At 38.0% G+C, this 70,003-nt stretch overlaps 1 protein-coding gene and 1 long non-coding RNA gene across 4 annotated transcripts; one reads left to right on the top strand and one right to left on the bottom strand.

The window, feature by feature from the left end:
* Positions 1 to 32,907: 32,907 nt before the first annotated feature.
* Positions 32,908 to 49,047, bottom strand: IL22RA2 (interleukin 22 receptor subunit alpha 2). Of its 2 annotated transcripts, none has more exons than XM_072643426.1 (6): positions 48,897 to 49,047; positions 45,340 to 45,475; positions 37,545 to 37,723; positions 34,661 to 34,830; positions 33,861 to 34,008; positions 32,908 to 33,164 (listed from the first exon to the last, which is right to left on the bottom strand). In XM_072643426.1, the coding sequence occupies exons 1-6, from the start codon at positions 48,955 to 48,957 to the stop codon at positions 33,124 to 33,126; spliced, it is 735 nt and encodes a 244-aa protein (XP_072499527.1). In that variant the 5' UTR covers positions 48,958 to 49,047; the 3' UTR covers positions 32,908 to 33,123. The 2 variants fall into 2 exon arrangements, with proteins under 2 accessions (XP_072499527.1, XP_072499526.1); XM_072643425.1 differs by having other exon boundaries at positions 33,861 to 34,011; positions 48,897 to 49,038.
* On the top strand, positions 39,310 to 59,025 carry LOC140526848 (uncharacterized). Of its 2 annotated transcripts, XR_011974558.1 has the most exons (4): positions 39,310 to 39,722; positions 47,162 to 47,240; positions 54,108 to 54,142; positions 57,899 to 59,025. It is a non-coding gene; the product is annotated as an uncharacterized lncRNA (long non-coding RNA). The 2 variants fall into 2 exon arrangements; XR_011974557.1 differs by lacking the exon at positions 47,162 to 47,240 and having other exon boundaries at positions 39,317 to 39,722.
* The last annotated feature ends 10,978 nt before the right edge of the window (positions 59,026 to 70,003 follow it).

Below are 70,003 nucleotides of genomic sequence, written 5' to 3' on the forward strand. Positions count from 1 at the left end.
TGTCTATATGCGATAGATGTTAGGAGATTGGAGGAGGAGGTTAGGAAAGGCTGCATGTTGAATGGGAGGCTTAAGTAGGACCTTGCCGAAAACTAGGATTTCTCAGAGGTAGAAGGAAGGAGGGAGTGCATTCCAGGTGCAGGAACAGTCAATGCAAAGACACATAGAGAAGAAAGAGATTACCATTCAGGAGGAAGAGTAAGCTGGCCAGTTTAAGGCATCTAGGTGGCTCAGTGGATAGAAGGCTGGAGTTCAAATCCAGGGTCAGACACTTACAAATTGTGTGACCCTGGGCAAATCACTTAACCTTTCTCTGCCTCAGTTTTCTCCTCTGTAAAATAAGAATAATAATAGTACCAACCTCCTAAAATGATTGTGAGGATCAAATGAGATAATATTTGTAAAGAATTTTGTGAACCTTAAAGTACTACTATATCCATGCTAACTGTTATTATTTGAATGAATCAAAGTTCATAATTAGCAATTAGCAATAATGTCTATGTAATAAAACTAGGAAGGGAGATTGGAGTCAAGTTATGAGAGTCTTTGAAGGCCAAAGAGAAGAGTTTACTTTTGATTATAGAGGTAATGGACACCATATGGGATGTAACTATTAGCAAGTTGGGTTAAAATTGTACTTTGTTCTGGTCCCCCTGACCATCCCCTCTCTTTCCAGTCAGCATAATGAGTAAATTTATGACTAACCAGTATAGAGTGTCAACAGAAGGAAGTGAGATTGCAAAGGGGAACCTAGAAGGCACAAACAGACCATTTCAAAGATCACAGGAGCATAATTTGCAAACCATATCGTGATTAACTAAAAATCACATCCTGGTAATATATTTTGAATCAGGGGAAGTCACCTAAGTTTTCTGCAGGGGTCTTTCAGTCCTATGATATGTAAATCTCAGATGAGTTTCAGACATCTGCAGTAAGACTAGGTAAAGAACATCGAATGTTACTGACAACTTTAAGATGTTTTCAGCTTCAGTCTCTTTGTAACCCTATTTGGGGTTTTCTTGGCAAAGATACTGGAGTGGTTTGCCATTTCCTTCTCTAGCTCATTTGACAGATGAAGAAACTGAGGTAAACAGGGTTAAGTGACTTGCCCAAGGTCACATAGCTAGTAAGCGTCTGAGGCCAGGTTTGAACTCCAGCCTTCCTAACTCCAGGCACCGCTCTGTATCCATTGCTCTACCTACATGCTCTATTAAAATCATGAGAATATGTTAATGAACTAACTCCAAGGTGGCACAGATAAGAATTATTCTGTTCCCCATCATAAAAATAAGACTCCTTCCCTCTTCAACATCCTACCAACTCTCTTCCCTCTTGGCCCGGTCCATGCTCCTGAGTGCTTCCAACTCTAATCCGTGATTATATGAGAGATTCTCCGTAGCTCCTCCCTTGACCCCCTCCTTTTTCACCATGTTACCTGCCTTCCTTAACCACCCCTCCCCCATCCCCATATTTTCTACCTCTGGATCTCTCCCATCTTTTCTCTGCTTGTCTCTTACTTTCTGTGCTGTTTGCCTCTTTACCCTCTTTATGCCTTATTAAAGCATCATTACAATCTCACTTCCCTTTGCCTTTGTGGTCTTTCCCAGTGAGTACCCAAAGAACGGGGCATGTCTGCCCCATTATATCATGTCATAAACTAATTAGTAATTTTCAAGTATCAGTAGAGAATACTGACTTTGCAAATGATGTCTGAGATCACTGACAATTTCATTTATAAAGGCAAAAGTCACCTTTTGATGAAAGGCTTTTTTGGCCTTAACATCTTACTGCCTTGAAAAAAAAAATAAAGAGCTTCATCAGTTTGTCAAAAACAAACTTGATGATGCCTGACATCACATCCACATGTACTGTAATTTAGTTTGGGGAAAACTATTTTCTCAGGAAAGAGATCAGTCTACATTTCTTTGTTTTGCCCTTTGAAGGAGTCATTATGTGACAAGAACATGGGAGCTACAGTAGCAACATCCTGGGTTCAAATCCCACTTCTAGAAGTTATTATCTGTATGGGCTATTTATTTAATGTCTCAATTTCCTCATTGGTAAAATGAGAGTGCTGGGATGGCCTCTGAAGCCTACTTCAGATCTGTGATAGTACTGTGTTGAAGCTGGCACTGTTGGCTTAACATGAGCATGGAAAGCCATGTTCTGATTAGGTTAAGGGTTCTTAGACTTCTTTCAGTCAGGTCCCTGGCTCTTGTTATACCATAATTTTAGGAAACAGCTTTGCCAACTGCTTGGATTTAAAATATTTCTACCTCTCTTATTTGCTTTGTAGAACTCAGGTGACTGGATGCTGAATGTTGGGTCTTTGTGATTTCTTAGTGAACTTGAATTGGACGTTTTGTGATTTAAGAGATTTGGGACTCCAGCTTGGTGATAGGAAAAAGCCTTATAAAACTGTCCATCTATGCTAGAGTTCAATTGCTTGTTATATGGACTAAGTAGTTTTTCCTGCATCAGTGATGAGGATTCTGATGGTAAAGCAAGACCCCATGGATTTCAATGCAGGTAAAATTAGAAGCCCTGCACATCTCAACACTGCTTATTTACAGTTGGTTTAAAAAGCATGCAGGGGGAAAAGAAGTTAATTTTTCTTGCACCATTGATATTTAAAAGTCTCTTGGTAAGGCAGCTTAGGATATTCATATTGTCTATCACACAAAGTAAACAGCTGTGGTCACATTTACAGAATCCTGTTGAAGGACATGCTTCCGCTTCATGGAATTTCACATTTTTAACTTTTATAGGCAGGTTCAGTCCCAAAGTACCTGGAAAAAAATCAAGATAGATTGAAATTGTGCAAAAAATTTTTTGAAAAAGTCTTACTCTGTTCAACTCTTTTGCATCCTTTCTACTACTGGAATCTTGCTTTACCAGTAAAATACTGTATGCCCTCTCTGTCTTCTGCTTTATTACTTTACTTTTTTATTATTCACTAAAGTCCTAGATCCTGTTTTACCATATTAGTCAATTGATTTTAGCAGTATTTTTTTAAAGTACCTACTTTGTGCCAAAAGTACATACTGTGTGCTGTGCTAAGCAGAAGTGATACAAGAGCAAAAATAACATCAAACATCCTATACTTGGAGACGTGTACATGTATAATTATAACTCCTAGGGGAAGAGAAGGGTTGGCTGCTGAAGGTAATCAATCTTTTCTGCTCTCTCCTCCCTTCTGGAAAAGCTGGAATTGAATCTAAATGAGGCCTCACCTGTTTCCACCATCTCCCCCCCTTTCCTTCCTCATATCTGAAACCTGCAGATATCATTAGCCACACATTGTTAACAGCATCCAGCTCACTTTTACAATTTAATGGCCCTTAGGTGCTTGTGGCCCCTTTCTCTGAAATTTTATGAAGTTTATATTAAAGTGTTATTAATATAATCAAGATAGCTTAGAGCTCTCAGTAAGGAAAATTCCTATCTTTCAGACAGGTTTGACTTTCTGTCCTGATGAAAAGTTTTGTGTATTTCCAAGTATTTTTTATGATAATAATGTCATGGGAACAAACAAATAATGTCATGGATAACAATGTCTTGCCCATAAATTAAGGAATGACTAAACAAATACCAGCATATAAATGTAATAGAGTATCACTGTGCTGTAAGAAATGATGATTGTGATAAATACAGATGCATGGGAAGATGTGTATGAAGGAAGGAGAGCAGAGCAAACGTGTACATGATGACCACAGCACTATAAAAGAACAGTCACAAAAAAAGTGAATGCTGCAAAATTACAAAGAACATGCATGATTCCAAAGAAGAGACCGAAAAGACATTCCCATCCTAACCCTTGGCGGAGGTGAGAGTTCTACGCTGCGCATTGTTTCAAAATTTGTCATCTATTGATCAGTTTTGCTCATTTTTCTTTTTCCCTTGTCTTAAAAAATATTATTTATTATATGGCATAGTTCTCTGGCAAGGGAAAAAGTATATTCTGGAGAATTTTGGTGATACAAAAAAATATCAATTAAAATTTATTTTTAAAAATTTGATGTATCCTTAACTAAATATGAGCTCTTTATAGTTGAGGCAAAGATCAGGATTCAAGAAACATGTCGGTAAAAGAAATGAGCAGACTGTATTACAGCCTTAACCCAAATCACTGGTTCTCATTGATTGGCCAATAGGTCCCAGGCTGAGCCCTACTTTGGTCATTTTTTGAGCCCTGCTTGTAAATAGCAATTGTTTCTGTTTTGGCCAGGAACCCTGAGGGTCTTCACTTCCCAGATAGATTTATTTTTCAAATCATTTATTTATCTATAATTTTGACAAGGTAAAGAGGTCATTCTCTGTCTTAATTCTTATTAAATCTTAATCATTGTATGGACATTGCCTTAGTCCAAATGAGACCTATTAAAGACAGCTTGAAAAGGCCGAGGTCTCCCATTGCATCCTGGGCCATTTGCAGTTGTCCTGATCTATATCTGGCAACTGGACCCAGATGGCCTCGGGGGAGAATGTGAGGCTTGTGATTTTGCACAGCCCTGCCTCACTTAAATCCAATTCACTTTCATGTCATGACATCACCTCCTTGATGTCATGGTCCTCTTCAAGAATAAAACAAAAATAATACTGAAAACTGTTATTGGAAGGATGTGGAGAATGAACAGACCTTTTTTGGGGGAACTTCCCTTAAATACTGTTGTGAAGTCATTTCTAGTCATTCCTGACTCTTAGTGATCCCATTTGGGATTTTCTTGGCAAAGATAGTGGAGTACTTTACCATTTCCTTCTCCAGATCATTTTATAAAAGACAAAACTGAGGCCAACAGGGGTAAGTGACTTCTCCAGGGTCACACAGCTAGTAAGTGTCTTTAGGTCACACCTGAACTCAGATCTTCCTGATTCCAGGTCCAGCGCTCTACCCACTGTGCCACCTACCTGTCCATGTAGAACTAATAGCTTCTATTATTAGTCCTCTCTTCTGAGAGGCTTGCAGGGTGCAAGGAGCAAGGAGCCACCTCAAATTTTCCCTTCTCTGCCATAGATCTACCCTCCTTTCAGTATCTCATTTATGTAATTTTCTCCTTTTGATTATTGCTCCTGGTTAGAGCTGGAAATCCTGTCCCCCCCAGTGCTGATGCTAACTCAATTGACTGGTGTTCAGTTCTTATAGTTCCTGTCTCTTATAGATAATATGTGTGTGTGTGTGTGTGTGTGTGTGTGTGTGTGTGTGTATCCTTTAAATATCTCCCAGTGATAATTCAAACTTACTTTCTGGTTCAAAGGCTGTCATAGTCTTAAATCACTCTCAGATATGAGAGGGAATGCTGAATGACAAATCTTAGAATGCCAATTGGTTCTCCAATCTCTATTATATAAATATGTATAAAAACACATTTTAGGTATTAGTAGTTAGGGAGTACAAGAGGGCATTCGAACTTGAGGAAATTAGGAAAAGTTTTATGTACTAACTATCAAAGTACTTCTCAGTTTTCTTTCCATGCCTAACAAAAAAGTTCCTATTTAAGTAGGATGTGGTAAAAAGTCTGTCTTTCAAAATGAAACAAACATGTAAAAATAACAAAAGGTGGAAATATTCAAGGTTGGAGGGACCATGGAAAGCCAGGAACATAAGATACTTTTGGTAGAGCTATGAATGAAGTCAATCCCTCTGGGAAGCAATTTGAAATTATGCTAAAAAAAAAATCATCACTAAAATGTCTCTACCTCTCAATTCAGAGATTCCACTGCTAAGCATGTACTTCAAAGAGGCCAATGACCCATATACACCAGAATATTCTAGGCTGCAGTGTGTGTGCATGTGTGCGTGCGTGCGTGTGTGTGTGTGTTGGAAAAGATCTAGACACAAAGGAGATGCACATGATGTGGAAAATGACCAAAGTGGAATATTGCAGCATGAAAAATTATGAATATGCAGAATTAAGAGAAGCATGGTAAAAGATATATGAACTGATTCAGAGTGAAGTAAGCAAAATCAGGGGAAGAATTTACACAATGAATGCAACAATATAAACAAAAAGAATTTTTAAAAAGAAGCTGAGCATCGTAATGATCATAATCAAACTTTGTCTTAGAGAATTGAGAAAACGTACCTCTCTTCTTTGCAGAACTGAGCAACTATGGGAATGAAATATTGCATAACGCTGTCAGATGATGCATTTATTCATTGACTGGTGTTTGCTAAACTTCTTTTATCTTTTCTGTTTTTTGTTTTAAGGTAAGTGATGCGGTGTGGGAAGCAATATGATTGGAAATAAAAGAAAATTAAAAACAACAGATATCAATAAAAATGTTCTAAATTAATTAAAAGGTAAGGCAAAAAAGGGGTCAAGTACAATTGTGACTCTTAAATCTCTATTCATGAAAAAATGTCATTTGACAATCTCTCAACCATCTTGGCTTTCTTTTTATTCAAATATTCAATCTCTTCACCTGTTTAAGCACAGCCACAGGTCCTTAGCTTCTCGCTTTGATGACATATTCAAACCAGTAGCTAGATGGTATACTTGAAGCTTTGGGATATTTTAAAGATTGCTTTGGATCACAGTTTGGTCAGTTTAAAGGAAGTAAGGTAGTATAGCTAATATATGGCTGGCCTTTGAACTACAAAGACCTGAGTTCAAGTCCAGTCTGACTCATATTAGCTATGTGATACTGGTAAGTCACTTAACCTATTGGTTACTCAAGAGAACTCTTTGAGATTATAAATTAAAGATAGCAGTTTCTTATACTGATGAAATCTTATGTCCTAATTGGAAATCTAAACCATTTTTGTGAAAATCATCTCATACTGAGCAATAGAACACATACCTGAATACCCAGTAGATGAATTGAAACATAATCAATTGTATCCCAATATATAACCAGAGAGCATTAGCCATTTCAGGGACTGGACAAATCAGAAAGTTTAAATGATGGTCAGAAATCGAGAGTAATTTTACCTTGTCACTTGTATATAGTTCTAGGCATGATCCAAAATTCAGTGTCAAAGTTTGTAAATCTTGAATGGATCCAGTCTACAAGTATCTTCAGTAACTGCCATTTTTGTAAATTCAGAAGCTAGTTAGAATGCCAGTCTCTGCCCTTCTAATCCAGTCTGCACCTAGCTGTTAAAGTGACATTACTGAAGTTTCCCTGCCACTTCCTTGCTCAAGAAGTCATATCTTGCCACTGGACCCAGATGACTCCAGAGAATAAATTGAGGCTGGTGACTTTGCACAGCCCTCCCTCACTTAAATCCAATTCACTTCCAAGTCATGCATCACCTTCCTGATGTTGTGGTCCTCTTTAAGAATGAATGACAAACAGCAATGGCTCCCAATTACCTTTAGTATAAAATACACACTCTGTTTGGTATTTCAATCCCTTCACAATCTTACTGTGTTATTTCATTAAGTGTTTTTACTTTAAACTAATTGTATTCTATGGTTAACTTGTCAAAGTAGATAAAGCAGTGGGAGCTCAATAGTTACGGCTGTAAAGGAACATGGAACCACAGAATATCTGGCGCCTGCACTAGTTTTTAGGGAGTACCATGTGTGAGGAGGTGCCCAGCTGCTCTATGTAAAATGAATTAATAGGAGCAGATGATTTTTAAGGTCCTTTTCTACTTTAAATTCAATCTGCTTTGGTTGTGGTTGCAGTATCCATAATGATAACATTACAGATCATTTGAAGTATCAGAAATATCCCTGGGTAGTTGCAGCCTCCACTTTTATATTCCATTGCAAATATACCTCTAATATTCTACTACAGAAAAAGACCCAAGCCAAACCAGCCATAAGTAAAATCCCCACAGCCATGCCACAGTTTCCCTAATGGGAGATTCTTGATATCTTGCAGCAAAGAAAGGGAAGTGATAAAAACCTCAGATTATGTCTGAAGTTGCTACATACTTCTGAAAAGATCTTGAAGAACTCTTCCCTTCTTATTTGTGTCTTAGGCATAGAAAATAGAGGTAACTGGTGCTATACTAGATAGAACAGCTGGATTCAGGAAGACCCGCGTTTAAATTTAGCTTCAGACACTTATGGGTTGTATGACCCTGGGCAAGTCACTTCACATGTTAACCTGTTTCCTCAACTGTTAAAATGGCGGAAATTATAGCGCCTATTCCCCAGGCGCTATAATTGTGAGGATCAATTGAGATAATATCTGTTTGTTTTTTTTTTACTAGCTTGATTTTCTTTATTTTTTTTTTATTAATTTTTAACATTTATTTTCACACAATTTGGGGTTACAAATTTTCTCCCCTTTTATCCCCCCCCCCCAAACCCGAGCTTTCTAATTGCCCCTGTGACCTATCTGCTCTCTCCTCTATCCTCCCTCCCTGCCCTTGTCTCCGTCTTCTCTTTTGTCCTGTAGGACCAGATAGCTTTCTTGACCCCTTAACCTGTATTTCTTGTTACCCAGTGGTAAGAACATTACATTTGGTCCTAACACTTTGAGTTCCAACCTCCTTAGCTCCCTCCCTCTCCACCCCTTCCCCTTAAAAGACAGGCAATTCAATATAGGCCATATCTGTTTAGTTTTGCAAATGATTTCCATACTAGTTGTGTTGTATAGGACTAACTATATTTCCCTCCATCCTATCCTGTCCCCCTTTACTTCTATTTTTTTATGGTCCTTTCCCTCCCCATGAGTGTCGACCTTGTATTGCATTCTCCTCCCCATGCCCTCCCCTCCATCCTCCCCCCTACCCTGCTTGTGCCCCAGTCCCCCACTCTCCTGTATTATGAGATAAGGTTTTCCTATCAAAATGAGTGTGCATTATATTCTTTCCTTTAGTGGAATGTGATGGGAGTAGACCTCATGTTTTCCTCTTGCCTCCCCTCTTTATCCCACCACTAATAAGTCTTTTGCTTGCCTCTTTTATGAGAGATAATTTGCCCCATATATAACTTCTCCCTTTTTCCTCCCAATATTTCTCTCTCACTGCTTGATTTCATTTTTTTTTTTAATATATGATCCCATCCTCTTCAATTCACTCTGTGCACTCTGTCTCTATGTATGTGTGCGTGTGTGCATGTGTGTGTGTGTGTACTCCCACCCAGTGCCCAGATACTGAAATGTTTCAAGAGTTATAAATATTGTCTTTCCATGTAGGAATGTAAACAGTTCAACTTTAGTAAGTCCCTTATGATTTCTCTTTGCTGTTCGCCTTTTCATGGTTCTCTTCATTCTTGTGTTAGAAAGTCAAATTTTCTTTCCAGCTCTGGTCTTTTCATCAGGAAAATTTGAAAGTCTTCTATTTCATTGAAAGACCATTTTTTCTCCTGAAGTATTATACTCAGTTTTGCTGGGTAGGTGATTCTTGGCTTCAGTTCTAGTTCCTTTGACTTCTGGAATATCCTATTCCATTCCCTTCTATCCCTCAATGTAGAGGGTGCCAGATCTTGTGCTATCCTGATTGTATTTCCACAATACTTGAATTGTTTCTTTCTAGCTGCTTGCAATATTTTCTCTTTCACCTGGGAATTCTGGAATTTGGCCACAATGCTCCTAGGAGTTTCTCTTTTTGGATCTCTTTCATGCGGTGTTCTGCGGATTCCTTGAATATTTATTTTGCCTTCTGGTTCTAGAATCTCAGGGCAGTTTTCCTTGATAATTTCATGGAAGATGATGTCTAGGCTCTTCTTTTGATCATGGTTTTCAGGTAGTCCCAGAATTTTTACATTGTCTCTCCTGATTCTATTTTCCAGGTCAGTTGTTTTTCCAATAAGATATTTCACATTATCTTCCATTTTTCGAATCTGCACGGTATGTTCTGAGATATCTGTCTTTCTCGAAAAGTCCTTAGCGTCCATCCGTACCATTCCAGTTTTGAAAGATCTATTTTCTTCAGTGAGCTTTTGAATCTCCTTTTCCATTTGGTTAATTCTGCTTTTGAAAGCATTCTTCTCCTCATTGGCCCCTTGCACCTCCCTTGCCAGCTGAGTTAGGCTAGTTCTCAAGGTGCCAATTTCTTCAAGATTTTTTTGGTTCTCCTTTAGCAGGGAGCTGATCTGCTTTTCATGCTTCTCCCTCATCCCTCTCATTTCCCTTCCTAGTCTTTCCTCCACCTCTCTAACTTGATTTTCAAAATTCCTCTTGAGCTCTTCCATGGCCCGAGCCCATTGGGTGGGCTGGGACACAGAATCCTCGATTTCTGTGTCTTTGCCTGATGGCAAGCATTGTTCCTCCCCATCAGAAAGGAAGGGAGGAAGTGTCTTTTCTCTGGTAAAGTACCCTTCAATAGTTTTATTTCTTTTCCCTTTTCTTGGCATTTTCTCCAACCAGTGGCCTGACCTCTGAATGTTCTCCTCACACCCACCTTGCCTCCTGGTCCTCCCAGCCAGCGTTTGGGGACTGAGATTCAAATGCTGCTTCCCGCCTTAGGATTTTTGGCGGGGGCAGGGCTGCTATTCAGTGTGAGAATTAAGTTCAGGTGGTCAGGGGCAAGGCCGCCTCTCAGGCACAGATCCCTCTGGGGGTTTATGCACAGACCTTCCACAATGGATCCAGGCTCCTGCCCATTTGGGGAGGCCCCGTCCACAGCCGCCTCTCAGCCCCCACCTCCCGGGGGGGCCCGAGCCATGGGGGCACCCCACTCCCCTCTCAACCCGCCAAAGAGACTCTCTCACCCACCCCCGTCAGTCACCTGTTGGTGGGGGGGCCCGTGCCGCCACTGAAGATCCCGCCTCCGGAGCCCTCTCAGATCTGTGCCTCTCGGAGCCGTGGCTGCCGCCGCGGCCGCCACAGGTCCAGGCTGGGCTCCGTGTCTGCAGCGCGACGGACCTTTTGCAAGAGGTTTGCAGGTCCCTCTGTGGGTGGGGGGACCCGCGTGGCTGCTGGAGATCCCGTCCCCGTAGCCCTCTCGGATCTCCTCCCTTCAGTGTCGCGGCCGTGGCAGGGCCACACTCCGCTCCCCGTCCCGGCGCCCAGTCCGTGGCGTGAAGGACCCCCCACAAGAGGTCCGCAGGTCTCTCCGGAGCAGAAATCTCCCTCACTCCAATACTCTGTGGTCTCTGGGTGCAGAATTCGCCCTGGCTTGGTCCCCTCTAGCCATTCTGTGGTTTGTGGATTCGGAGCTATGTGTATGTGCGTCTTTCTACTTCGCCATCTTGGCTCTGCCCCAATAATATCTGTTTTAAAAAAAATTTTTTTAAAGCACTTAGCACAGTGCTTAGCACATCATAGACCCTATTTAAAAAATGCTTATTCCTTTCTTTTCTCTTCCCTCCTTTTCTTTTCTGATTTGTCATTCTGTAATAACATCAGTTCTATCAGTATTAACATCACACTCTAACAGTCCAATAAGGGATTCATAATAATGACAAGATTCCCCCTACCCATTCCTTCCACCCTTGATGACCACCTATTCTCACCACCCAATCTTTACTGAAACTCAGTGATTCCTTGACTAGTAAAAAAGCGGATAGCAACGAAATACAATGGGATCTGTTGACTCTCCCCTACCAAGGGTAAAATAAGACCACAGCAGGAGTTTCTGGCTGTGGCTGAAGTAGACCCACCTACATAAACAGCTCCCAGTCTACGTTTGATTAAAATATATATGTGGGAGTTGGGGACAGGACCAGACCAGATGCTGGACCATATGATGAACACAGAGGATCATGGTATGGTGTAAAAACTGGGCATTTATATGGTACAGCTGGCTATGCATAATCTTCTTCTAATTTATAAGGCTAAAGCATCTGGTCTGCTGTTGTCATTCTTTCCAATTTTCCAGCAGCCTTATCCTTGAATCTCCTCTTTAATTATGCAGTCCCACTGTGCCAAGGAGACAAAGGAGGGTCACTACTGGTGAAAAAGACAATGGTTAAAAGAATGCTGTGTTTCACATGATACAAGAAAGTGTTTTCTCCAGCTTTAGTTACATTTTCATTTTGCCTGAGGGTTGTTCATTGAAGGATTGGTTCTCAAATATATGCTTTAAAAATATATGCATATATATGATATGTGTGTAAATATATGTGTACATATACATATACAATTTATAAGGACTTTTAATTTTATAAGGACCTTTCTTTTCCTTCTTAAATCTCCATCATGTCCCATCAATTGGAGCCCTCTTCCCAGTGACAAAGTATAGTTCAGTAAAACAAAAGAACAAATCGGCTATGTCTGACAGTGCATGCATCATTCTGCCCCCACAGTCCCACACTTCTCTGCTGAAAGGAGGAAGGTGCATTTTGCTATCAGAGACTGACAAGGTGAGATTAGTTACCATATCAAATGTACTATTTTAACAGGAGCCACCCATTCTGCCACTCATTTGACTCTGGATCTGTGTGATATGGGTTTCCTTTCTGCATTCTTGTTAATCTTTGGAAGGGATCTTAGTTAGACCTGCTAAACAGGTTAACTGTCTCTCAGCCCCATGGTCTCTGTTTAAGGCACTGTTTAATGCATCAGGCATTTGCAGAATCATCTGTCCCCAGAACCAACTCTTGAACAAAACCAGAAAGTAGGTTATCTTTGTTGTCTTCCTGCCTCCCCTTTCAATCTCTTTCCTTCCCCCTAATACTTCTACTTGGTTCCTTCTTTCCCTTTATCCTCTCCTTCCCTCAGAGTGCCTATCCTATGTCTTGTGGAGTAGGGTCTTATTTCCTCTTACTTTCCCATCTAAGCATCAGAGAACCAACTAATAATGGATTATAGTGTTAATTCTCTCAGTAATGTTTGCAAGTTAACCAGGGATTCTTCAGGATGAAAGGTTCTGACTATCCAAAGGAATGGGTCTCTAATGGCAAAATTTTAGGCACTGGTGACAAGATAGGGGAAATAGAATCATATCATACCAAAATTCAATCCAACATTTATTAAATACATACTACGTGCAAGGTACTTGTGGTAGTCACTGGGAGGTATGATGACAAATAAGACACAATCCTGGTTCTCCAAAAGCTTGCATGTTACAGGGTCCTAGCCAATGGGAATTCCATCTCCAGAGCATGTTCTAAGGAACTGGCTTGTTGCTAGCCCAAATGGAAGAGGTTGGGAAATCTGTTTCCAGAAATCTGTTTTCTTGTAATCGAAGGACCCCATTCACCATTGTGGAACCTCTGAAGACATTCTGTAACTGGTTATGTCTCTTCACCACGTGGTTAGTAGACCAGATGGAGCAGTCATTGACTAGGTCCTCAGTATACAATATCATAAGAGAATTTTAAATATTTTCTGTACTGGCTTCGGTATCACCATTTAATTAGCTCAAGCCTTTTTGAAGTTAGCTGAGACCTCAAAAATTTAGCTCTGGTTAATGATAGAAAAATTTCTAGCTCAGCTTTATTACCCCCTATTTACTTTAGCTGAGCCATCTTTTAGAACGGATGCATTCTGGTTAGTTCCTACTCTATTTGCAAATTTCAGTTAAAATCCTCTTGTATTTGCTGATCCAATTACTATTTTTACTTGATATAGATCTTTTCTTTCTGCTCTTTGTTCTTTGAGGTGTAAATAGTAACCTCCCCCTCTGCCCTCTGTAAAATTCTAGCTGTATCCTTCCTGCTGATGTTAAGTAAAGACTAACATTTTTGGAAATGCTACTTGAGCCTGTTGGTTTTTGTGTAACATGGGACTGTGCTCAGAGCATATAATAAACCATTCATTAAAATGTCTCTGCACATTGATAAGTATGATTGGCAGAGTACTTATCAACAAATCCTTGAATATTTTTATATCACAATCCATTAAAAAAGATAAGGTATGTTCAACAATAACTGTAATCCAAAGTAGAATATGAATAGTACATAAGAGAGATACACAGGAGACGAAATGAGGGTTCATTTTATTCAAGGGCCAAGGCCAACCTACCTTTATTCTCCTTTCTATTTTTCTAGGCTCCAAAACCATGCCTTTTCTTCTGCTGACTCATCCTGGAACTTCCCTCACTCACTACCTGATGTCTCCTTTTCCGAGAATAATCCAACATCTCTGTGACTTACTCACTTTGGAATACCCCTTTTCCATACCTGTCCCTCATCCCCCATCTCCCTTCGGTGAGTTTCCTCCTGGAGTCTCCTTTTTGTGGAAGGACCCACCTTGGCCTGTCTACCTTCAGTCTTCTCCCTGTCTTGTTTCCTCACTTTCTGGATTTCAAAACCATGCCCCTACCCTGGGCATCTTCTTCTATCTTTACCCCCTTTTCAGTTCCTTGAGTGCAGGGATTATCTTTTTGCTTCCATTTGTATTACCAATGCTTAGGGTACTGCCTGGCACATCATGCTGAATAAATGCTTATTTCCAACCTTCCTTTCTTTCTTGAGGCAATGATTACTCCTGGTAGGGGATATGAGGGTGAATCAAGACAGTCAGGATGAAAATTATACTTGATTTGAACCTCAATGAATGGGTAGAATTTCAACAGGCAGAGAGAGGCAGGATGGGGTGGGGACAGAGTGGGAAATCTAAGAGGAACCCTACTCTGCTTACTAGTGCCTAATCTACTGATTGGTGCAGCTTGGTCCTACCTAGATAGCACTGTACTAGACAGTGTAAGGAAAACACCAAAGAAATAAGAAAGGTTCTGTCCCTGAGAAACTTACAGTCTGTTTGGGAAGCCTAAATAAATCAACATGGAATAAGAGCATTTACAAGTAACATGGACTGGAATAAAATAGAATTTGGTCTTTAAAACATAATTTGTTATTCCTGACAGAATCATAGCTTATATTTTCATAGGGTATTATTCACCATTTCCATCTGCTACTATAGTCCCTCCTTGTCCTTGTTCTCACTTCCCTTTTCCACTACAATAAAAGAGATTTTCAATTCAATTTAACAAAATTTATTAAGTGCCTATTATTGTGTATGGAACACTGTGTTGGGGATGAAGTTATGAAAAATGGCAGAATCCCAAGAGCTTGCAATTGTGTGTGTGTGTGTGTGTGTGTGTGTGTGTGTGTGTGTGTGTGAGAGAGAGAGAGAGAGAGAGGGAGAGAGAGAGAGAGAGACAAGAGACAGAGACAAAGAGACAGAGAGACAGAAACAGAGAAGGAGAGACAGAGACAGAGACAGAGACAGAGAGACAGAAGGAAGGATGTAAGAAAGGTTAGCCAGAGAGATAAAAGGAAGGAAAGAAAAACAAAAGAAAAGGGTCAGAGGGAGGGGAGGGTTGTTTAGAGAGAGAAAGAGAATGCATCTGCTTTTTTAAGGAGCACTTTTAAATTGTAGGTGGATTTCTGTGGAATTGAGGTAAGTAGCATAATAAACATACTGAAGGTCTTGTGCCATATTCAGGGCCTGCTGAATGTGTCTAAGTTTCAACTTCCAATAAACCTAATTCCTTTAAGGGGCAAAAAGGAATATGTTTAATATTTGTCATGGCCTGTCTCATTTCCCAATACTTTCCCAAACTTTACCACCCAAATTTCCTCCTCTGGTATTTAACCTTGGTTTATTCTTGCCTCACCTTCTTGTCATAGTTCCACTCCTAGTGGTTATTTTAATATTCCTTTTTTTTCATGCTTTAAATTTATGTTAATACATGCTTATTAAATTTTTCTTATAATGAACAAGCATTTATTTTCTCTCCCTCCCACTGTCCACTGCAAAAGAAAAAAGAAAAACAAAACCTTTGTAACAAATATGGATAGCCAAGCAAAACAAATTCCCATATTGACCATATCCAAAAATGAATATCTCATTCTGCATGTTGAGTCCAAGACCTCTCTGTTAGGCACTGGGTAACATTTTATATCATCCATCCTTTGGAATCATGGCTGGTCATTACGTTCTTAATTCCCTTAAAATTGTTCGTTTTTGTAATTGTGTAAATTGTTCTCCTGGTTCTGCCCACTTTACTCTGTATCCTTTTGTACAAGTTTTCCCAAGTTTCTCTGAAACTCTTTTGTCGTTTTGTATATGTACTTCATTACATTCATATGGCAAATTTTAGCCATTACCCATTTATTGGAAACTTTCTTAGCTTCTAAGTTTGTTTGTTTGCCACTACAAAAAGAACCAATTACAAATATTGTTGCACATGCGAATCCTCAATTTCAGAAAAAAAAAAATCTCTTTGTAGGTATAAGCCCTGTCATGGAAAAGGGTATGAACAGCTTAGAAACTTTTGGGGCATAGTTTCAAGTTTCTTGTCAGAATGGCTATCTCAATTCATAGCCCCATCAACAATGCATTAATATTCCTCAAATCTAATCTTTCAATCTACTTCTGACATTTATAATATTCCAATTTCTGACTGCTCCATCAGCTTGGAACCCTCCAAACTGGTTCCTGGTTTTCATTCTGGCTCAGTGTTACTCTATTTGATTCTGACTATGGTTCCCATTTTGGTTTCCCTACTCCCTCCCTCCATGCTGAGAACTTGTGTCAAACACTGCAGAACTGGAATGAATCATTTGCCCCAACTAGGTGTGGCTGCTGCTGTAGCTGTTTGTTAATCTTGGATTTCTTGTTCCCAAGAAGTAGGATGCAGCAGCAGACACAATTGGTGAAATATGTGGAATTTATAGCAACACAACTTAAAGAGCATTAAGTGTGGTATAGGAAAAATATCCTGGACTTGTCTTAAACTCAGGAGACCCAAGTTCAAATCTGAGTTCTGCCAGTGACTAATTCTGTGACCTGAACAACTCTGTGCCTCAATTTCCCTAAGATTAAATGTGAATAATAATGTTTATACTTCATAAAATTGTTGTAAGGAAAGAGCCTTAAAAGCTTCAAAATGTTAATAAAAATGAATGACTATTATTGTAACCATCTAATTTTTTTGTTTAGTGTTCTAAATGGGTTTGTTTATTGGAACGGACCTGAAAGATTCCTACAGTGCTAATCCCAGATGCTGATCAGTATTAGTATTAGAATTAGCTGATGCATTGTTAATATTTAAATATTTAAAGGACAAATGGCACTCTGAAGGTGAATTTCAGGTATCAGTGACAGGACAGTAGTCCCCAAATCACGTGGTTAGGGAGACATTGAACCTGTTTTCATGTAAACAATTTACCCAAATGCAGTAAACAGTTGTAAAAGTCTGTCTGACTAGCTTTTAAAACCCTGATCCTTTCCTTCCAGGAAAGTTATGTGTTTTAAACAATTATTTTTAATTATTATTATTAATTATTTTAAAAAGTCTAATCAATTCCATTTCAAAAAATACCAGTCATTTTCTCACATACACAATTATATATTAATTATACAATTCTCCCTCATAACAATAAAAAATTGAGCAAATGTGAACATAGCTACATCCGACAGCAATTCAACATTCCGTATCTGTATTCCCCCTTTCTACCGTGTTAGACACCGTGCTAAGTGCCTTACAAATATTACTTCCTTTTAATCTCACAATAACCCTACAAGGTAGGTGCTATTATTATCCCCACTTTATATATGAAAAAACTGAGGCAAATGGAGATTAAGTCACTTTCCCGAGGTCACTCAGCTAGTCAGTATTTGAGGCCCTATTTGAACTCAGATCTTTTTGACTCCAAGCCACTTAGCTGCCCTGTGGGTGAATGAAATAAGTAAGTACTTTAAAGATTAACCTTCTCCAGTGTTAATTCATAAGACTTTTATTTGACTGGAGTTTTCTCTTGTGCTATGTATTCAATCACAATTACTCTACACCTGGAACATATTTTCTACTTTGGGGATTTTTTTTTCTTTTAGATTTAGTAGAGACTGGAGAAAAACTCTATGATGCTTAGTTGGTTATGTGACCCTAAAGTCTCTGCATGTTGGGGGTGTGCTAGAACCAGTTCTGGACCACCAATTGTTACGTTGTCAGAAATTGGCAACCTCTAGCCATCAGGGCTTGATTTATTCTGTTGATTGTTTAGACTTAAGAAAGTGATGAGGAAAAAGATCAATGTTGCTGATTTGACTTAAAATTGTGGGAATGGGGGGAGGAGGTGGAGTGGGGGTTGGAGTCAAGATGGTGGATTCGGGGCATCCAGCCCGTTGAACTCTCCCAACATTCCCCTCCAAACAACTTTAAAATAATTCCTGGAGCAGCAGAACCAACCAAAGGTTGGAGTGAGATGTTTTCCTTGTCTAAGAAAACTTCAGAGGTCAGGAGAAGTTTGTATTTTGGAGACAGAGGCCTGTTCAGAGCCTGCACATGCGGCTATGGTACCAACCCACAACAGCAGCAATTTTGGGAGCTCCCAACCCAGAGACAGTAAGGAGGTCAGACAAATGGTCAGGAAGACATTGTAGGGAACTCTTTGCTGGCACTGGGTATAGCTGGAATTGATTGGCAAACTCTATTGTCCATACTCACTTCCAGGGAGCAGAGGAGTAATGGTGGCTGATTACAAGGGAGCAGGGCCCCTGGTCACAATTTGAAAGCAAAGAGGAGAACTTGTACTTATAACTGCCAGGATCCAGGGACCCTTTTTGAGCTTTGACTCTTGAGAACACAGACCAAGAGAGCAGTGACCCCACTTTTCCCAGGATCACACCAAAGCACCAAAAATTTACAGATTCTCAGAACTAGGTCTGAAAACAGCATGAAAAAGCCTGAAGCTTGGGACAGTGTGTTCCCCCTGCTATGTAAAAAGAGCCCAACTTTAACATAAAATTCAAAGTCAAGAAATAGGTTGAAAAATGATCAAACAACAACAAAAATAATTTAACCCATAAAAAGCTATTATGATAACAGGGAAAACATAAACTCAGAAGAAGACAAAAAAAATGTGAAAACCACAATAAAAAAACTCAAAGAGAAATGCCAATTGGACCCAAACTCAATAAGAATTCTTAGAAGAGTCAAAGACAGAGATGAGTAGTAGAGGAAAAATTGGGGAAAAGAATTTAGAATGATGCAAGAAAATCATGAAAAGAGAACTAACAGTTTGGTAAAAGAGGCTTAAAAAATCCATAATAAAGTAAAAAAAGCAAAGTTGGCCAAATAGTAGAAGAGCACTAAAGAGAACTCCTTAAAAAGCAGAACTGGCCAAATGGGAAAAGAGGTACAAAAAAATCTCACCAAAGAAAACAATTTCTTAAAAATTAGAATCGGGTGAGTGGAAGCTAATGACTCCAGGAGATATCAAGAAACTAAAAAAGAGTCAAAAGAATGAGAAAAATGGAAGAAAATGTGTAATACGAATGTCAGAAAAACAACTTACCAAGAAAAGAGATTGAGGAAAGATAATTTAAGAATTATTGGACAAAACACGTGATCAGAGATAGAGTCCAGATATCATATTTCAAGAAATTATCAAGAAAAACTGCCCTGATATCTTAGATCCAAAGGATAAAATAGAAATGGAAAAATTCACTTACGTGTGAACTTGTTTCACCTAATACAGACCTGCACAACCTGCAAACTTCTCCAGGCTGCAGATAGGTTAGACTAATGACATATGGACACTGGTTGGTTACCTTTTGTCACATGACAAAATGTCTGCTGTCCTTGATGGAGAAAGGTGGACATCAAGGATGTCTGGTCCACTATCTCTGACATTTCAAGTGAACTCAAACAATGAATATTTCTTAGTCATAGGAGGGAAGGAGGGAATTGTAGAGAGCCCTTCATTCCCAATTTCCAATCAATTATGATTGTCGCTTACACCTCAGCTCTGTAACCAACTATATTGATTTCACCATTCATGATATTGAGCTCTTGTAACCAATCATAACTTGTTCCCCACCAATGAAATCCTGTTCTTTGTTCTGTAATCCTCAAAGAGAACTATCTTCCTCGTTCATTGTCTTTACTTTGCTAAGAAAGCTGAGATCCTATTTATTGGTAAATTCATGCTTTACTAATTAATTAATCATCCCAGGAACTGTGTCCCTCAGTTTACCTTATTTCAACTGTTACACCTGGACTCCAAATCCAGTCCCCTTTTCATTTTACTGCATTACCTATTCACCATCCAGAAGAAAAGAGGTCAGCGCAATCTGTACAGCTGGAGTTTTTACCAAGTAGCCCTTCCTTCATATTATTCATAAAGATTTTAAATAAGATCCTATTTCACATAAATGCTATAGTCTCTCCATCTTTCTGGGGAGAGTGTCTGTGTAGCTTGGCCTTTTGTTCCATCTCACGGTTAGCTAATCCAGGTTCCTGTTGACAAGGAAGTTGTACCACCCATCCTGCTTGGGAACCATGTCCAAGACTGTTTGAAAGCCTGGCTGTGGTATGGGTGCTATTTCCTCATCACCCACAGACCACAGAGAGCTACAATAGATTAATCAGACAGAATTCCCCTTATGGAGACATTTAGTCCACTGGTAATGCACTCCTCTACACAGTCCTGAATACTGACATACATTCTTAGAATTAAAGACCTGTGTGATGCTTCTGCTGCTGCTGGCTGACACTTGAAAGAAGGCCACTGCAGCTGGGTGAGGTATTCTAAACACTACTGACTTCTTGAGCTGCTCTTTTCTGTTGATTTCTGAAAATCTATCTCATTGTGCTCCTCTAACTGAAAACATGAAAATAAAAATTTCCTCTTCACATTCTTTATGTTAAAAGTAGTTTTCATTTTCCTCAGGAAATAAAGTTATTAGTTTTTTTAGCCCATACCTAATGGATTATAGATTCAAAAGACTGCATGGATGAATCTCCCCATGGCATGCTGTCTGAGACCCTCTCATTCCATTCCAGAGGCCACCTAGTCCAACCCTTTATTTTATAGATAACCAGGAAGTGAGCAACCTGAGATCCTCTAGCTAATTCCAGAGACAAGATTTGAATCCAGGTCCTCTGACTCTTTTCACCTTTTTTTCGACCTTGAATTATCTATTTATATTATCAGTTAGATGCATTTTGAGCACAGACTGTCTTCTCTCCCTTTGTGTTCACTAGGCTGCCTTCTGCATGGTAGCTCATATAGTTTCCTTTTAGATAACACTTTAAGGTTTACAAAGATGTTTCCTCCCAATATCCTTATGAAGTAGGTAGTGCAAATACTATTATCCCTACTTTACAGATGAGGAAACAGAGGCTCCTAAAGGTTAAGTGATTTGACTAGGGTTACACAGCTAGTAAAGACTGAAATCTGTATTCAAACACAGGCTTGTGGACTCCAAATCCAGATGGATGAATGGCTTAAAAAAAAAATGATCCAGAAAACACAACAAAAATATCGTCAAGGCTGCCAAAATCAACACTTCTGTCTGGGAACTATGCAGCGGAAAGAGCATTAATGAGTCAGGAGGCCTGGGTTCTTTCCCTAGTTGTGATGTTAACTTGCTGTTGGACCCTTGGAACATTCCTTAACCCTCTGAGATTCAGTTTCCTCATTTGTAAAATTAAGAAGAAGAATAATTGCACTGCCTACATTGCAAGGCTGGTGAGTGCTCAGATCAACTAGGACTTCACAAGCATACTATGTTCCAGACACTGAACTAGACATTGGGGTTAAAAAAAAAGTTATCCTTGTTATGAGGGAAATATCTCCTCTTTAAGGTTGTGTAGCTAGGTGGTATGGTGGATAAGAAGAGCAGGCTTGAAGTCTGGAAGACTCATCACTCATCCTTGTGAATTTAAATCTAGCCTCATATGCTAGCTGTGTGACCCTGAGCAACTCATTTAACCCTGTTTGCCTCAGTTTTCCCATCTATATTTCCTTCTTGAGAAGAAAATAGAAAACCACAACAGTATTTTTGCCAAGGAAACCCTAAAAGGGTCACAAAGAGTCAGATATGGAAATGAATAAACAGCAAAAGTAGGTTATTACTGATTTTATGAGTCTATCACTAAAAAAATCAACCTAATAAAACTAGGAGCTGGTTTTATGAAAAAAACAACAAATTAGATAAATCATTGGTTACTTTGATATTAAAAAAGAAGAAAGCCAAATTACCAGAATCAAAAATAAAAAGGGTGAATGTACCAGTAAGGGAGTTGAAAGCAAAGCAATTATTAGGAACTATTTTGCCCTAATATGCCAACAAATCTGACAAGCTAAGTGAAAAGAATGAACATTTGCAAAATATAAATTGCTCAGACTGATAGAAGAGGAAATGGAATCCTTAAATAACCCTCTCTTAGAAAAAGAAATTCAGCAAGTCATATATGAGCTCCCTATGAAAGAATTTCCAGAGCCAAGTGGATTAACAAATGAATTCTACCATATATTTTAAAAAACCAATTTATTTCCAAAACTATGTAAGCTATTTGGAAAGATAGACAAAGCAGGAGTGAGTCCTACCAGATTCCTTTTATGACATGAATCTGGTGCTGATACATAAACCACATAAAGCCAAAACACATAAAGAAAACTATAAACCAATTTCACTATTGAATATTGATGCAATGAATTTAAATAAAATATCAGCAAGGAGATTACAGCAATATATCACTAAGATTATACATGATGACCAGGTGGGATTTATATCTGGAATTTAGGCCTGGTTCAGTATTGGGAATAAACTATCAGCATATATGACCATATCAATAACAAAAACAGCAAAAATCATATGATTATCTCCATAGATGCAGAAAAATCTTTTGACAAAATACAACACTCATTCCTATTAAGAACACTAGAAAGCATAGAAATAAATAGAATCTTCCTAAAACAGATAAGTAGTATCTATCTAAAACTACCAGCAAGCCTTTCCCATAAGATCAGGAGGTCAAGCAAGGTTGCCCATTATCACCACTATTAATCAATATTGTGTTAGAAATGCTAGCTATAGTAATAAAAGAGGAAAAAGAAATTGAAAGAATTAGAATAGGCAATGAGGAAACAAAAGTATCCCTTTTTGCAGATAATATGATGGCATACTTAGAGAATCCTAGAAAATCAACTAAAAAAAGTAGTTGAAATAATGAACAACTTTAGCAAATTTACAGGATATAAAATAAAGTCATGCATATCATCAGCATTCCCATATATTACCAACAACATCCAACAGGAAGAGATAGAAAGAGAAATTCCATTTAAAATAACTGCAGACAATATAAAAGACTGGGAAGTCTACCTGCCAAGGCATGCCCGAGAACTATATGAACACAATTGCAAAACACTTTCCATGTGAATAAAGACAAATCTAAACAATTGGATAAATATCAATTATATTATATTATATTAATATATACTAATATATATCATTATATTATAATATATTATAGTAGTTATATTATAGGCTGAGCTAAAATAGTGAAAATGACAATTCTGTCAAATTAATTTGTTTACTTAGTGCCATACCAAAATACCAAAAATTATTTTATAGAAACAATAATACAATTCATCTAGGAGAAGAAACAAAAGGTCAATTATAAAGGGAATTGCTGAAAAAAAAGTGAAGGAAGGTGACCTAGCAGAACTAGATCTTAAACTTGATTACAAAGTGGTAATCATGAAAACAATCTTGCACTGGCTAAGAAATGGAGTGGTGGATCAGAATACACATTAACCAATACACAATAATGAGTGACTAGATTAATCTCTCTGGGCCTTAGGCAGTTCAAACTTGAAGACAAGTGCTGGTTGCTGAAGAAATTGTGTTACTCCCTTTCTCTCAAGGAAGGAGACTAGCTGGAATGACCTTTCTCCACTTCCTGCGGTAACTGCTGTTTGCCCTTTGTTCTCCAAAAGGACCATGACATCTGGAAGGTGATGCTATGAGATACAAGTGAATTGGATTTAAGTGAAGGAGGGCTGTGTCAACTCACCAACCTTATTTCACCTCCAGAGCCATTTGGGTCCAGTGACCAGATATGGGTCAGGACAAATGGAGATGACTCAGGATGCATTGGGGGACCTTGACCTTTACAAGCTAAAAGTCTTTAATAGGTGACACTTTCTGAAACGATGTTTCTTCTCTCCTCAAAGAAGGCAGGCAACTAGGCAGGAGATCTGGTTTGAACGAATGGCATTTCTTGACTTACATCAAAGGCAGGAGACTAGTGCCTGCAGAATGGCATTTATCTTCTTTCTAAAGGAGGTTAATATAAATTTTCCGATATGTTAAATGTAAAGTACAGATCCAGCTAGGTATTTATGTCTTGATATCTATTTATAAGGATAAAAAAAAACTATATTATATAATTTATGTATCCATATATTTTAGACTTTTAAAACTAAAAATATGCGTTTTTGTAACCTCTTCCACCACTTTTAGAGGGATGTGTGTGTGCATGCGTTTTTGTGTATGTCTCCATTTTTGCGATCTCTGCCATATATCTAGGTGGTAGAATACCAAAGGACCTATTGTCATTAAAGCTAAAGCAGACATAGAAATCAAGAATCACCTGCTATGAAGCAGGTCCACCAGATAGGCTCTAGTTCTTTGTCAAGAGGTTTTAGAGACTTCAGCGCTGGCATTTTTGCATAAAGGCTCATTACAGGGGTTCTCCAGAATTCATCAATCACATACACCAGCCTAAAGAAAATGAAATCCTTAGTAAGATACCTTGTTAGCTGTTGAAAGAATTCTGAACCCTAAAACCTTCCCAGCACTGAACCTAAGGAAAATTTTGCCCTTTGCTTCCACTCCACTTCCAGCATGAAGATCTCCAGAGATGGAGAATTCTACAATCTTCTGGGATTGCCTTTTCCATTTTTGGTCATTCGATAAAGCATTTATTAAGCACTTATTTTGTGTCCTCTAGCATGTGCTATGAGACACCTAGATGATAAGTGCTGGACATGGAGTCAGGAAGACTTGAGTTCCTAACCAGTCTCAGATACTTAGCAGCTATGTGAGCCTGGAAGTCACTTAACTTCCATCTGCCTCCGTTTCCTCAACTAGAAAATGTGAATAATAATAGTACCTACCTCCTAGGGGTTGTTGTGAGGATCAAATTACTTACTATTTGTAAAGCTCTTTGCAGACTTTAAAGTGCTATATAACTATATGCTGGCTAGCTGGCTAGCAAGGCACTGTGCTAAGTGCTGGGAATGTAAAGTAAAAAAAAAAACAAAACCAACAATTCCTACCCACCAGGAATTTACATTCTAACTGAGCAAGACAATACATAAAAGGAAGCCAAAGGGGACAGGGAATGGGGGCAGGACTCCTAACTGTTAGGAAGCTCTTCCTTGTATTGGTCTAAAATCTGACTTTTGAAACTTCCACTCGTTGCTCTCATACACGTCCTTTGGACCCAGGCAAAATTTCTAGGTAACCTTTCAAACATTTGAAGATAATAATTTTGTCTGATCATCCCCACCCTCTTGTGGACATGTTTCTGTTTGTCAATGTCCTTTCTAAAATGTGGCACCCAGACTTGAACTCCAGATGTGGTCTGACCTCAGCAGAATATGATAGATGTATGGCATAGACCCTTTTTGTCCTTGACATTAGGGTAATAAGAAAGTTTAATTCCTTCTATGTCTTTGAAATATTGACCCTCATGATTTGCAGTAATAGGTATTATTTGATTGTTGGTTGATCATATTAGGTTTTGGTACCAGTTATAGGAAAAACATTAGCATATCAATCCTCCTTCAACATTAGCTATCCATGGTCTAGGATACCCACAATCCAAAAGAAGGTTAAAAAAAAACCAAATTGTTGGGACTGGAAGCTCAAATCCGTGTGGACAGTCTCGGGCGGGTAAAAGTGGGAGTTCTAAATCTTAGAGTCTTACGAGGCCCTCCATGAACAGCGGGGGTTCGAGAAGGTCAGACCGAGCTAGCTTGGCTAGCTCGGGTATTTCCGCCTCTCCCCCGGAGATACCTGATGGGTGGAGTCTCCCTGCCCTCGAGGTCGTCCTGGATTGGAGCACACCTAGTTACCTAACAGCACGGTATTGAGATGCAAACTGTGTGGCTGAAGATTAAGTAGGATTGAGGAAGCCTAAAAGCTCTCTTAGCACGTGTGGAGCCAAAGAGAAAAGTAGGGCTCCGCTTCTTTTCTTTTCTCTCTCCCCTCCCCCTCTCTCCCCGCTTGTACTTCTACTTCCAATCCCTTAAGCTTAGCCTTCTTAGGAAATCTCCCCCTCTTTGTCCTAAGAAAGAAGATCCCCTGCACTTGTAACCGAAACCCTGTAATAAAGCTCAACCCCTGTTTGACTCTGGAACGTCCTTTCTCTCATACGTGCATCCGGCGTGGCCAGCCGAAGACCTCGGGAGGTGAGGTAAGGAAGACTCGGGTAGCCCAATACAGGCCTCTAGGCTTGGCACCAAATAAATACATGAACTGACTCTCACTGACCTGGAGCTCACTCAGCATTCCTAGCCTACCTCCCATGCTATGCCTATCAAGCTGAACTAGCTGGCCAAGGGCTCTGACATCTCAAGGCTCCTATAAGTAAATTGAAAACTTAGGATTTCCTCCTTTTCCTCCTTCCTTCCCCACCCGCACTCCCACTATGTCACCTCAAAATCTATGTTCAATATTAGTTTGTGCGCTAACAACTCTTACTCCATATACCACACACTTAGTATTTCATAGTTAATCAGTTAGGAAATGTCATATGAGAGTGTACTGAGTCCTTTAAATAAATTCTGACTTCCTGTTATGATGAAATGGGAACAGACCTTTTGTCTTTTTTTTCTTTATTTTTTCTCTTTTTTTAAATTTTTTTTTTATTTAACTTTTAACATTCATTTAAACAAAATTTTGGGTTCCAAATTTTCTCCCCTTTTGTCCCCCCCCCCCCCCAAAACACTGAGCATTCTAATTGCCCCTATCACCAATCTGCTCTCTCTTCTATCATCCCTCTCTGCCTTTGTCTCCATTTTCTCTTTTGTCCTGTAGGGCCAGATAACTTTCTATACCCCTTTACCTGTATTTCTTATCTCCTAGTGGCAAGAACAGTACTCGACAGTTGTTCCTAAAACTTTGAGTTCCAACTTCTCTTCATCCCTCCCTCCCCACCCCTTCCCTTTGGGAGGCAGGCAATTCAATATAGGTCAAATCTGTGTAGTTTTGCAAATGACTTCCATAATAGTTGTGTTGTATAAGACTAACTATATTTCCCTCCATCCTATCCTGTCCCCCATTACTTCTATTCTCTCTTTTGATCCTGTCCCTCCCCATGAGTGTCGACCTCAAATTGGTCCCTCCTCCCCATGCCCTCCCTTCCATCATCCCCCCCACCCTGCTTATCCCCTTATCCCCCACTTTCCTGTATTGTAAGATAGGTTTTCATACCAAAATGAGTGTGCATTTTATTCTTTCCTTTAGTGGAATGTGATGAGAATAAACTTCATGTTTTTCTCTCACCTCCCCTCTTTATCCCTCCACTAATAAGTCTCTTGCTTGCCTCTTTTATGAGAGATAATTTGCCCCATTCCATTTCTCCCTTTCTCCTCCCAATATATTTCTCTCTCACTGCTTGATTTCATTTTTTAAAGATATGATCCCATCCTCTTCAATTCACTCTGTGCACTCTGTCTCTATGTGTGTGTGCGTGTGTGCATGTGTGTGTGTGTAATCCCACCCAGTACCCAGATACTGAAAAGTTTCAAGAGTTACAAATATTGTCTTTCCATGTAGGAATGTAAACAGTTCAACTTTAGTAAGTCCCTTATGACTTCTCTTTGCTGCTCACTTTTTCATGCTTCTCTTCATTCTTGTGTTTGAAAGTCAAATTTCAGCTCTGGTGTTTTCATCAAGAATGCTTGAAAGTCCTCTATTTCATTGAAAGACCAATTTTTCCCCTGAAGTATTATACTCAGTTTTGCTGGGTAGGTGATTCTTGGTTTTAGTCCTAGTTCCTTTGACTTCTGGAATATCCTATTCCATGCCCTTCAATCCCTTAATGTAGAAGCTGCTAGATCTTGTGTTATCCTGATTGTATTTCCACAATACTTGAATTGTTTCTTTCTAGCTGCTTGAAATATTTTCTCCTTGACCAGGGAACTCTGGAATTTGGCCACAATGTTCCTAGGAGTATCTCTTTTTGGATCTCTTTCAGGAGGTGATTGGTGGATCCTTTCAATACTTATTTTGCCCCCTGGTTCTAGAATCTCAGGGCAGTTTTCCTTGATAATTTCATGAAAGGTGATGTCTAGGCTCTTTTTTTGATCAACGCTTTCAGGTAGTCCCATAATTTTTAAATTGTCTCTCCTGGATCTATTTTCCAGGTCAGTTGTTTTTCCAATGATATATTTCACATTATCTTCCATTTTTTCATTCTTTTGGGTTTGTTTTGTGATTTCGTGGTTTCTCATAAAGTCATTAGCCTCCATCTGTTCCATTCTAATTTTGAAAGAACTATTTTCTGGAGTGAGCTTTTGAACCTCCTTTTCCATTTGGCTAATTCTGCTTTTGAAAGCATTCTTCTCCTCATTGGCTTTTTGAACCTCTTTTGCCAATTGAGTTAGCCTATTTTTCAGGGTGTTATTTTCTTCAGCATTTTTTTGGGTCTCCTTTAGCAGGGTGCTGACCTGCTGTTCATGCTTTGACTGCATGTCTCTCATTTCTCTTCCCAGCTTTTCCTCCACCTCTCTAACTTGATTTTCAAAATCCTTTTTGAGCTCTTCCATGGCCTGAGCCCATTGAGTGGGCTGGGATACAGAAGCCTTGACTTGTGTCTTTCCCTGATGGTAAGCATTGTTCTTCCTCATCAGAAAGGAAGGGAGGAAATGCCTGTTCACCAAGAAAGTATCCTTCTATAGTCTTATTTCTTTTCCCTTTTCTGGGCATTTTCCCAGCCAGTGACTTGACTTCTGAATATTCTCTTCACACTCACTTCTCCTCCACATCCTCCCAGCCAGCGCTTGGGGTCTGAGATTCAAATGCTGCTTCCCAGCCTCAGGGCTTTGGGCAGGGGCAGGGCTGCTATTCAGTATGAGATTAAGTTCAGGTGCTCAGGTGGGGGCAGGGCCGCCTCTCAGGCTGAGTTCCCTCAGGGGGTTTATGCAGAGACCTTCAACAATGGATCCAGGCTCCTGCCTGCTTGGGGAGCCCTGGTCTGCTCCCGCCTCCGCTGCTGCCTCCTGAGGGGGCCTGAGTTATGGGGGCACCCCACTCCCCTCTCGACCCACCAAAGAGACCCTCTCACTGACCCTTGTCACCTGTGGGTGGAGGGACCCGCGCGGCCGCTGGAGATTCCATCCCTGAAGCCTGCTCGTATCCGCTCCTTTCGGCGCTGCACGGCTGAGGCAGGGCTGTGCTCAGTTCTTCATCCACAGCGCAACTGACCTTTTGTGAGGGGTTTGCAGGCTCTCAGGAACAGAAATCTCCTCCACTCCACCGTTCTGTGGCCTCTGCTGTTCCAGAATGCTCCAAGAGTTCTTTTTTACAGATGTTCTATGGGCTGTGGGTTCGGAACTATGTGTATGTGCATCTTTCTACTCCGCCATCTTGGCTCCACCCCCCAGACCTTTTGTCTTTTAAAAAAAAAAATGTTATTTTAAGCTACCTTTAAAGGTCTAGAAAGTGGTTTTGGACACCAAATTTGACCTGGATGTTTTTATTTTCATTCTTTCAGTTTTGCCAAATATATAGGTCCCCTCAAACCCCAAATTATCAGTATTTTCTTTATTTTTTTTTTTTATTAAAGACACACATATTACCTGACTGTATCCTAATTTGCAAAGCAGATTGTTCTCATTGGTCTCATTGACAGTTGATCTTAAAATATTTCTAACTCCAAAAATGAAGTTGGTTCTACAAACACTAACTGTGTGAGTGTGTGTTTGTGTGTATACATGTCTGGGAAGTGATGATCTCAGTAGCTAGGGGTTGCTTTGTTTTGGAAAGTAAACTAAAAAAAACCATGCTAGACCTTGAGGTTTCTTTGCAGGTGTAGAGGAAGCATTATGTCATGTGAAATACTTTGAGGAAATGCACAGAATGGGGGGGGGCAGGGCAGGGAGATAAGTATACAATAAGTAGAAGGGAAAGAAATGCCTTCCTACCTGTTCACCAAATCATCATCATATTACTACTTTAATCTCTCCAGAAATCAGTAGTGCAAGTGTAGTGCTAGCTGAGTGTACTCTTGGGGTAAGCAGGATTCTAAAAGAGGCTTCATTAGCAAATATGTCTTGTTGATTCTACCTCCATATCATTTTTGGCATCTGGCCCCTTCTCTCCTTGCACCCACCTACCCACTCTAATTCAAGCCCTCATCATTGGTCTGTTACAATATCCTACTTTTTGATCATCTTGCATTTACCCCTTTCCAGTTCATTCATTCAAAGAGATGTTCCTAAAGTACATATCTGATCATGTCACTCCCCTACTCCTGAAGGTTCCAGGGCTTTCTATTGCCTTCTGGATTGCTGGAAGTAAGAAACTACTCTGTTTGACATTTACAGTCTTTTACAATCTTATTTTAGCCTATTACACATTACTTCCCTAACATTCTCTAGATTTCAATCAAACACTTCAAATTGTTTTTTCCTCTACTCTACATTCTATCTCCTATATTTGTATTTATTTGTATAGACCTATATTTAGAGTCCGTTTCTGGGTTCAAATCCTGCCTCGAACTTTTATGTCAGTTTAAGCAAGTTCCTTAATCTTTCAGTTTCTGTAAAATGGATGGCTTCAGCTAGGTGGTCTCAGGTTTCTTCACACTTTAAATCATGATCTCAGAAATGACTAAAGCAACAGATACTGCAGGGACAGATTTCCTCACTCTAAATACACAGTCACCACCTTAGAATAACTTCCTAGAACTGTTGGGAAGTGTCCAGTTGGATCATTAGCAAATTCTTCCTCACCCCCAACACTGCCCTACCCCAGTTTTGCTTTATATAGTATCAGTTCTCCTCTTTCTGAGTCAGGGCAGCAGCTGATTGAAGTGTCAGGGGTTGATTTTCAATCATACTCACCTGCTTAATCCCTTTTAGGAGCCCCACACCTTTGGGGATCATTTAAGCATGTTGGATTTTTTTTTTTTGAGCTAGTTTTTTTGTCCAAGTTTAGGATGATTCCAGACCTAGAGTTGGATGGTCCTATGTGTCAATTGGGAAATTTTTTTTGTTCCAGTTTATTTTTAATTTTTACTTTCTTTTCCAATTTTCTTATATGCTTAGTAAGAACCAAAGCTGGTAGGAATTAGAAGAACTTTGTAATATTTTGTTTGCTTGTCAGATCTGTATTACTATGTATTTGGGGGTGAGTACAAGCATTTGGGCTCTCAGAGAGTCTCTTAACTTTGGGAGTATCCAAGAACTTCAGGAATGTTATTGAGATTTAGTACCTGTGACCAGAGAAGACCATTAAGAGCTGTGACTAAGAGACAGTGTCTAAAACTAACCTAAGTCACCAAAGAGCTATCCAGAATTACTGATAGGGACTAAAGTTCCTCAAAGCACTTCAGTTGGATATACTGGGACATCATCATCCATCATCACCATCGTCATCATCATCATCACTAGCATTAATATAGGCTTTAAGGTTTGTAAAGCACTTTAAAATATTTTATTAATGTTGTTTTTGTTTTTTATATCATCATAGTTTCCCCCAGTTTGCCCCCCCTCTCAGAAAGCCAGCCCATATAACAAATAGTATTTTTTAAGACAAAAAAAGAAGAAAATAAAAAGAAGAGGGAAAAAAATCAGCACAACCAATAAATGTACAACCAAATACATGTAATAAGCAACACCTATGGACCTCCCACTTCTACAAGAGGTGGATTGGGGGTTTTCAAAGCACTTTACAAATATATTTTCTCACTTGATCCTCACAACAATTTTGGGAGGTAGGTGCGATTATTCCAATTTTATAATTGGAAGAAATGGAGACAGAAGTGACTTGCCTAAGGTCATGTGGCTAGTAAATGTCTGAGGATTTGAACTCAGTTCTTTTTGAGTCCAGGTCTAGTACATAGAATTAGGGTTAGGGTCACTTAGGTCCAGTCACAAAATAAAAATGAAACTAAAATGTTCTAAGTGGATTTTGGACCACATGACAACATTTAATTTATTTTTTAACATGTAATATTTTATTTTCCCCCAATTACATGTTAGAACAATTTAAAAACTTTTTTTTGAAAGTTTTAAGTTTCAGATTCTGTCCCTCCCTCACTCCCCTCCTCCTGTTCTGAGACAATAATCAATCAGACATAGGTTACATATATATATATATACACACACACACATATATATGCAATCATGTAAAACACTTCCAAATTAGTCATTTTGTACAAGAAGACTCATAAAAAAAATGAAAGAAAGTGAAAAATAGCACGCTTCAAGTTTGTCTTCAGACAATATCAGTTCTTCCTCTGGAGGCAGGTAGTTTGTTTTATCATTAGTCCTTTGGGATTGTCTTGGATCATTGTATTACTGAGAATAGCTAAATTATTCACAGTTTTTCATTGTACAATATTGCTGTTACTGTCTCCTGGGGGATAACCTCCTCTTGCCGTATAACCTGGAAAATTTCAGTCAGCTTTTGTACGAGCAGTGGTTCCCCTACCTTGTAAATCTTAGCTGGAATATAATCAGCACCAGGGGCTTTGCCACATGAAAGGAGCCTAATGGCACCAAAACCTCTTCTTCAGTTGGAAGTTCAGCTAAGCAGGGATTGACTTCAACCTGAGGTAAACAGTCAGTGACCTCAGCATTGATTGATGATGGTCTGCTGAGAATACTAGGGAAGGTGTTCAGCCCATCTCTCTAGGGTCATGTCCTCATCACTAATCAATGTGGCTCCATCAGCACTGAGCAATTGTGATGCACCACAGGTTTTTGGTCCATAAATAGTTTTCAGGGAATCATAAAAGCACTTTGAATTGTTACTATTAGCATAAAACTGAATTTCATCTGCCTTCTTACTGAGCCAAGAATTCTGCATCTCTCTAAGCTTTGCTTGTACTTTGCTTTTGATGGAATTAAATGCTGCCTTCTTAGATATTCTCTGATCCTGCTCACTTCATTTTGTATCAGTTCATGTAATTTTTCCCAGGTTTTTCTGAAATTATCCTGCTTGTCATTTCTTATAACACAATACTATTCCATCACAATCATATGCTACAGCTTGATTTCCAATTCTTAGCCACAACAAAAGGAGCTGCTATAAGTATTTTTGTGCAAATAGGTCCTTTCTCCCTTTAAAAAAAATTTTTTAAAATAAGAGCTATTAAAAGATTTATTAAGAAGGTTTCTCAGAATAATGACAAACAACTGTTTTCTCTTATATTTTCACTCCTGCATTTTTAGCAATTAGAGTAAGCATTTATAAAGATAGACAAATAGCAATCTTGAATTTTGCTTGATTATTTCTACCAGGATTTTGTAGCTCCTCTTCAAGTCAGAGCAACCTTCTGGAATACCAGATTCCCTCAGTTTATATGCTGTTGGCATTCCTGAGAGGGCTGTTTTCTGTATCTTTGGAAAGAGAAAAGAAACATTTATTAATTCTTCATATCCAGGTTCTTGGTACTTTATCCAGAAGACATAAGAAAACTGCTCCTATTTTCTGCTCTTTGACATGCTGGTTAGAAGACCAAATTTCTATTCATTTGAAAGAAATATTTTGTGATGGGGAAGGGAGTATTTTTAAGTATAGTCATTGGTATATAGCTTTATTACCATAGCTATCTTTTCCAGTGTGTCAGGTTTAATAAGCTTAGGTGGATGGCTTCAGAGTAATCTCCAGGGCTGTGTGTATTCATTCATTCATTCATTCATTCATTCATTCATTCGTACTTTCATTTATTCATCACTTACTAAATCATTTTATTTATTATTATGTATAATTATATAAAAATATTATTATTATTTATTAAATCTCTACTATTTCTTGGTCCTTCAAAACTAGTTTTGCCTTCCTAGAAGGATATTCTTAGTGGTGACAAGGTTTACAATTGTATATACAAGGTGTAAATGATAAAGATTGGTTCACAAGGGGGCCTCCTTCTCCCTTTTTAATTCCAAAGCTTTTCTCCCTGGTACCGATACCCCAAATGAAGCTTTACACATGAAAGATACGTAAAATATAGGAGACTTGAATATGAATTAAAAAAAAAAATGGGACATCTTACTTAGAACCCAAATTCTAACAATCTTATCAAACATGCATACCTTTTCTTGGAGCCATGAAGGAACAGATTTCAGTGCTCATACTGCTTTGGTTTATTTCAGGCAAATATATTTCTGCAACTATACAGTTGCCAGAGTCAGGTATCATATCCATTTCAACCTTGTCATTGCTGCCTTCATATACCTTTTGCTTCTTCATGCAAGGGGGACAAAGCATACAGTAATGTGAACTTCACAAAGACATTGTTTACCATGGTTCCAATAACATCAGATCAGTCATACATGGAGATTAAAAGGTCACATGAAATTCACACTCATACAGGAATTTTTAAAAAACACAAGAGAGAGGAAATAATTGGATGAAGTCATTGATGGGAGATTGGAAAAATCCCACGGAAAATGCCTTTCCCTGACAAACTCTTAATGTTGAGATATGGAAGCTGCCCAAGGATTTGATGTGTATATGGCCTTGTGGGTAAAACATCACAAAAGTAAATATAATTATGTATCTATCAAGCTCAGAGAAAATATCCAGGAAATTTACTCTGAAATCTAGCAGTCTTTGGGATTTGGTTGATTTAGGATAATGAGATTTAGAGCTAGAGAGAATATAGAAATTCTCTGGTTCTAACCAGAACCTACTCCCCTCCCCCATATCATATATGAAGAAAATGAAGAAAGTCACAAAGAAATGTTTATTACTGTCATGCACTAAATTATATCTTTTTCTTGGTAATCCTGATGATGTTAAATTGGAGGAAGAAGAGAAGGAAGCCATTTGAATGCTTTACATTTCTTTATCTGAGGAGAAAGTTCAAAAGTGACACATACATTCAACTTACCTTGTCTAGGGAATTATTGATTATAAATACTTGGTATACGAGTTCATAGTAACTTTGTATTGATATGTTTATTCCATTTTTTCTTTTATAGGGTGAATTTGGAGCATGAAGTATCAATTGTATTGATCTGTTTCTTTGTATCACACTGATAGAAGGAGGTCCTATCTTTGCTGCAGAAAGAAAAGGAAAATTAGGATATTAGGAAAAACAGTATATTCATTAGACTTAATTACTTCACTTGGCCAAGTTATAAGAAATGGTCAATTATTATCAAACTCTTGAGAATGGGAGTCATAGGTAGCAGATATTGGCATCACTTCAACCTCAATAGGGATGGCTAATGATCCTGTTTGTTGGAGACGAGACTCGGAGAGTTCTTGTTTCAAAATTACCCAAAAAGTATTTTCAGTTCGTCATAGACTTGTTATTTAGAAAATGTGACTTTCAAAACAAAACAAAACAAACAAAACCTCAGTGTAAACAATTTTTTAAAAGTCAAGATGAAAGAAATCTGGACCTGCTCCAAAAGTTGCAAAACTGCAAAGCAAGTTCCACCCCCATCATTCCCCTCCCCCAAAGACACCAGAGCATCCTTCAAATTGTCTTTCAAACGGATAATTCTGTGTTCTTTGTAACACTGTAGGAAGAAAGAGAAAGTTAAAACCTTTGGCTTTAATGTTTTAAAAAGTTTCTAAATTAAGGACTGGTTACTAAGTGCTGGGCACTGTACTAGACATTAGTGATTAAAAAGACAATGCCCTCAAGAAGGTTATAATCTGCAAAGGAAAAAATATACTATACACACACACACACACACATATAAAATTTAATGGGAATTGGCACTAGGAATTAGTAGAATGAGAAAGGTCATATGAATGTATACAGGAGATAACACTTGAGTTGAACTTAGAAGGTATTCTAAGGTATGGAGGTAAATTGCCAGGAATGTACTTCTTACATGGGATAACTACCTTAGAGGAGAGATGTAGTGTTATGTATGAGGAAGTAAAGAAGGGACAGTTTGGCTGTACCACAGAGTTAATGGGCTTCTGGGTGAAGCAGTGGATAAGGTGATGGGCCTGGAATCAGGAAGACTTGAATGCAAATCTTGCCTCAGATACTTTTTAAAACACTTAACCCTGTTTGTCTCAGTTTCGTGATCTGTAAAATAAGCTGAAGAAGGAAATGGCAAACCACTTCAGTATCTTTGCCAAGAAAATCCCAAATAGGGTCATGAAAAGTCAGATACATTTGAAACAAATGAACACCAAAACTAGAACAGAGTTCATAGAAAGAAGTAATGTATAATAAGCTGGAAAGGGTGGTTGGATCCAAATTGTGAAAGGCTCTAAATATGAAGCAAAACGGTTTATATTTCATCCTAGAAATAGTAGGGATTTATTAAGCTTGCTAAGTTCCAAAGTGTCTTGGTCAGACTTGTGTTTTAGGAGTATCACTGCAACAGCTGCATGGAGGATGAGCTGGTGAGGGCAGAGACTTGAGAGTGGGAACTTGCTTTGGAGGTTATTGCAGAACTCTGGGGGAGAAGCAAGGTCAGAACCTGAACCAAATTGGTGGCCAGGGGGAGGTGGGAGAGAGATATAGATTCCAGAGCTATAGAGGGAGAAATTGACAAGGCTTAGCAACAGACAATGTATGTGAAATGAGAGAAAGTGACATATCCTCAGATCACTGAGGCCAGAAGTCCATAACAGTCATAGAACTAGATAGGATTCAGTATGATTGACATCTTAGCCATCCACAAGAGTAGGCTCTTGATTCCAGTAAATTGATTAATCTTCTTGCTTACCCATGATGGAATTATAAATTTAGAGCTAAAAAGGACCTGAGAGGTCATTTAGTCTAATCTCTACATTTTGTTGTTTTAATTTTCTCAGTTTTTAGTCATGTCCAACTCTTTGTGACCTCACTTTGGGCTTTTTTTTTTGTCGGAGATACTGGAGTGGTTTGCCATTTCCTTCTCCAGCTCATTTTACCGATGAGAAAACTGAGGCAACCAGGGGTCAGCCACTTGCCCAGGGTCACACAGCTAATAAGTGTTTGAGGCCAGATTTGAACTCAAGAAAATGAATCTCCCTGATCTTGAGCCAGTTCTTAACATACACTTATCAGTGTTCCAGCTGTATAGTCCCAGTAAAATATAACATTCTCCAATTCCTTTGGCAAGCTTCTTGTACCCCAAAGAGAAACACACACTCCACACTGGGAATCCCGTTCTATTTCTGTCCTCTAATGAAAGGATTCTTTTTTTTCTCTAGTGACCTATCATTTTGTTTTTATTTCCCTTTTTTATTTGCAAACTGTTGAGTTTCATCATTTTATTCTAAAACGTCTCAACCATTATAGATTTCTTTTAATTTCATCTGATGACAGTTTTGCCAATTTCATTTCTTCCTTTAACTCTTTCAGTATGTTTATTGTCCATTTTAGTGTGTTTTGAAAATTCCTGTTTTTTCTTGGTGCTTCTGCTGGTATTAAAATTTTGTGTACATTTTTCTTTTGATGATTTTGCAGCTAGGTGGCACAGTGGATAAAACAATGGGCCTGGAGTCAGAAAGACCTGAGTTCAAATCCAGCCTCATACACTAGCTATGTGATCCTGAGCATGCAGATCACTTAAACATTGCCTGCCTCAGTTTCCTCAACTGTAAAATGGAGATATTAATAGTACTGACCTCCAGGATTGTTGTAATATTTATAAGAAAAGGTAATATTTACTTATTCCATACGTATATATAAAATACATAATATTTATATATATCCTTGTACAGTGCCTGGCACGTAGTAGATACTGAACCAATACTTGTTTTCTTCTGCAGAGCTGCAGAAATAACAATAAACAGAGGGTATCCAATATACTTACTTTCCCACCAAGGGGTAAATCTCTTTGACATACTCCAGTTACCATGCATACCCGCAGAGGCAGCTTTCACCCTTCCATAATAAGGTTCTTGTACATCTGAGGTTTCATTTGTCAGGTCACAAAACAGTTCCCTGATGCCCCAGCAGTCCTCTTTGTTTGTCCATTCTTTCTGCCCATAACTATAGAAGAGAGAGGGAAATCAACAGCCATAACAACAAATAACAACCCTCAAGACCTACATGTTTTTTTTTTTCCTTTTCTAGATGACTGCTGCATTCCCCTCTGGCAAGTTGGCAGCCATTTTGCAAATATTATTAGCACTGCAGTAATGGCCTGAGATGGTTCTGAAGGATTCCACCTGTTTCTCAGTCTTCCAGTTCTGGCCCACTGAGAAGTCACTAGGACTTCTGAATTTTGAGGGTTGGGACCCTTGAGATGGAATGGAAGAAATACTGGATTTGGAGGCATAGGATCTGAGTTCAAATTTCTGGCACTGGTACTTGTGATTTCTGATTTTGGGCAAGGTGTTTAATCTCTCTCAGTCTCTGCTTCCTCCTCTGCAAAATGAGTGTTTTAGAACAAATGAACCTCTTTAGCTCTCTTACAATTCACAATCTATGATACTGTTTTCTTTCTAAACTATCAGCTGCAAGAAAGAATTTACTAGCACTTTGTCTAGGGGCAAGACGAAGGAAAAGGAAGGGAAGAGAAGGGAATAAACATTTATGTAGGGCCTATTATGTGCCAAGCACTGTCTTAAATACTTTACAAATGTTATATCATTGAATCTTCACAACAACCCTGGGAGGTAGGTGAAGTTATCCTTATTTTATAGCTGAGGTTAAGTGACGCACTGAGGGTCACATAGATTTGAACTCAGGAAGATGAGACTTCCTGGCTCCAGGCCCAACTCTCTATCCACTGTGCCACATTTTGGTGTTACAGTCATGTCCAGCTCTTCATGACTCGATTTGAGATTTTCTTGTCAAAGATACTGAAGTAGTTTGCCATTTCCTTTTCCAGCTCATTTTACAGGTGAGGAAACTGAGGCAAATGAGGTTAAATGACTTGCCCAGGGGGACACAGATAGTAAGTATCTGAGGCCAGATATGAACTCAGAAGATGACACTTCCTAACTTCAGGCCTGGTACCCTATCCACTGTACCACCTAGCTGCTTTACTAAAGTGCTACCTAAATGCCTCATTTAGGTAGAAATATGAGAAAGTGGAGAGAATAGAGAAAGTTAAATGGCTTTTCTCCAATGTGTTAATACTCCAAGGATCCACTGCTTTGTTGCTATTAACACTCCGTCTTCTGATGTAGATAATGACCCCTCTGGATTTATTAGGGGGTCTTTAAGAAAAGTTGTAACCAAATTTTGTTCTCTAGTTAGCCTAGAAATTAACCTCTCCTCCAAAGTTGGCTAGCTTCGTCGTTGGACAGCAGATACACTCTCTCTCACAGGGCTGACATGTTTTCCTGTCATTATAAATGTCAGGTCCCAAAATAAATCAACCTCATAAGTGAAGGAAAAGGCATCATTAATCTAGACCAAAAGGGTCTCATGCCTGGGATACCACCATGCATCTGAGTATATGGGTGCCCATCAAGAAAACTTTTAGAAAGGTTTTTATAAGTTCAGGAGGAAAAAAAAAATACTGGGGAGGGGGGAGGGTTGGAAAGTCACATGAGGAGCGAAGCTTCCAGCTACCTTTCGCAATATGAGCAAGAAAACCCACTTCATTTTGGTTTCATGGTCCTATTTGCCCCAAATAAGGAAGCAAGGACCCTAGGAGTCACTTTCAGGAACTGCAGCTAGCACCAGTGGGTTGTGTTTACAGGATAAACAGCTAAACAGTCCAAAGTTCGTTAGTCCCCAGGGTGGATCCTACTCCAAATTTAATTGAGTGCAAAGTGCCTTAAAAGCAGGAATGGAATAACATTTCTAGGATTCTTTAGAGGGAGGGGCTTCTCTTACTGCCTATTTAATAATATTAAAATTAATTTTCCTGTCAGGATCCATATACACCCCAATGGGCAGCTTGGTGTGTGACCCTGGGCACTGACACTTAATCCTGTTTGCCTCAATTTTCCGTAAAATGAACTGGAGAAGGAAATGGCAAATCACTTGAGTATCTGCCAAGAAGACACCACATGGGGAGTTTCCACCAGTAAAGGTAAGAACCTTTTTCTCCATGCCTTAAAATGACTTGGATAATAATCCATGGTATAAGCTGTCCATCCTTATTCTTGCTATGTGACTCATCTTTTTTTTTTTTCTGGGTCATGTATCTAACAGCATAATTTATTCAGTTCTCTGTGCAAATTTTCATTTGTTAACATGTTAGCCTCCTCACATCCACTACCATGTCCCTTTATTTTTCCTCTGTGTGACTCTTGATTTTTGTTCTTTAGAGACTGTACTTTTTTAGTGATAAATTTTGATTTAACACAGCAGACAAACATAAATTCTCCCTGACAGCAGTTAAGCAAAATAGCAATAAAGAATAATTACAACTAGAGGTATATGGAACTACACATTAAAAGAAAGGAAAATTTCAGTACTGTTGGGTTGTCTATTCTGTTTAATCTGAATTTTGTCGCCATTTAATGTTAGGGATTTTTAAATTAAAATTTAATTTTTAAATGAATAGATATCTACTTCCTCACACTTCTACCCCCATGACTTTAGAAAAACAAATTCTGTGCAACAAACATGCATAATCAAACAAAACAAACTGCACTGTCTGTGTTAAATATCTATATCTATATCCATATATAGCTTGTTCTGAACCTGAATTAATCATCTTGCGGTCAGGAGGCAGGGAGCATCCTCTGGAATAATGGATAGTTATTTGCATTAAACGTAGTTTTTACAGTTGTGTATCTTTAGAGTATTGTTACTGCATAAAATATTCTCTGAGTTCTGCTCATTTCATTCTTGATCATTTTGTAAAAGTTTTCAGAATTATTTGTTTTTATAATATTGATGTTACAGCATAAATTTTTCTTCTGATTTTGCTTGCTTCAACAGGTGTCAGTTCATATATACTTTTACTACCTCTGAAATCATTGATTTCCCCATTTGTTTTAGTACAATAATATTCCATTACCTAGCTGCCCTAGCACAGTGAGGCTCGGTGGCATAGTGGATAGAGTACCTAGCCTGGAGTCAGGAAGAATCATCTTCCTGAGTTAAAATCTGACCTTACACACTTACTAGCTGTGTGACCTTGGGCAAGTCACTTACCCCTGTTTACCTCATTTTCCTCATCTGTAAAATGAACTGGACAAGGAAACGGCATATCATTCTAATAGCTTTGCCAAGAAAGCCCCAAATGGGGTCATAAAGAGTTGGATATGACGAAGCAACAGAACAGTAAAAATTTCATTATATTTATTTGCCATGATTTGTTCATCCATTCCCCAATTGATGGGTATCTTCTTAGTTTCCAGTTTTTTGCCACAACAAAAAGAACTGCTATAAATATTTTTGTACACAAATGACCCTTTCTTCTTTTTTTGATTTCTTTTGAGTATAGACCTAGTGGTGAAATAGTTAGGTCAAAGGATGTGAATTAGTTAGTAACTCTTTATGTTTGCTTTCCAGAATAGTTGTATCCATTTCCAATACACTAGCAGCACGTCAATGTGCCTGTTTTCCCACATCCCCTATCGTCTGTAGTACAGACAAGCATTTGGCCCTACTAGAAAAATAACATTCTTACAAAAATAAAGTCTTAATGCAGTTAAAATTAAAAAGGGAAATAGGTAATAGGGAAGAAAAAAATCTTTGCAGCAAATATCTCTGATAAGGTCTCATTTCCAAGGTATAAAAATAATTGATCCAAGTGTACAAGAAAAAGTCATTTGGTCAAAAGACCAAAGAATTTGTACAAACAGGCAGTTTTCTAAGGAAGAAATCTAAACTATCAATAGTTATATGAAAAAATGCCTCAAATTACTAATAATCAGAGAAATGAAATTAGCAAAGAAGACAAAAGGAAAATGACAAACATTGGAGATGATATGTTAAAAGAGACATATTAGTATATTGTTGGTAGAGCTGTGAATTGGTACAACCATTTTGTACAAGCATTTTGGAACTATGCCCTCTAAAATATCTAAACCATGGATGATCTTTGATGTATTAATGCCACCATTAGGTCCTTATTTCAAAGACATCAGATAAAGAGGAAAAGGACCCACACGCACAAAAATGTGTTTAGTAGCACTTTTGCTATTAACAATAAACTGGAATCAAAGGGAGTGCACATCGATTGGGGCATAGCTGAACAAATTTTGGTATGCTAATGTAACAGAATACTACTGCATTATAGTAAAAGATTAAAGGGATAGTTTTCCCTTTGACAACTTCAAAGAGTTGTATGAAACAATGAAGAATGAAGTGAGTAAAACGTGTGCTATAATAATGGCAACACTGTAAAAAGCAAACAAATTTGAAAGACTTATGATTTCTGATCATCTCAATGACTAACCATGATTTCAAAGGACACATGATGAAATCTCCTACCCGCTTATTGACAAAGAAATGATGGATTCTGGGGGCAAAATGAAACATTTTCTGGATACAGACAATGAAAAATTAGTTTTACATGACCAGACATATTTGTTACAAGGGTTTTGTTCTTGCTTTCAGTGGAGAGGGTGTTGAAATTGATGTTTGTTCATTGAAAAAAAAAATTATTTTTAAAAGACAGGTCTTTATATGAGCCATTCTGTAATGGTTGAAGGATGTGAACAAACAGTTCTCAAAAAATTGCAAGCTATAAATAATAGAATACTCCAAATCACCAATAATAAGAGAAATGTAAATCAAAACAACCATGAGGTTTTACTTCACACCCAGCAACTTTGCTGCGATGATAAAAATGAGATGGTCAATGTCAATGAGGTTGTTAAAAAGACAGGCTGACTGATATACTGCTGGTGATGTCATGATTAATCCATGTGATCTTAAATTATGCTAAGAAAATGATTGACTGTCCATATCTTTTGACCCTGAGATCCCATTGTAAGTCATACCCCTAAGACTGTCAAAGATAGAAAGGTCGCCAAAATATTCATAGCAACATTTTTTTATAGTAGCAAGGAACTGGGAACTAAATAGACACCCATCTACTGAGGAGTGAATGGATCAAATTGTGGTACATGAATATAATGGAACATTAATATGTCATAAGAAATGATTAATAGGAAGAATATAGAAAAGCTTGGGCAAACCTGAATGGACTGATGCAGAGTGAAGTAAGCAAAACTAGGAAAACAATATGCACAATGACAACAAAAACATAAATTTTTGAAGAAGAACAACATAAAAAAATGAAACTGAATGCTGTGTAATTATAATATTCAAGCTGGAGAAGGAGATGAGAAAATGACCCTCTCTCCCTTCTTTGCAGAGGTAGGGATTGCAGCTGTAAAACATTACATATACTGGCAAAATCAGCTGATGTGTTGCTTAGTTTGGCTGAACTGCGTTTTTTATTTTCACTGTTTTATTCTTTGTTACAAAGAATGACTTTCTGGGGAGGGGAGAGGAAGAGAGGGAGAGAAGGATATATGTGGAAATGAAAGTGATGCAAAAACAAAATATGGAAATAGTTTCAAAAAAAAAGAGATGGGTGTTTGTTTTATTCCAAAGTACACATGAAAACTCACTGGACATTCACAGATTACTTAATTTTAAATGAAACTTTGCAGCATTCTATCTGTTATTCCCCATCCCCTCAAAGAGACAAATATCCAGGTTACTTTCAACTAAGGATCATAACAGGATAGATGTAAGAGGTTTGAAGACCCAGAAGAGACCAAAATAACCTTACAGCTCTACCTCTGACAGATATGGAGAAACCTTTGAAATGGGTCTGAAGCTGCCAGCAGCTTCCAGGTTCATTACTTTCTACTTTGGATCTGAATCAATGGGAATCAGGAAATCAGAGTTTGAGAGAAAGAACATCCTGGCAGTCTTAAGGTCACAAAAATAAAGACTTTGGTTAAGTCCACGGAAGTAAAAACAATAAAGCTAGAGAGAGCCATATACAAGTTTGTATTGCTGCCTGTAGACTCCTTTAATTAGCATCCCAATTACCTCCCTCTTCAGTGAATAAAAATATAGCCATCTTAAGTACTTATATTCTTTATTAACTGCCACTAGGTTGTATTTCTTCAGTCAAGCACCCCAAAGCACTGACATAGATGGTCTATTTAGAAAACTGAATCTGGGTAGACTATGAAAGACCAAAGTCTTGTACCCCAAGAAATGAAAATTGGATGTAGCTGAATACATACAGAGACTATCTGACTGAATGCAGTCTTAATGGGCTACTTAAGAGTTCTTAACCTAGGTTCTATGACCTTGTTTTATTAATTTTTTGATAACCATATTTCAACATATTGTTTTTTCTTAGTGATCCTATGTATTTTATTTTATTCATTTATTATTTTATAATTAATTTAAAAACATTATTCTGAGAAGGGATCCATAGGTTTTTACCAGACAAGCGAAGGTATTTATGACACAAATTTAGGTTATGAGTTCCTAAGTTACAGGAAATGATGATAAGCAATGAGGTCTAAAAAAAATAGGTTTTTGCCATCTCTGAAACCAGATTGTTTTGCATTTATAGGCCTGAGGGTGAGGGGTAGGGTTAGAGAGTTTCTAAGTTTGAACTACTTCAATAAGGCAGGTTTTAAAATGTCCATGATTCCATAATCTCTAGGGAAATACCCATGCCACTGCTACTCCACCTGTATAATTCCTCCACCCTGTCTCCAGTGTAAAAAAGTGAAAGTTAGCTAGGGGTATGCTGGTAAATGTTCGACACCTGTCTCTCAGAAAAAGAAAAGTACTTGAATACCTATTAAATTTAGTCTGTCCCATTAACATTTTTCTCCATCACTTTCTTACATCTAGATAATCAACAAAAGACCAATATATAATGTTTATATATAATGTATAATGTTTGCTGATTTCTGGGGTGGAAGTGCTCACAATGAAAATTTAACAATCAGCTCTTGTGGGTCAATTTGAAGTTTCCACACACCCCTGGAACAGGCTGTTAAGCCCAGGCCATTACCCTGTGAGGTCCTGATAACTGCTCCTATATGTGTGAGATTCCAGTGATTGGGGATTTCACATAGTATATCTCCTCAACAACAATCCTGTGATATTAGACAATAATAGCGATGAAAGTTGTTTAGGGTCGTGAGGTTTTATAGAAGTGTTTTTCATCCCTTCTTATTTGGTCCTCACAATAACCCTGTGAAATAAAGTGAATATTATTACCTCTATTTTACAGAGGAGGAAAGTAAGGCTTAGAGAGTGTCTTGTCCAAGGTCAGAAGGCTAGGAAATCACAAAGTTGAAATCAGAAGCTGATTTCCATGTTCAGTGGTCTTTAGTTGGACTATGGTCCGATGTGATTCAAAGAGCTTGCTGGCTGTCTGATGGCAAGGACTAGATCCTCTATCTCTTTCTGACTTCAATTTCATTCTACCTGGACTGAGGAAGGGTTGTCTTAGGGACCTTTGGATCATGGATTCAGAGCTGGAAGAACCCAAGAGACCATCAAGTCTGACCCTCTTGTTTTACAGATAAGAAAACTAGGGCCCTGTGAGATTAAATGATTTGCCCACAGTCACAGAGATGATAAAGGATAAAAGCTGAGATTTGTATCAACACACACTCTCTCTCTGCCAATCCATCATTATTTCCTTGGCACCACAGAAAAAAGAGTTTCCAAGGCAGGCAAAAGTTATAAGGAATACCTACATTTTGTACTGCACAAAATAGACTGTGTTGTTGGGGGTGAAATCACTTCCAGGATGCCAGTGTAAAATACTCCGGAGATTAAATGACTGAAACTCAACCCTCTGAGGCTTCAGAGATTCCTGTACTGGTTGGCTTCCTGGAACAAGAAGGGAAAGGAAAAAACAGTAGTAAGAGATAAGCCAGAAGTGGTGCCAGTATTTTGCCTAAGGACCAGAACAGGCTGTCTGTTCTCTAAATATCATCCAAGACAAATTTCCTTTCTCAAAGAACTTTGTCTTTAACCCTTTTGCAGATAACACAATGTATAATATTATTAATAGATATGTGGAAAATGCAGGGAGTTATTACATTCCTCATTGTTCCCTGCTATTGTAGGTTAAATTTGACTTCAGGCCCTGCTCATGCTTCCTGATTTGTCCTCTCCACTTCCTATTTGAAGTCTTTCCTCCCTTGTTTCCTCATTCAACTGAAGCGTCTTCTCCCTGAACCCATTGTGATATTTCCTGTCTATACAATCATACATCACAAACATACAAACCCCTCCATCTCCCAAATTTAGTGCTTTCTCATTGACCTGCTTAAATAGATCTGAAAATTCTGTAACACATGAGCATTTCCTAGCAGGAAGCAGGGGTAGAATGAGAGGTGTGGTGATAAAAATTCATCAGAATTATCGTTGTAGCTGATCATCAAAGCCCGAGGTAACTGAGTGGGTTGTGGTAACTTCTAGCCACACAAGTGTTTCTGACATTTTCTGCAAGATTAGCAGAATCAGATTAGCTATATGAACAAGCTTTTATTATAAGGATCTATTATGTACCAGGCACTGTGCTACGTTTTTGTTCTTGCTTTCCTTCCTTCTCAAATATCAGGGAGGTGATGCCATGACTTGCATGACAATTGGATTTAAGTGGGGCAGGGCTGTGCAAAGTCACCAGCCTCACTTTCTCCTCCAGAGCCATCTGGGTCCAGTGGCCAGATATAGGTCAGGACAACTGTGCTAAGTGTTGAGGACACATAGGAAGGCAAAAGACAGTCCCAGCTCTTGAGGAGTTCACAGTCTAATGGAGGAGACAACTTGCAAACAACCATGCACAAACAAGATCTACATTGTTGTTGTTCAGTCATTTTCTAGTCATGTCTGACTCTTTATGACCCAATTTCGGGTTTTTTTGGCAAGGATACTGGAGTGGTTTGCCATTTCCTTCTCCAGCTCATTTGACAGATGAGGAAAATGAGGCATACTGGATTAAGTGATTTGTCCAGGGTCACACAGCTAGTGAGTGTCTGAGTTCACATTTGAACTCAGATCTTCCTGACTCTAGGCCTGTCACTCTATTGGTTGTCGTACCATCCTTATATGTGAGATAATAAATATAGGGAAATGACTAGCATTAAGTAGTACTAAATAGGTTAATACCAATCTGTTATTTTGGTCATAACTCTTGGATTGATAGGATGGAATGAAGCTTGTGGACTAACCCTGCTTTTTTTTGAATATATAACTTTTTTTTTCAGTTTTCAACATTCCCTTCCATAAGAATTTGAATTCCAAATTTTCTCCCCATCCCTCCCACCCCCACCCCAGGACAGTATGCACCCCATCCACCCCTTCTTCCAGTCTGTCCTCCCTTCTATCAACCCCCCTTCTTCCATCTTCCTAGCAATGCTTCTTGATAGGGACCTGGTCAGTTCCCTCTGTCCAAGTTTGGCATCTAGGGGGCATAGGACTTGAAGTCAAGAAGACTTTAATTCAAATTCTGTGCCAGACACTTTGTAGATGTGTGACCCTAACTAGACATTTAACTTCTCTGTGCTTCAGTTTTCTCATCTGTAATCCAGGGATAACAACAGAACCCCACCTCAGAGGAAGATTGCAATGCTCAAACGAATTAACACAGGTAAAGCATTTTGCAATCCTTAAAGATATATGTATGTATGTATGTATATATATGTGTCTGTACATATATAAACACACACACACAGAAATGCTAGCATCATCGTCTCCCCCAGCATCAGTGTGCCTGCTTACAAGTTAGCTCTGGCAAATGGAAAGCTACAATATAAGCAGCACATGCTGTAACAGGCTTGAAGACATACTAGATAGGATGCTAGATGTAGCATTGGAAAGAAAAGAGTTCAAATACTGTTCAAATCCTTCCTAGCTTTTGCAAATCACTTACCATTCTAAGCCCAATTCCTTTTCCTATTCCCAGCAAAGTGGGGATTGAGGAGTCCAAGATGACACCTAGGTTATGAACCGGAGTGACTGGGACAATAGTGTGGTGACCTAGATAGTTAATAGGGAGGTGAAGAAACAGGGAGAGTTGGAGGGTGGGAAAATATAACAAGCTGTTTCTAAAGGTGAATGAATGTAATTGACAAGAAGCAGAAAGTAGCCCCACACTTGCTCACTTCCCTTGGTTTTTCCACTAAATCCTTTCAAAGCAGTGTCTTTCATGTTGGAAACTTGAGTTGATGATATCCCCAATCAAAAAAAGAATATTTAGTATCCCACTCTCCTGTGCTTCCACTTACCTCTCTCCTTCCTCCATTAGAATGTCAACTTCTTGGAGTAAAGGACTGTCATGATTTATCTCTGAATATTCAGTACTTAATATGGTCCCTTGCACATAACAGGTGCTTAATAAATGCATTTAAAAAAAAGTAATTAAATCCTGATATCTGTCAACAAAATGTATACATAGTTTTAACTCTTCATGGATCAGATGGAATAAATGTTGAAGGCAAACCCTTGAGGATTACAAGTTTTTAGGCAACTTTATCCTTTGTCCTTCATTTTTCCACAATGCCTAACGTTGTTATTGTTCATTCATTTCAGTCGTCTGACTCTTCATGACCCTGGTGTCTGATAAAAATGATTTTTTTAAATTTTTTATTGCTTCTTCCTTTCTACTCAAAGATAATCCAACCCTTGGGAAAAAATCTGTGACCAAAAACAAGGATTATTTCTCACCTTGTTTCAACAAAGGATGAGAGCTATTTATAACAGGTAATAAGTCAAAAGATTCTCAGGAAATAACAGAAGTCATTTACCATGGACCCATGGCAAACTGGGTCACCTAGAGGTAAAAAGTGCCACTTCTTTCGTGACTTAATCCTCTTCTCACTACACACATACGTGCACACAGAAATAAGACACTCCATAGATCTAGAGCTCCAGCAAAGACTCAACTTCAGCTTCCCTATATGTAAAATGGGGTTACTACCATTAAAGGGCTACACTAAACTTACAGAGATACTGAGGTAATAAGTGACAATGCTTTGAGAGAAGAAAAAATTAATTTCAAAAATACAAAATTACATGACATCTAGATGTAATTTACTATTAATTTATATAATAAACATCTAGATGTAATTTACTATTTTGATGCCCCTCAATTTGCTGTCTACCCCGAAACACATTAAGATAAGGAATAGATCCTATAGAGACAAAGAAAAGAGCCAGTGGGGTTTCCAGAGTGTCTTGGTTGTTCAGTTTATGAAAAGAAAAAGACTCCTAATAACAAATTAAAAAAAAAAATTGGAACACTTACCTCCTCCATGAATCCAGAGGAATTCAATAAGGAAGCTTATAAAGCAGTGTTTAAGCATCATGGTTAGACTATGACTATGAGAAACAAATATTCTGCTGCATAAAAAGACACCTCCAATCTACCCTGTTCCTTATATCTATAAATAGGTTGAAAAAAAGGAAGTGAAAACTATGTTTTTAGATTTTCCTTTGCAAGGTATTTTAAAGTACTGTCCCTTTTTAAAGTGACAGTGTCTTTAAAAACTGCTTCATTAAAGTACTGTCCCTTTGAAATTACTGCCACAAAGTACTACCGCACGGGGCAGAAAAAGATACTTTTGTGTGAAGAAAAAAGTTAAATGAACTGGTAAAGGATATAGGGTATTACTGTTTTTATAAATAAATAGTTTGAAGGCTAAAAGGAACAGGAAAAAAAATCATCATTTAATAAAAATGACTAAAATATATGTGTAAAGAAAAATAGCTTTCAGATTGAATTTGAGAAGTTAAGAATAGAACTCTATCACCTTGTAAAAGACAAAGGTGATGCTTCATTTGTATGTGAATATCTGATGGCTTAAAGGGACACAGAACTCTTATTAATTAAAAACTGATGAAATGTATGTATGAAGAAATACAGTTTTCAAAGACAAAGAATGTTGTATAGGATCATTTTGAGAAATGATTAATAGAGTTTAAGGGTATTATGGTCTCAAGCTCATTTCTGTGTAACCATTAGAAGATTGTAAGAGGGTCAAACAAAAGTTTTGTAAAAATCATATAACTGGAAATTAAGGAGATTGAAATAAATATTGTTGTTTTCATAGGGGAAATTTGGTGAATTGTTACATCCTAAGTGAAAGGTAATACTGAGTGATTCCAGGTGATTCTGATTTAAGTCACTGAAAAAGGCTGGAGGGTTAGGCTATGCTGTTATGCTAAAGATGCTGACTCTAAGCCCAGGGCTCTATCTACTGTCACCCATCTGCCCTTTGGAGTCAGAAGATCTATACCCAAACCATAACTGTTTTTTTTTTCTTAAGATAGTCATCTATCCTCCCAGGGTTCCATTTGCCTGGTCTATAAAATGAAGCAGAAAGGCTAGATGTTTATTAAGATTCTTTCCAGGACTTTATCTTACAATTTTAGATGATCACTAAAGTTCCTTTCAGGTTGAAATCTAACGATTTATGAAAAGAACTGGAAATAGAACCCTACTTGTTGACCTGAGTCTACCCACCGGGACCGACACTTGAATTTAGCCTAAACTTTTCTAGAAAGTAATCGCTATTTTACTAATGGACTTCAAGCAAATGGATGTGACTCTTTTGCTCACTTATTGATCTCTGGTGGCTTTGATCAAAGACTCTATATTCACTAATTTTACGTCTTCATCTTATCCATACTATAAACAAACTCCCACTCGTCATCCTTACCATAACTATCTGTGTGTATGTTGTGTGCGTGTGTGTGTGTGTGCATGTGCGTGTGTGTGTTTAGTTAGGTTTGACTCTTCATGACCCCATTTGGAATATTCGTGGCAAAAATACTGAAGTAGTTTGCCATTTCCTTCTCCTTCTTATTATACAGATGAGGAACTGAGGCAAACAAACAGAGTTAAGTGAACTGCCCACAGCTACCTAAGTAAGTGTCTGAGGCCAAATTTGAATTCAGGAAGATGAGTTTTCATGACGTCAGGGATGACTCTCTATTCACTGTAGCTAGCTGTCCCACCCATCTACATAGACACCCCACCTCACCCCCCACCCCTGCCCCAAACCACCACCAAAAAGGCTGGCCAGATTTTAGTCCAAAAGGCCATCCCATTTGGCCCCTAGAGCACAGGATAGTTTCTGAGCAGGGGAATGTTGCAGAACAGTAAATTTGGCTGTAATGTGGAGGATAAATGAAACTCTAGGTAGCCAGACAACATAAGACATTATGAAGGAAGAACTATAGGGATGTGTATGTAGTCTTAAAGATTTATTGACTTTTTGTTTAGACTTGTGATTTCATTGGTGAAGGAAACTTCTAGTGAGGAAACTCCTACCAATGAAGATCTGCATCTGTGATTTATAATCTTAGAGATTTGCCTAGGATTCAGAAAAATTAAGTCATTTGCCCACATCACCCAATCAATATGTATCAGACACAGAAATTGAAAGCAAGTGAGGAGGGCTCTCTATCCACTATTCCATGTTCCTTCTCAGACTTAAAGTTTAGGAGACCAAAAAATGATTGAGTGTCTGAGAGGATAATTGACAAAAAAAAAAAAAAAAAAAAGGAAAATCCCTGTTTCAATGGTGGAAAATTCCCCTTCCTAAGTCATACAATCTCATGATTGTAGACGGCATACAGCAGACTATAACCATTGGGAAAAACAGTGACCAAAAAAAAAAGTTAAATTAGAGTTAAAAAAAAACCTTCATGTGGTTAATCTAAGAGTTGTGAAACTTTTTTTTTTTATCAATATTAGTATTCACAGAAAAAAGGTTATGATGATGGGAACTGAATTTATAGGCAGATTGCCACTTTTTTTTTTATTGAACTACCTCAGATTGGAGGATGAGAAGACATTTAAAAAACTACCCTTCTTTTTCTTTTTGTCAACAATGAATGTGGATACAAATAGAATTAATCAATAGGTATTGGAGCTACTTAGACAAAAATGAAAGTACCTGACCTTAAGGAGCTTACTTTATTTGGGGTGGGAATAGAGCAAATTTATGTGTACAAGTATATACGAAATATCTATTAGTCCAGGTTCCCAGGTAATCCTGGGGAAATTTGCATATGCAGAAGGAAACCTCCATTTGGTGGAAAGAATTCTGAATGTTATAAGCTTACATGAGAAGTAGAGTTGATATAAGAGCTTTGGAGAGGAGAGACGTTCCTTCTTTGAGAGAGGACATGTTGTGCCAAACATTTAAAAACTACTCCAGACATGTGGAAAGAAAGACTTGTAATGTTAAAGGGATATTAAGATCTTCCCCTCGCTTCATGTGGAGCCCATTGTGGGAGCGACTTGTCTCAGGAGGAACTTGCTTGTGATAAGGTTTCCACACCTTTTGGTACTAAGTTGATTAGGCACTGAGTCACGAGGGTTGTGATGCCTTTTGGTATATATACTCTGAGTTGCTATTTTACTTTGGGGGTTCACTTAGGAGAAGGATCTTTTGGTTTTCTGATTGAGACTCTGAGTGTAGGTTCAGAACCCCCTAACCACCGGAAGTTTGTGCTCCCTTGATAGTGATGTATGTAAAGTGCATAGCAATATTGCTTTACTCTGATAATTGGAGCCCTGTTTGTTGGTCTTCATGCTAATTTCTCGGCTTATATTTTCTGTTTGTATTTTCATCAAGTTCAGTGTGCTGACCTTTCCCCTGAACTAGTGAATGTATTTAAAAACAGAATTGTTAACCTCTTTTTGAGCACTTTCTTTTAAAAGCAGATCAAAGAACCTGTGCTAGTAGGTCATTCTGGGTTGCTAGGGTGCTTGCTACTATGAGACTTTAGAATCTGTGAATGTGTAAGCAAAGCCAGATCCTCAACATGTCCCTGATTTCCAATTTGTCTCCCTAGAAACTTTAGGGAATTTCTTGTTGGACAAGATACAGGCTTCTCTCTTGGTTGAGCTGCGATCCTATCTTGCTCTAATCTAAAGAACTCCTTTACTCTGTATTTTCTGGTATATTATAATCTGATTTCTGTTTTCTATATACTAGGATAAATAGATTTACTTACTATTCATTATTTTGGAAGGTCTTTTGGCAGGAAAGGGCCAAGCCAATGAGTATAGGCTTGGGGCGTTTTTCCTCTTTAAGGAATACCTTCCAGGATGTGGCTTTCTTCTGAATCTAGGTATACCAACATCATCTATACTGGGAGGTTGGGTGGACAGATAGTAGACTTCAGAATGGTTGGACTTCAGGAATGCTGAACAAAGCAAGTTGGATTTTGAAGGGTTTTAAAAGCAAAATATAAGAGTTTATATTGGATCCCAAAAGCAAAAGGGAGATACTGGGGTTTATTGAGTAGGGAAGGAAAGATAATTTTAATATTGGGTTCTTAATAGAATTGATTGAATTGAATAAACACAGATTGCTAATAAAAGTAATTAACTGACCCTCACAGACATTTAGATGTCATTTCAATACTATCTAATGGGACTTCAGGATCTTACTGTGTATACTGTTGTGATGCATAAATTCATTAGGATATTCTGATCTTGTGCAATCTGGCTCTAATCTTATTCCTAGCCAAAAGTTGGTTTGTGATGTTTGCTACCAGAGAGGATTGGCCATGCCTCCCAGAATGAGACATTCCTAAACAGAAATGCTCTCAAGGATGTTTTGAGAACAGCTCCTTTCCCACCAGTCACACATATAATTGGCAAAATGCCTTTCTTGATTAGAAAGAACTACTAAGGGTGAGTAGCCCCTCCCCGCTTTCCCCCCTTGGTACTGATGCATAGTTTAGGATTATCCCATCGAGACTCTGGAGGCTGACCTGGGACTCCCCAGCCACATATATGTGATCCATTTGTAGGTAATTGCCCCATCAGTGCTTATCGATTGTGATAAGGTTGTGACACACCTACTGAGACTTACTGATTGTGGCATAACTTGAGATTTACTGATTGAGACATAAGTATTGGGACTTACTGATTGAGACCTTTATTATTATTATTAATAAATACTAGTACTATATGTATGTATAAATGTATGTATATCACACATATACATACATATATACATAATATAAATGTATGTATATCACACATATACATACATATATACATACACATACACACATGTATGTATGTGTGTGTGTATATATATATATATATATATATATATATATATATATATATATATATATATATATATATAAACTTGAGATTCTGTGTCATTTCTAAACCAAACTGTAACTAAATTAAGCTGCAGCAAATAAGGTTGCTGCACAATACAACTGTGTACTGCAGAATATGGCCTAAGAACTCTTCCTAGCAATTGAACCCAACCCCTGCTGATACATATTCTCATTTGTCTAGGCCCATCCCCTCATCCATTGACTCTTCTCACTTTCTAAACTTCTTGTCACAGAAGGCAGAGCTCAATCAGCCCAGCCTGGCTCCCAACAGCAGCTTCTAAGCCGTAATGGGCAGAAACCACCGAATGACAGAAGGTGGGACTAGGTGAAACATTTTTTTTGACACCCTTTTATTTTACAGGTGAGCAAACAGAGGCTCGGTCCAGGATCACACAGGTAGGCAATGGCAAAGACAAGATCTGTATTTCAGATGTCCTGCCTCTAACTCCATTTCTTTTTTTTCTTTCCTTCCTTTAGCTTTTTTAAAAAAATTAATTAATTTGTTTTCAGTTTTCAACAATCACTTCCATAAGTCTTAACTTTTCTCCCTTTTCCTACCCTCCTTCTTCCCAAGATGGCATGCAATTCTTATATGGGTTCTACCCATGTCATTATTTTTCCTACTAAACCATCCTTCCTCTCAAAAGTTGAGTTTATTTTCATCATCTGTTCCAAAGTGAACAGCATATGTAGTGGGTGTCATCACTCAAAACTGTCAGTACATTTGATAAATTTAGTGCAGTTTGGGGGAAAACTCTTTTTAACCTTAAAAGGCTAATTTCCATTCCAAAATGAATCTTGTATATGTGCAAAAATTAAAATGCAAACATTTATACATATATACTTACACATACACAAACATATATGTACATACATATATACACATATACTTGCATATATACATATATAAACACACAAATGTACATATACTTATACAAACACACATACATACATACACATACATAGGCAAGCATATACACACAAATAAACATATACACATACCCACATACACAATATACACATATTGATATTAGCAACTGGGAGAATCAGGAAATACCCCTTGAAACACGTGGCATTTGATCAGAGCCTTGAAGGGAGATAGGGGTTCCAGAGGCAGAGATGAGGCAGGTTCTTTTTGTCAAAGAACACTTAGTCTCCTTCCCACTCATGTTGTGTTGAGCCCAGGTTGCTTTGCTCCTTCAATGAAATTTTCATCTGTTTTATCTCCTTGACGAGCCCAGAAATCACCAGAGGGATAAAAGAAGCTGAACTAAATAATCTCAAAATCCCCTTTCAGTTCTAAGGTTTTAGGGTTCAAGTCTATGGCTCTGCAGCAGGCATTTCTGTTTTATATACTTTCACTTATTTATTTTTTGCAAGTGAATTCTACCAAACATGTATTATTATTTTTAATATTAATTCATTTATTTTTAGTTTTCAACATCCACTTCCATAAGATTTTGAGTTCCAAATTTTCTCCCTCTCCCACCCCAGGACAGCATGCAATCTAATATACCCTGTACACATACATTCATGTTTAACATATTTTCACATTTATGGACTTTTAAATGTCCATAATAAATAATATTATTAATAATTAATAATATTAATAATAATAATAAATAGTTCACATTTCTATAATGCTTGAAGGTTTGTAAAGCAATTTACATATTTTACCAATATAATGATAATATGCTGCATGTTCATATTTAATAATAATGTTTATAGCAAACTTCAAAACTCTGTCGGCTATTATTATTATTTTTTTGTCTTCTACAGTCCCTTGATTGTATCCTTTCATTGTCAACTACTTGAGAGCGGGGAGCTGTTTTATTTTTGTTTTTTAAAGCCAGTTCTAACTTAATGCCCTGCCCTTAACAGTGCTTGATAAATGTTAATTGTCTTGATTATTGCATAGGAGGTATACAGCAATACCTACTGATTAGTTAAAATAACTTAAGTGCATAATTCTGATCAACTATGACTAATTTTTGCTACTATCAATCTTTAGAGCGCAGTTCCAGAATTTACTTTCCTCCCGGTTTCCCAGGGGTTTTTTACTGTCCACAGTTTCTCACAATTTCAGGAAGCAATATGTAAATGTTTTCTCTTTCATTTCCTTCTTCCTCAGTCCCCCTCCTTTGTTTTATAAGTTTCATGTCTGCACCTAGACCTTTACCTCCTCTCCAATCACACTCCAGATTTTGATCAACCAACTAACATGCTGACTGTTGTATCTGATAATATATGTAATATTCTATACCAGGGGTGGGGAACCTGTGACTTTGAGGCTACATGTGGTCTTTTAGGTCGTTGGGTGCAGCCTTTTGACCAAGTCAAAGTTTTATAGAACAAATCTTTTTATTAAGGGGATTTGTTCTGTGAAGTTTGGATTCATTCAAAGGGTCTCACTTGAGGACCTAGAGGACCACATGTGGCCTCGAGGCCGCAGGTTCTCCATGCCTGTTCTACATTCATAATCTTCCAAAGAAGGAAAGAACTTGTAGTTTCTTAACTCTTTGTAGTTTCTTAACTCTTCTCCAGTGGCTTGGAACTTTACAAAGACTAGAAAATCTTAGTTCTAAACCTGACACTCCACTTTCTAGCTGCTGACCTTGAACAAATCAGCTCACCTCAGAGCCTCAGTTTTCCTTTCTCTAAAGAGGGAAAAGTTTGCATCTCACAGTAAAGTAAATCCTAGGAAGAATTATGATGGCTTTTAATTGTTAACAGCATTCTTCAATTCAGAGACAGAGACCTTATTGAAGCTATAAATTATAATGAATGCTGTGGTTTAAAAAAAATAATGAAACTGTGGTTTAAATCAAATACTCTTGTAATGCTTTAGACTCGTGCGTGCGTGCATGCGTGTGTGTGTGTGTATGTGTTTGCTCTGCCTTTTCCAGACTACGTGATCATAAGCAAATTTATTAATCTTTCTGGGATTTTGTTACCAGGGCCAAGGCCTCTATTGCTTTTCCTGGACATCTCTATTCCAGCCTTTCTCCACTAGAATATCATTTCTAACTCCTCCTAACTATAATGTTGGACTCCAAGTCCCCTGGCTCTGCTAGGTGAATTTTTGCCTTATCTTACTGGGCCTGGTCCCAGGCCTCCAGACCCTTCTCACATATCTCTAAATATTGCTGAATCAGTCTTATTTCTGTCTTCCCTTCATGTCTTCGTCCCCTGTCATACTGTAAGCACCTTGAGGCCAGAGACTGTCTTGTTTGTTTTTTTTTTTGCAGTCCCAGTACCTACCACTATAAATGAGTAAATGCTTTAATGAACATCCTATTTCACGGGGGATTATGAGGATAAAGTGATAATTGCAATTGCTTATGTCTATGGAAATTTTTAGTTGCGTAGCAATTCACAGACATTCTTTCTTTTGGTCTTTATGACAATCCTATGAGGTACGTAATACAAATATTATTATGCCTGCTTTTACAGATAGCATAACCAAGGCTCTTAGAGATGGACTGATTTGCTCAGGGTCTCTCAGCTAGAAAGTAGAGAGTCAGTATTTGAATTTCCTTCATAAAATGCCAGGCCATTGAAAAAGTGTTAAGCAAATGTACTTGCCTCCCCTGTTAAGAAGTGGGTGACTTTGGATGTGGAATATTACATATATTATTAATGTAGTTAATGTGTTGGTTGGTTTTGTTGAAATGCTTTTCCCCCCTCTTTTTTAAAAATCTTTGTTATAAAAGACTGCTTACTGGGTGAGGGGAATGTGAGAAAAGGATATGTTTGAAATGAATTAAAAGTAAAAATAAAAGGCATCAATAAAAATAAGACACAATTTTGATAAGTCTCATGAATCTTGGTTATGGATGACTGAGGATAAAATATACCTTCTTGGTAGAAAGGTAATACACTATGGATATGAAATGGGGTTATAGACTGTCAGACATGGTCAAGTTGGTTCATTTTCCTTAGGTGTACTTTGTTAACAAAGGAAGATTATATTGAAAGTATATTGAAAAGTGAAAGCATGTAAATAAATTAAAAAAAAATTAAAGTTCAAATGTTTGAATGTCTGAAATTGCCCAGGTATTATCCTACCTTAAGAAAGTAGATCCATTGGTTAACTTTTTAAAGTCTTTTCATGATATACGCATAATTCCCTGATATTAATCTTTTTTCCAGATTTTTCTCACAGGCAATAGTTGGAACTTTGGTATTCCCAGGATCACCATGCACAAGATCCCTTTTTTTTCTTCCTTTTTTCCCTTTGACTTTGGGCAGCTCTGCTGAAGAATGATGACCTTTAAGCAGTTCCTCTTCTTGGAAGTAACTGGCAACCATTTCAAAAGAGTTTATGGAACTGAGTTTGGGAAAAAGGAACTTCTTTAGAATCCAGACACAAATAATTATTGTAAATACTAGTCTCACCACAAGGTTTTACATACTGCATGCAAAGCAGCCCATTATTTATATCTTTCATCAAAAACTCAATTAATTCTTCCATGTGGTAGATACCATACCCCTGTAAAAATTTTAAGGCTGTAATCTTGATTCAGATCACTATTACGGTTTCCTCACCAATAAATTTTAGTTAATGTTTACTTGACATTAAATATTAATTCAAACAACTATACTTGACTATTAAATGCTTCCATTTAAATTCATTTCTTTCAACACGTAAAGAATCATGACATTGTTCCCCAAGGAAATCATTGATAAGAAAGTTCTCATATACCAAATATTTGAGCAGTACTTTTTCTGTGATAGATAAAAATGGAAAAACAAACTGGATGCCCATCCATTGGTTAAGCAAATTGTGATATGGAAATGTAATGGAATATTACTATGCTATAAGAATTGATGTATGTGACGAATACAGAGAATCATGGAAAGATCTTCATGAACTGACGCAGTGAAGTAAGCAGAACTAAGAAGAGAGTACACAGTGCAACACAATACAGTAAAGACAAAAATGTCCATGGAAAGGATCACAAACAGAAAAACAAATCAAAAGTGAATGCAACAAATTTATAAAAGCATGATTTAAAAGCAAACACCCTCAAAATGAAAAGATAGCCCAAACAACCTCTTTGTGGAGGTGGGAGGTTCACAAGTGTTACATATTGCATTATTTGGGACTTTTTCAAGGCATTCATTAATTGTGCTGATTTTTTTTCTTCTCATCTTTTTTTCTTTTGTCTTTAAAAAAAGATTATTTCTTATATAGGATGATTCTCTGGGAAGGATACTGAGGGTAATGACAATGATGTAAAAAACAGAAGGCATCAATAAAAACCTATTTCATCACATGTTTTCAGTCCCTCTGACTTCAAGTCCACTGCTCGTCAAATGATACTATCCTGCCTTGTTAATTTATAAGAAGACTTTAGACCCCCAAAATCAGGAAAGTTCTTCATTGCTCTAAAACATAGGTTCTCAAAGGTTTTAGTCTCAGGATTCCTTTAACCTCTTAGAAATTATCGAGGATTATATGTGGGTTACATCTCTTGATATTTATAGTAGAAATTAAAATTGCCTGAACATGAAGGGTGGTATTAGATATACACATATCTCCTTGTAGTTAAGCTTTTCACTTGAAGAATTATTTTCCCGTCATGATTTTGTCTCTTAAAGAATGAGAATTTCAAGAGGAGGTAACGGAGAAGAGAACCTTCCAGAAATAGGAAACACACTGAGCAAAGTCTGAAGGTGACAAGACATGGAATGTGGATGGGTAACAGAGTTGTCCTGTATATCTTGTGTAGAAAATATGAGAAGGGAATGATGTGAGTGAAAAAGTGAGTGAAAAGTATGAAGTGGCCACATTGTGGAGGATCTTGAATGTCATGTTAGGGAATGGACTTTAGTTAGTAGACAACAGAGAGCCAAGAGGAATCAGTTACTTGACTGAGAAACAAGTATTTATTAGAAAGCCTACTATATATCAGACACTGGACTAGGCAATGGGGACAGAAGACAGAAATGAAACCAGTTGATGTCTTTAGGAGTTTACATTCTAATGGAGGGAGACAATGTGTATACTATTTGCATATTATGAACAAATGAAGACAAATTTATTTTGGAAATTAAATAAGCAAATGAATAAAAAACTAAATGCTAGCTATTTGAGAGGGAAAGGCACTAGGAGCTGAAAGGATCAGGACCTACATATAGAAAGATGGTGGCATTCAGTGAAGTCTTGAAAGAAACCAGGGATTCTGAAAGTTGGAGGTGAGTAATCAATGCATTCCAGGCATGGGGAACAGCCAGTGCAAAAGAGATGGAACATAAGTACAGAGAAGCAGGCCATTGTGGAGTTCGTTGGGGTTGGTGGAGTGGGGGGTGAGTTAATGGATAAGAAAATTGGAAATGCAGTTTCTGAATTGTGAAGAGATGTAAATGCTTTAATACTGGAAGTATTAAGGATTTTACTCAGTGCAGGGGAGGGGAAGATGATGACAATCAGAAATATACCTTAGGAAAAGCACTTTGGTGGCTACATGGAAAATGCATTGGAGCAGGGAAAGACTTGGTGTAGGGACACCAAATAAGCTACTGTGGTAGTCAGGGCCTGAAATAAAGTGGTGAATATATGAGTAGTGAGAGAAAACATTGAGAGGCTTTGGAGATGGAAATGAAAAGATTTGGGAGCTGATTCAATATTTGGACTAAATGAGAGTGAAGAATCAGGAAGACAGTGAGGCTGCAAATCCGAATGTCTAGAAAGATAAAGGGACCCTTCACAGTAACAGGGATGTTTGGAATAGGGTTGGAGGTGAAGATGAGTTCTGTTTGGAATAAGTTTAGTTTGTGCTGCATATGGAACATAAAATTAAATGCCCCATATTCGGTTTGTGACGTGGAATATCACAGAAACTATAATGGATACGTAGATTTCGGAGTCATTAGTAAAAAGGAGGTAATGAAATTATGAAATGTAGAAGGAGAAAAGAAGGGGACCCAGGATAGTCAACTGATACAACATAGATGATGAATAAGCAAAGGAGCCTGAGGAGAAGCAGTAAGACAAGGTAGGGAGAGTGATATTTTAAAGACCAGAGAGGAGAGTATACCTAAGAAGACAGGGTAGTCCACAATACCAAATATTTCAAGGGGATTCAAGAAAGATGAAGACTGAGAAATGGGGATCAGATTTGGCAATTCAGAATCATTATCAACATAGATTTTTCTATTCCCATTGGAATTTCCTGTTCAAACGATAGAATTTCCTCTCCAAACCATAGAAATTATGAAAGAAAATAATTTGTTTAGTACTATTTCAAGAAGAATTGAATTTGATCTCAGCCCAGTTAATCAGTGGCCTTAATGAATGGAGGGGAAATCCTGTTTTCTTAGGAATTCTTCCCACACAACCTTTGTTTAAAAAATTAAAACAAAACAATTGATTTCAAGTGAAAGATCTGCGACTGATTCTCCATACCTGTTCAGCTTCTGTGTTTCCATCAGCTTTCTAAGAATTGAACAATTTCAGCTGACAAGGGCTAATACTATATGACACATTCAACCTATTTTTTAAAATGTAAAAATACTAAGTCATTGTCCATATGTAACACTTATGAAAATACACTGGAATCTTCAGAAAGAAAAAGAATCTCAAGGTAAGCAAAGCACCTTTTTTTTTTTTTTTGCCTTTTATAGACTATTCAAGGCATTCTTGAACTATTTTATGACTTTACGAGAAGCCTGCCACAAGTTCCTCATTTTATATAAAAATACATATATATGTAAAGGTATTTTCCATTTTTGCTCAATGCCATTACTGGATATGGGTGGTGTAGGTTTCACTGTAAGTGCTCAGTGATTAACTGGATGATATACATTCAAGGGCAATTGACAATGAAAACTGGAAAAGTCAATGAATTAGTCCGGACCCTTAACAGAAGGGTCAGATATTATCTTTACTATTATCGCATTATCATCCTTTGAATCCATTGAAGGGGCTTGCCCATCTCTCATCTCTCCATACATGGCAACTTACCATAGTGTTTGTGATGCTTCCTAAACTGGTCAGTCTTTCCACTGATAATGGTGTCTTCTCTCTTGTGACAAAATCATGTATACACTAAGTTCTGTGCATGCTGTAATCCTTCCCATCAGTCTTTCTTTTCCCAGTATCTAGCACAACTCCTTGTACATGGTGGGTGATTAATACATACTTATTAGAGAGGTGATGGACTCAGAGTGCAGAATGAGCTACATACTTCTTGGAAATGGCCAATGAGAGAATTAATTTTGCTTGAGGAAATTAGTTAAATTTGTTTAAGTGTATTTGTTACAAGGATTTCATTTTTCTTTTTCTCTTTTCCAATGGGGTATGAGGTCGAAAGGAGAAAAAGTAGATATCAGTTAAAAAAAAAAATAATTAAAAAAGAAAAGATCGGGCTAGATGTTGAGCTCTGTTGTGCCTAGTCTCAATTTTTTAAAACCAAGAGAGAATTCAAGGCAAGGACTAGAAATGAGGGCAAAGGGTAGAAATAAGGGCTTTATTCTTTCTCTAGCCTTACATGATACTGATTAAAATGGCCAGGGAGAGATATAGTCTAACGAACTTGCATAGATTTCCTAGGTCAAAATAGGTGTAACAAGGAGCAAAGCATTAGAGTGTCACATGGTAAGTCTTTTGAAGGAAGACCCATTGGGGCTATTTTGTACCAGATTTAGCTTGTGAATCTATCATAGCGACCTTTGCCTTTGTATTCCCCTGCCCAGTTACAAGTGCCTGACACTTAGCAAGCACTTAGAAAATGCTTTTTGAATGAAGGGATGAATGAACCTAAGGGTTTTCAAACTTCTTGAAACCATAGAACCTCATTAAAAAAAAAATCAAATCTTGGTCAGATAGTAAATTCTTACTCATATATGTATAACATGTAATATGTGTAATTTGGTTCAGATCTATGATTTTGATCACGTTGGGAGTCTCCCTGGTAAGGAAGCTCCTACCACTATAGAACTACAGCTGTTTTGCAATTTATCTCAGAGAACTGCCAAGGATCCAGGGTTATCTAGTTATTGTACATCAAAAAGAGGTAGGATTTAACTCTTATGTCCAGACATGCTTGCTCCCCACTCTACCACGCTATTTCTCATTATATTCAAAGAAGGTTATGCTATTGGTTACTGAAGTAGAAATGATAGGAACTTTAGGGGACCATTGATTCTTAGAATTCATATTGGAGAGAAAAGCTGGACAGAGTCTGACGTACAAATATGGGGAGTTCTCTATAAATATTAATATTTATATCAATATCCATATATATCAATATTAAAGAAATATTGATGTATTTTTATTAACCAATACAAGTTAAAGAGGAAGGGACATATCTGAGATGTTAGTAATGGTTTATTTCAATGCTAGAGGGACCTGGGATTCCTCCAGTGCGGCTATGCCCTCTTATGACCCACATCACAACCTATATCTGGCTTCACAGATTGTTCTCCTGAGTTGCTAAGACTCCCAAACTCATTGCCTCATGACCAACCTTCTTGTGTAGCAGGAACAAGTGCTGGCTATAACTTCAGAAGGTATGGGCTTGAATCCCTAGTAATTTTTACTTAGGAAGAACCTATGAAATTTTGGGCAAGTCACTGTACTTCTTTAAGGAGTTAGACCAGATGGGCTTTAAGGTCTCTTCCAGTCTTAAATCCAATGAACCTATGGTAATGAGCCTCTTGTAATATAATACTAAGATAGTAGACTTTTATTATATGTTTCATATCCAAATAGTTAAAATACAAAGTAGAAATATTAGGGTAGCTAAATAGAGTGGATAGAGTGCCAGGCCTGGAGTCAGGAAGACCTGAGTTAAAATCTGGCCTCTGATATTTACTAGCTGTATTACCCTGGGCAAGTCACTTAAGCCTGTTTGCCTCAGTTTCCTCATCTGTAAAATGAGCTGGAGAAGGAAATGGCAAGCCATTCCAGTATCTTTGCCAAGAAAGCCCTAAATGGGGTTACAAAGAGTTGGATATAAATAAAATGACTGAACAACAACATTCATGAGGTTGGAGGTGGAGGTTTAATAAATTTTCTTTTAGTCTTTATCTTGTTCCCAAATCGGTCTGAGCAGAATTAATGTGTCAGATTTTTCATCTGTATAGTCATTTTTTCTGCATAGTTTCCAGAGAGCACCATGACCTCAGATACCTATATTCAAATATATAAATTATGGATAATAAGCAGTAAGAATGATAAAATCTACCAAATAAAGGTAAAATTAACATCAGTCATCAATGAAACTTGGTGAGAATGGGCTTAGACTGGGATATGGCTCAAAAAAGGTAAACTTTATTCAGAAGGAACAGAACAGAGGCAGCTAGGTGGCATGGTAGATAGAAGTTCTGAGATACTAGGGAAGCCACTTCTTGGCTTCAATTTTCTCATTTGTGAAATATGGATAATAATAGCATGTATCTTACAGAGCTGTTTTGAGGATAAGGTGAAGCAATATTTGTAAAGTACTTTGCAAACCTTAAAATACTACATAAATGCTATTATTATGGAATAAGTATGAAGGGTAATAGAATAGCATTGCATAGTAAGAGGATATTGTGAAGCCATACAAGAATTCAAATGGGGAAGCACAGAAGAGAATATTTGGATGAGGATCAATAGAGGAAGAAAGAGAAGTGATATTACTGTGGGAGGATACACACTGAGAGAGGATTTCACATATTTGGCTCTGGAGCCTTCCAGGACTTGAGGCCAAGGAGACCAAAGTTCGTTGTCTTGTCTCTGATACATACTTGCTGTGTGATCATGGGTGAGCAAGCCACTTAGCTTGTCAATGGCCCAAGCAATACTTTAAGACCATATGCTACAGATGTTCATCTGTATCGATGGAGCTTTCATCCTAGGGAGGTTCCTGATCCTGAGGTGGGGTCACCCTCTGGGACACAAATAAAAAGTACTCTGGACCATATGTACAGAAGTAGGAAGCTGATTTAAGACTACAAGAAAGACATCCTAAGTCTAGCAGGGAGTAATGTGCCACAGAAGTGTTCTTGGACTTCGGTTAGCTAGACATCTCCTAGAGCTCTCTCTTTGTCTAAAGCACAACAGTTGATAAATCCTTGACTTATCTTAATGCTAATTTTATTCTTAAAAAAGCCAGAGAAAGTAACATGGGAAATGGGTATTCTGGATGTGATTCTGACTAAGAGAGAGACATTGGTTACTGAAGTTCAAATGATGGAACCTCAGGAGAACATCTTAGAATTCGTGATAGAGAAGGTGGGAAAAGCTGGGCAGATTCTGATAAGTATGGATATTAAAGAGGGGAGAATGGATATTAAAGGGCTTATAGAAAGGCTAGGTAGGATCTAATGGCCTAAAATTCTACAAAGGAAGTAGACCCAAGAGAACAGGAAGCTCAAGAATGCAATTCTGAAGAAATGATTCACTCAATCATTTATATTTAAATAATCTTACTGATCTTATGTTTTTAGATCACTGAAAATTCCCCCTATATTCTTCCCCCAATTCCTCTTAGTCATTCCATATAACAAATTCTTTTTAAAGAGGAAGAAGAGACAATCAACAAAATCCATCTATCCATCCATCCATGTCATTATCTAAGCTGAAAATATATGCAATGTTTTACTCTCAAGGATCCTTCGCCTTTGCAAAGGATGGGGGGGGGGGAAGAGGTGTCTTCTCATATTTCTTCTTTGAGGTCATACTTACCTGTTGTTATTTGGCACCATTGACTTTTGATTGTTTTGTGGTTGCTCTTTCCCATTGCATTATTGTAGTCACTGTGTGTTGTTTTCTTCCCTCTGCTTACTTCAGAATTCTGTTCATGTAAGTCTTTCCAAGCTTCTCTGTATTCATCATATTCATCATTTCTTAAAACAACACAGTAATATTCCATCACATTCATGTACCACAATTTTAGTCTTTCCTTAATCAACGGTCACCCACGTTATTTCCAATTCTTTACCACCACAAAAAGTGCTGTTAAAAATATTTTTGTATATATCGGAACTTTCTTTTAAAGAATGATCCCCTTGGGATCTAAGTCTAGTATTGAAATCTCTGGGTCAGAGGGAATGGATATTTTAGTCATGTTATTTAGCAAGTATTTACTAAGCACTTACAATTTTCTAGACATTGTGCTAAGTACTAAAGATATCTGTATATTTTGTTTGTACAATAGCAAAACAATATTTACTTTCATAGGTACACATAAATAAAAAAAGATAAATAACAGATATAAAGTAGTCTTGGAGGGTAAGGCACGTGGCAGCTGGAGGGGACCAGGAAAAAAACTCCCAAAGGAGGTACCTGAGGATGAATCTTGAAGGAAACCTGGGTTTCCAAATGAGGAGACAGAGTATTCCAGGATTCAAATAACAAGAAAAAAGGAAATTGTTAAAGAGAACTGGGTAGCTAAGAAGGAAACTCATTAATCAACTTAGATTTTTAAAACACACACACATACAGATATGTATTATATATTCATATATGACAGGCATATATATTTTATATAAAACACATGTGTTTTATACATGTATATAGCATATACATTATGCTATTAAGCAAAGGCAACAGATTAAAAAAAAGTACTTTAAGATATACTTTCATATCAAACTCCAACTACTATCATCCCTTCCTATTCAGCTCACCCTATGCCCTCTATCTATATGTATATAATCCCTCCAACTACCCAAATACTGAGAAAAGTCTCAAGAGTTACAAATATTATCTTTCCATGTAGGAATGGAAACAGTTCAACTTTAGAAAGTCCTTTATGTTTTCTCTTTTCTGTTTACCTTTTCATGCTTCTCTTGATTCTTGTGTTTGAAAGTCAAATTTTCTATTCAGTTCTGGTCTTTTCATCAAGAATGCTTGAAAGTCCTCTATTTCATTGAATTACCATTTTTTCCCCTGAAGTATTATAACTCAGTTTTGCTGCGTAGGTGATTCTTGGTTTTAATCCCAGTTCCTTTGACTTCTGGAATATCATATTCCAAGTCTTTCAATTCCTTAATGTAGAAGCTGCCATATCCTGTGTTATCCTGATTTTATTACCACAATATTCAAACTGTTTTTTTCTGACTGCTTGCAATATTTTCTCCCTGACCTGGGAATGCTGGAATTTGGCTACAATATTCCTAGGAGTTTCTCTTTTCAGATCTCTTTCAAGAGGTGATCTGTGGATTCTTTCAATATTTATTTTGCCTTCTGGTTCTAGAATATCAGGACAGTTTTCCTTGATAATTTCATGAAAGATGATGTCTACGCTCTTTTTTTGATAATGGCTTTCAGGTAGTCCTACAATTTTTAAATTGTCTCTTCTGGATTTATTTTCCAGGTCAGTTGTTTTTCCAGTGAGATATTTCACGTTATCTTTTTTTCTTTAGCATTTTTTGGGTCTCCTTTAGCAAGCTGTTGACAAGCTTTTCATGATTTTCTTGCATCACTCTCATTTTTCTTCCCAATTTTTCCTCCATCTCTCTTACTTGATTTTCAAAATTCTTTTTGAATTCTTCCATAGCCTGAGACCATTGCATATTTATTTTGGAGGTTTTGGATGCAGAAGCCTTGACCTCCTCTGATGGTATGCATTATTCTTACTCATCTGAAAGGATGGAAGAAAATACCTGTTCGCCAAGAAAGTAACCTTCTATAGTCTTATTTCTTCTCCCTTTTTTGGCCATTTTTCCAGCCAGTTACTTGACTTTTGAGTCCTTTGTCAAGAGGAGGGTATACTATGGGAACCTGTAAGTTCTCAGTTCCTCCAAGGTGTGTGTGTATGTGTTTGTTCGTCCTTTATTGCCGAAGAAGACCATGCCATCAGAGAAATGCTGACATGACTTGCACTTGACTTTGTTTGAGTGAAGGAGGGCTGTATAGGTCACCAGCCTCACTTCTCCTCCAGAGTCATCTGAATTCAGTGACCAGATATTCATCAGGATGTCTGGAGATGTCCCAGGATGAGGCAATTGGGGTTAAGGGACTTGCCCAAGGTCGCACAGCTAGTGAGTGTCAAGTGTCTGAGGTGATATTTGAACTCAGGTTCTCCTGACTCCTGCACTGGTGCTCTATCCACTGCAGCACTTAGCTGCCCCAAAAGGAACAAGGTAAAAACAAGGCTGGACACAGGTAAACAATTACATATCACTTGTTTCCAAGTGATACTTCACATAATACAAGTTTGTAAAACATGATTCAAAAAGTCCTAACCAGTCCTATCAAAACCCCTTAATATTGTCACAGAACCTTCTCACCTTTTTAAAAACATCACACCACCATCTTCTCTTACCTTATCCTCTCTCATTCTAAATATAAGCACAGCCCTCTAGAAAACACTTGAGCATACACATCAAACCCTACAACAATTAAGTAATAAGGACAAGGTGGCACAATCAAGGGAGAGGTGTTTATTCCTCTCCTGACCTGCACACTGGTCTGGGAGCAACCAAACTTTTCTGCCCAGAATCTGCAATTGAATTTCCTTACCACAACTGCCTCTAGCTCCACAGCCAGTGCTCCTCCTCACCCCTGGGTGGAGCTCAGGGCTGGGAATCAGATCAGTGGCTCAATTCCCCCAGGGGCTTTAGGCGGAGGTCTCCCAGAGCTGCCACTCAGGGCTGAGATTCCATTAGTCCTTAAATTCCCCCAGGGGATCTAGGTGGAGGGCTCTGAAAATGGCAGCTGCTGGCGGAGGTCCAGACCTTGCTCCCCTCTCCTGGGTGAATGAGCCCTCCCACTGACCTTTGAAGCTGTGTCTTTTGTGGGTTGAGGAATCTGGGAAATGCTGCCAGTGGTGCCCTGAATCCTGATCTGGTTCCTGTCCCTGCTGTGCTTCACACTCTGTGTGCCATGCTGGCCTGGTCAGACTATTTGTTTCTTGATCATCCCGAACAACAAAAATGTAGGAGTAAATAAAAGCTGCAGCCAAGGACAGCTGTAATAGACAGCAGAGAACAGTAAGAAACTCATGTGTAAATGTACACAAGGAGACAGAGGTGAAAGCAAAGCTGGTGGAAATAACAGTGAAGAGGTCAGCATGAGACATTACACACAGAACTCATTGATGCCCTGCCTATGGTGAATCAATGTTTTTGGGTGGGACTACAAGATGGAAGGGTAAATGAAATGGTCCAAAAGATAAAAGAGAGGAATGTGTGATATGCTAGGGTCAAATCAAGGGCTAGCAATGACAGAAAAGTGAGCTCTGAAGTCTCTGAAAGAGAAAAGCCTATAGAGCAGTGGATGAGAAGGGAAAAAAAAATTGAAAAGAGGTAGGAGCAAGGTCTTTGGCGGTGAGAGAGGTTCCTCTAATGAATGCTCTAATGGGTGAAGAGAGATGGTTTGTAAAGGGAGATGGGGACATTGTGGCGTGGGGGATTTGGTGCCTGAAAAGTCTACTCATTCTGTCTTAGTAGTTGGGGAGCTGAAACTCTTGGGGACAACTTGCACTTGGGGAAGAAGTGAATGAGACAAAGCACAAGAGATGGAGAGCTCGAAACCAGCGAGATTTAGAGGCAAAAGGAGAAAAAAAAAAGGGAGCAAAGAGAGTATATAGATCAGTGGTGGATTGCATAATCAGAGACAGAGAATAGCCCTAGCATGGGGCAGTGTCTTCTCTGACATATGCATTAAATACCATTGATTTTGGAGTGAGTCACAATGTCTACAGGATAAATTTTACAAGGCAGTGCAGAAACAGCCTCCATGGGATGGCTTAGAAGGAGTACCTTGGAATTATGGATAGTATAAGAAACCAGATTACAGGGCACATGAATTTGAGAATGAGCATCTAGAGTAGACAGAAAGGTAGGCTCAGTAATGAAGAATGAAAGAATCCATTTTGAAAAGGGATGCAAAAAAGGAAAAAAAAACAAAGCTACTGAACAGTTCTAGTTGACTGGGAGGAGAGAGGAAAGAAGACTCTACAACTCTACTTGACTTAGAGGAAAAAAAAGAGGGAAGAATAATATAACCAGATAAAAGCAGGAGAGATAAAGGAACTAATGAGCCAAGCACCAAAGGCAACAAATAAGAGATCACAGATGATGAGGGGAAGAGAGTGGAAACAGAGCCACCTTAAAAAAGATTAAAGTAATTAAACATGATGTGTTTACAGCAGAAGAAGGTAAAAATATAATTTAAAAACACTCCCAATATTAGAGATAGATGGAAGAAAGCATAAAGCTAATTTTCCTAAGTTTAAATGTGAACAGACTAAATAATCCAATTGAATGAAAAAAGTGACAGACTGGATAAGAAAACAAAATCTTATAATCTATTGTGAATGG

Source organism: Notamacropus eugenii, chromosome 2 (assembly GCF_028372415.1).
Source record: "Notamacropus eugenii isolate mMacEug1 chromosome 2, mMacEug1.pri_v2, whole genome shotgun sequence".
Lineage (NCBI taxonomy): Eukaryota > Metazoa > Chordata > Mammalia > Diprotodontia > Macropodidae > Notamacropus > Notamacropus eugenii.

What these genes read in the sequence shown, in the direction of transcription:
- IL22RA2 (XM_072643425.1), bottom strand. Translation starts at nt 48,957, where the DNA reads ATGATGCTTAAACACTGCTTTATAAGCTTCCTTATTGAATTCCTCTGG. An exon ending in TATTTTGTGCAGTACAAAAT is followed by an intron (nt 37,724 to 45,339) that starts GTAGGTATTCCT and finishes TCTCTTCTATAG; the next exon opens with TTATGGGCAGAAAGAATGGA. An exon ending in ATTTACCCCTTGGTGGGAAA is followed by an intron (nt 34,831 to 37,544) that starts GTAAGTATATTG and finishes TTCTTTCTGCAG; the next exon opens with CAAAGATAGGACCTCCTTCT.